General features: G+C 42.3%; 3 protein-coding genes across 5 annotated transcripts; 1 reads left to right on the top strand and 2 right to left on the bottom strand.

Moving 5' to 3' along the window:
• The first annotated feature begins 29,197 nt into the window (after positions 1-29,197).
• On the top strand, positions 29,198-31,979 carry insb (preproinsulin b). 2 transcript variants are annotated; one of them, XM_047586077.1, is made up of 3 exons: positions 29,198-29,412; positions 30,803-31,006; positions 31,720-31,979. In XM_047586077.1, the coding sequence occupies exons 2-3, from the start codon at positions 30,817-30,819 to the stop codon at positions 31,863-31,865; spliced, it is 336 nt and encodes a 111-aa protein (XP_047442033.1). In that variant the 5' UTR covers positions 29,198-29,412; positions 30,803-30,816; the 3' UTR covers positions 31,866-31,979. The 2 variants fall into 2 exon arrangements, with proteins under 2 accessions (XP_047442033.1, XP_047442034.1); XM_047586078.1 differs by lacking the exon at positions 29,198-29,412 and having other exon boundaries at positions 30,525-31,006.
• A 224-nt stretch (positions 31,980-32,203) lies between these two features.
• Positions 32,204-40,939, bottom strand: hmmr (hyaluronan-mediated motility receptor (RHAMM)). The gene is made up of 20 exons (XM_047586076.1): positions 40,784-40,939; positions 40,445-40,543; positions 40,267-40,355; positions 40,078-40,155; positions 39,702-39,890; positions 39,516-39,602; positions 39,294-39,405; positions 39,131-39,196; positions 38,865-38,938; positions 38,085-38,155; positions 37,634-38,001; positions 37,392-37,540; positions 37,069-37,304; positions 36,013-36,129; positions 35,709-35,909; positions 34,243-34,968; positions 34,072-34,144; positions 33,179-33,355; positions 32,880-33,042; positions 32,204-32,706 (listed from the first exon to the last, which is right to left on the bottom strand). The coding sequence occupies exons 1-20, from the start codon at positions 40,827-40,829 to the stop codon at positions 32,690-32,692; spliced, it is 3,138 nt and encodes a 1,045-aa protein (XP_047442032.1). The 5' UTR covers positions 40,830-40,939; the 3' UTR covers positions 32,204-32,689.
• A 1,073-nt stretch (positions 40,940-42,012) lies between these two features.
• Positions 42,013-71,088, bottom strand: cyfip2 (cytoplasmic FMR1 interacting protein 2). 2 transcript variants are annotated; one of them, XM_047584882.1, is made up of 30 exons: positions 70,890-71,083; positions 63,968-64,117; positions 63,774-63,863; positions 62,971-63,048; positions 59,329-59,430; positions 58,963-59,144; positions 58,772-58,868; positions 56,601-56,729; positions 56,380-56,484; positions 56,197-56,285; positions 55,770-56,007; positions 55,458-55,610; positions 53,150-53,289; positions 52,910-53,057; positions 51,801-51,954; positions 51,395-51,551; positions 51,213-51,309; positions 51,017-51,093; positions 50,810-50,918; positions 50,587-50,706; positions 50,305-50,504; positions 50,127-50,214; positions 49,864-50,007; positions 49,628-49,718; positions 47,744-47,874; positions 46,098-46,170; positions 45,861-45,955; positions 45,486-45,724; positions 44,096-44,243; positions 42,013-43,993 (listed from the first exon to the last, which is right to left on the bottom strand). In XM_047584882.1, the coding sequence occupies exons 2-30, from the start codon at positions 64,082-64,084 to the stop codon at positions 43,826-43,828; spliced, it is 3,759 nt and encodes a 1,252-aa protein (XP_047440838.1). In that variant the 5' UTR covers positions 64,085-64,117; positions 70,890-71,083; the 3' UTR covers positions 42,013-43,825. The 2 variants fall into 2 exon arrangements, with proteins under 2 accessions (XP_047440838.1, XP_047440839.1); XM_047584883.1 differs by lacking the exons at positions 42,013-43,993; positions 44,096-44,243; positions 45,486-45,724; positions 45,861-45,955; positions 46,098-46,170 and adding an exon at positions 46,178-47,340 and having other exon boundaries at positions 70,890-71,088.
• Positions 71,089-71,498: the final 410 nt, after the last annotated feature.

Genomic DNA, 71,498 nt, shown 5'->3' with positions numbered 1-71,498 from the left:
GCAGCCTCACTCAATAAAAAACAACCACATACATCAAATGCACCGCTGACTTGTGCTTTAACGACTGCGTCCAACTGTAAATCCCAAACCAAGTCCAACAACAACACAACGTGCCCAGAGGTGATTCAGGTCCCGCATTTCTCCAATTACAAAGCATGCCACCTTATTCATTCGCGTGTCAGGGTGGGAACCCGGGTTATAAAAGCGCGTGATTTAAGCCGACTGCTATCAGCCATCAAGGCCGTGAGAATCTTGGCTTGTAACAGCTTCTATTCAGAATCGGGGAATCTAAACGGGTGCACGGGAGGACTCACAAAGCAGATCCTACCTCACTTGGGAGCCCGCCCAGAGAGAATGGGCAGTATTTTGAGCGGGAAAGAACAAAGCAATTTTCCAATATAAACACCTCACGACGAATGAGCCCTCATTCATTGTTTTGATAAAGAGTCGCATAAACCACGGAGCTGGTGCATTTAATGAACATGCAGCCTTAGACAGAATGTGCCGTTAAGCATCCTCGGCCGTCCTGTTCCATGCAGTTATAAAAGCCATTGTGAGTGAAGCGCGATAGGGCTGCCACACAGGCGGCCGCGTTGGCGTGTGTATTTTGGGAACAATGGTTTTGGAGACCTCCAAGTGCCACCAGGAGGTTACAAAATCGCAAGCTTTCTAGTGCCGCAAACAGCTTGAGTGGTGCAATTTCATGCTCAGAGTAAATAAAAACGTGTCTGAAATAAGCAACACTGTCTGCTAATGTTTCGGACTTGGCACCTCGCTCGCCATGTGCAGATGAGCAAACAGTCTCCACGCACCATCTCTAGAATAGTAAAAGCCACTGAAGGAGGTCTTTTGCTCTACTCTGCGTTTATAGGCACACAAATAGGCTGCCGCCGGAGTGATCGCATAACCAGGGCATTTGTGGCGACCCAGAGAGAATTCTGGTCATGCATTACAAATAAACAGCACATTCCTCCCACTGGTTCTTTTGCAAACTTTCTACTGACACACGTGCACGCGTGTGCATGTACACACATAACCAGATGTTCAAGCCTGTGCTCTCCTGTAGCTGTCGAAGGCGGCATCCATCTCTGCAACTCCATATGCAGAGGTTACCCTTAGGGCAACCTGCTCATTACTCCAAGCATTGCTGCACAAAGTATCCACGCACCAATTCATCAGCGCACACCAATTTGTCAGAGACGCTCACCTCCGCTTGTTAGCGGAGTACTTCATGTCTGAAAGTATGCCAACTCTGCCGCGTATGCCAACTTGCTTCCCGCGTGTTTGTGTAAGCGCGTGTCCACTGTATTTTTTTTTTTTTTTTTGCCGGATGTGAGGAGAAAAAAAAACAACTTTGTGTTTCTTTGTGGTTGCACCTCACATCTGCAGTCCAGTGATCATGCGTCTGTCCGTCTGCGATTTTGTCCGTCGGCCCTGACCATTCCCGCACAAATAAAACGCGCCCGCTGCAGATAAAACGTGAGACTGCCTAATCTGCTGCTGCAGAGCCATGGCGGGGGAGACCGCAGACGATATCCTTTATCAGACTGATTAGAGTGGAGGAGAGGAGCGATGGACGGCGCGAGAAGAGAGGAGAGGAGGGAGGATTGAGCTTTTCGCAGGTAAACACACCCCGGGCGCCGTTCGATCCCAACACTTAAACACACATATGCTCAAAGCTGCAATCCAATTATTCGCAACGAAATCCCGCTTTCAACGAGCTCTCACCTCCATTTAAGAGGTCTGCTCACCCAAAGGACACTTTTTAATAAACAGCAGCGAACAAGTGTCGGCCGAGCGGCAGCAAAGCATTGTTCTGCGCTTTCCACTTTCAACTACTTAATTAATCAAGGACCTTGGCTGTAATGACCCCAAGATCTCACTTCAAAGTAACTGTTTAGACGTGAACGCAAACAAGAAAGGAGTAACCCGGGAGTCATGAAGAGAGACGGAGCTTTATTGCGATATTGCAGAAGATAAACTGCGCAGCCTCCTTCGCATTACAGAGGGCGAAGAAATGGGCTTGAGTAGCGGGCGCTAACCTAACATGCGCTCCCTGCAGCAGGAAAGACGTCACAACACATGTGAGCACAAAAAAAAGAAGAAAAGAAGAAAAAGAAACAATACCTTCCTAAACACTCCCTTTCATGTAAATAAATAGCTTCCATTGAGACGAGACCAGAGGCAGAGTTGCCAGCTAGCTCTCATTTGCATAAACACTTAATGTTCAATACACAGTGAGAGCAGGCAGGCTAAAGCAGATTGACTCTCATGTACCCATCCCATTAAACATTTATTAAACATAGTTAAGGCAGAGACAGGTTCGCATTCTAGAAAAACAAAAGCCACACAGAAAAGCTGAAGCAGAAATTAGAGAGCACAAAGATTGCAAGCCTATTTTTGGAATTCTGAGGTGATTGAATTCCACTGACCTCTTCTTGCTTGCACGTGCTGATATGTTGACAAGTAGTAAATAGCAGTAGTGATTGGATCTCTCTATTTTCCTCCCTTTTTTTTTCTTCCCATGTATGCCCTTTGCTTGCCGGCAGCTCTCTTGTAAACCGTAGTGATGTGAAGCCGGGGCCAGGGGCCAGTCATCATCTTGTCATTATCTGAAGGGAGCACAGATAACTTCCTTACTGCTTCCTTGTTGAGGTGGGAAGGGTCAAGAAGGCGACCTGTGTCAAAAAACTGGAGAGGGAGCTATAGAGAGGGAGCTATGATATATTGATGGCATTGACATATGTAGCAGACTGTGATTTGAATTCGCAAATCCTCATTATAGCCTGAGCCTGTCTGAGGACAGCATTATTAACATAGAGAGAGATGCACACAAGCCCCCATGAATACTAAAGTCCTGCTTGCCTTCAGTAGAGGATTTGCTCCCAAATCGATTAGGAAAATATGTACTCTGCATCAGTATGAGTTGGAGAACTTGACATTATTGAAGTTAAGACAGTGATTTTTTCCTACTCAGCACATTAGCAAAAAAAAAAAAAAAAAATGCTAAATGCAAGGTTAACATATTCATATTGGCCATCCTTTTGGCCACTGATTTATTCCCTTAATTTTTTTATGATCAGTCCGTTGTGATCTCAGTGGCTGTCAATGATCACGATATTCCGCAGCAAATCATAATGTGGAAGTGACTTCCAGAATTTGAGTCAGCAAAGTTTTACTCATCAGTATCTAATTTAGGGAGATGTCATTATGCATGCACACGCAATCACTCTCTCTCTCTCACACACACACACACACACACACACACACACACAAGCCGGGCAATCTCCTGCTTTGGATTGCCCTTGCATCTTTCAGTGTTTGCAAACAGAGCTGCCCTAGAAGCCTCTGGCTGGCCTCTCCATCGCTAATCAGAGCTCACACCCACTGGCCCCTGTAATGCTGCAGCTGCCATAAACACGAGTGCGGTATCCAATATTATTACAAAGAGCAACCTTTTCCAGAAGGATTTTCTAAAAATGTGGTCAACGCGTTTTGTCCCATTGTTTTAAACAGCATAGTCTTTAATCCTGTGGTAGAATGAGAAATATGAGCATGGGTAAAGTGTTGTTTTTAAAGAAACATGTGCAGCACCAATTTAGTAATTTACAGTCTGCAGGAAGGAAAAATGCTTCTTAGCATAAAAGACTGGGCGCTGCTAATGTTCAACATAAAAAAATCAACATAAAATCCACCTCTTAAATTCAGTATCTCATCATTTTTGATTCATTAGTTTTAGAGGTGTTGGTAGACCGTGCCGAGCTAGCCCGTTTCCCCACTCTTCCTCTCTATGCTAAACTAACTACTAGGTGTATCTCTCACGGACAGAGCCTGAGCGTCGTCGTAGTCACCTCTAAGGGAGACAAAAGGAGTAGTTCACCAAATGTCACATTAACCTTTATTAACTGCAGCTTCTGAACCCATTTTGTATTTCTTAGCAGATATCATGCTGAGTTTCCCCATGACAGACGGTAACCAAACACAAGAGTCTGTGTCAGCTCCTCAGAACGGATCACAAACGTCTCTCTCGGGTTCCGCCGTTTTGCCTAATGAAATTCACAGAGAAAGGAACCGACAATGATTTCTGAAACTATAAAGCAACTCCGGGGAGATGCTTGTGTATAACTCATCCTATAACTCTTCAAAGACTGATATGTGCACAGAGATGTGATACAATTTTTCCTTTGTGAGTCTGTGTTTGCAAGTGTGCATGCTCGTTTGTCTCCGTATGATCTCTTGCCCTCTGGGCAACAATTAATTACAGCTGCAACAAGGCCTGATCAGGATTCCTCTGTGATTTACAGCCTCGCCGACCTTTGAATCCAACCTTCAGAACTTATCCCAACTCAATGCAGTTGCTGCTATGTTGTGTATTACGTGCGTGTGAAGCTCATTTAGCTGCCTGTATCATGTACGCTGACTGTGGGGATACAGTAAGCATGGGGAATGCAGGAATACACCGACGGGTCACAGCTAAAGCCACTGACGGGAGAAGTAAATAACATTCATCATCTTGACAATACAATGTTCTGCTGGGAAACTTTTGGACCTGGCATTTGTGTGGGTGTCACTTAGATATGTACCGCCGACCTAGACCAGACCAGGCACCCCCAAGCCATTGCAATGACACTCCCTGACACAGTCACACACAAAAATGTTTTAAGAACAACTTAAAAAAAATCATGAAGAACAGCACAAGGTGTTGACCTGGCCTCCTAAATCTCTAGATCCCAAACTGATCAAGTATCTGTGGGATGATCCACAGAGGCCCCTCCCCTCAACCCATAGGACCCAAAGGGCCCCCACTAAAAACTTTCTGTTTCTAGACACCACAGGACACCCTCAGAAGACCCATGTCCATTCACAACAGTCACGACTGTTTTGGAGGCACAAGGAAGACCTACACAATATAAGGAAGGTGGTCATAATATTATGCCTGATCGATGTTCTAAAAATAGGTTTCAGCATGACTTATTGCTTACACGAGTATTGCTATGGTTTAACATGGATTTAACATATTATTACATGGTCTATTAATGTGATTCAGCAAATAAATAAAAGCTTTTTGCATTCTGCTGTGAAGTGCCACTGGGAATATCTTGATCACCACAGCTGCTTGTCCTTGACCACTGAGGATTACTTCTATTGTTTCTTTTGATCATACACTTCCAAATTAGGGGGCGGCGCAGCGTTGTGGCGATTAGCACTGAATGTTCCACGCCCTAATCCACGCCGACTGGGGCCTTTCTGTGTGGAGTTTGCATGTGTCTGCGTGGGTTCTCTCCAGGTGCTCCAGCTTTCTCCCACCATCCACTGATTCTAAAGTGGTGATTCTATGGTGTCCAGGGTGCACCCCGCCTCTTACCCAATGACAGCTGGGATAGACTCCAGCCTTCCTCCGTGACCCTCTAGAGGACAAACGGTTACGGAAACGAACCATCTCCCAAATTAAGAATCTAATTCGCACCATGAAAAATTAATTACCATTTTCTGGAGTTTCCAAGAGAATGGGCGTGATTAGATTCGGACACGACTGATATAAAGCACGGTGAAACGAGGCTTGCTTTTTTTTTTTTTTTTTTTTTTCCTTTGAGGTGCCTTTTTTGTTGCTCGGTCGGGGTGCTGGGTTTTGAATTAGTGATGGATTTCACGGAGCTGTCTGACAAGTGAGTGTTGGGGTTTGAGAGGGCACTCTGTGCTCGTGTTGTAAATTGCCCATCAGCAATTATTCAGCAGTCCAGTTGAAGAACTCAATTTAAACATTTTTATTTTTTTGTGGACTCTCCGGTTGTCAGAGTTTTCTGGCTCGTCGGTCTGGTGATTCTGCTGTGCAGTCGTTTCCTGTTTTATCTTGAAATTACTTTCCCCTTGTGTCTGTAACAGCGTTGCTTCCTGTCTTTGTGTTTTCTCCCGTCTGGCTTTGTCCTCATCATCTATCTTGTTAAACATATCAGCCCTCTGTGTATGCATTGTCTCTCCCCTTTATTTCTGTGCCAGATATCTGTGTTCAGCTCGTCCTTCGTGGCACAGTTTTCCAGTATTCTCATTTTTGCCTTTTGTATACTTGCATCACCTTATAGCAACTAAAGGTCACTTTTTTTGTTTCTTCAACCTACCTCTTGTGTCCTGCTGCAGGGTTTCAAACTGCACTCTGACACTGCTGTTACAGTTGAGGAAGGTTTTATATATAAATCTCCCCAGTCTGTTGTCAGGAAAGAAGTTGGGGGGGAGGGGGGAGTAAAAACAGTCACAGTATCTGTCATGATATTTTTTCTCCTTTAGAATAGGCGGGATAAACCCAGTAGTCCATGTTACTCACAGAATCTTAACATCTTTATATCATCCCGCCCTGACAGCGAGGGAAAGAGACACATTTTTGATGCAAACTTTGGTATAGGTCGTATACATTGGAGTGCCTAACATCCTAGCTGTGATTTAGCAGGCTAATCAACATGGGGCATCTATTTGTGCGGCCACCAGACAATGCCTTACGAGTGTATACGGACGTGAATAATTGTGGTTTGTATCCATTATGGATGTAGTCTGTTAATTTAAGTGTTTTCGTTTGATCGCTAAGACCAAAGTTTCGCTCAGCTCGGCTGCTTTGATCACCGGCGTATGCCTTTACCCTTCACCGTATCCTTCAAACGGCTCCCCCTTATTGTTCTTCTCTAATTAATGATGTTTCATTCAGTATTTCATTTATATGACAAATGAAGAGTCTTTCTGTCTCGACTGATTGCGGAGTGTTTAACTTCTTTGTCTATTTCAATAAGCGATATTTAGGTATGTAATTAATTTCTTTTGCTGGAAACACAATTGATTCATTAAAAAAAAAGGATTCTCCTTATCATTTTCCCAGAAGGTTTGCACCCACAATTTCCTGCTCTATTTCGAGCATATAAACTGTTGAGTCGAGGCCAATCCCAATCAGGGTGCATTTAATAATAACAGTGGACTCTAGGTAAGCTATTCAAAGTTAGCTGACCTTACAAAATTGAAATGAAAGGAAATTAATTTTCATTGAAATTAACAATATGCTTAACATCCAATGGCAAATTAGCGGAGCTTGAAAGGCTTTCCATCACCTCACGCACAAATACTCTGAAGCCGCAATAGACTTATTCACGTTAAAGTGTATATTCCTTGATTATTATAGACAGTGAAGGAGCCTTGATTTGATTGTGGCATGCATCTCCGTGCAGCAACTTGTTATTTTGGACATTCAGGTGAATAAATACATTTCTCCCACCCCCTTCTCAGAATGATCCATTCCTTGTTGTGTCGGAGTATAATAGTTTGAGGGTTTGAAATAAGGAGAAAGAGAGATTCTTGTCTCCTTTCCGAAGCCATTACTGGACAATAGATATTGATCCCTGCTGCACCATCCGAATACTCTATGGTGATCCATTTATCTGTTAATCTGTCTGCAACCAGAGGTGGAGAGCCAAAACGGACGAGAGCCAATACACCGAAGTCTACACAACATTTTATAAACTAATTAATCAATGCTGGGCCTCGGCACAGGCCAAGAAGCCGGCGTGAGGACAGCAGAAGAGCAACACTGCCACCTACTGCCGCTCTGCTCCGCTTCATCAAAAAGTAAGAGGCCGCTTGCTTTGGCACTGACAGTGCTATTAAGATGAGAAAGCGGGCTTTGCCAAACGCTGTCATATTGCGTTTTCTGGTTAAAAGAGACGACCACTGATTCAGCTGTTATGAACCTGAGGGAGATGAGCATATGGCCACGGCAACTAATACAGGACTCGCCGGCAATGTTAATTACAATTTAGGGATTTAATAGAGATGGAATGTTTGGCTTGAGCCACGTTCAAGGTTAGTGTATGATTTATGCAGAAAGCGCTGGATTAAATTGTGTTGCTGATAATGACGGAATCAATTGCCAGAAGCCTTTACAGCAATCTGTTAGCGGAATTACAAGAGGACTTGGGCATATTTATTTTCCAATGAAAATATTATATAAACCCAATTTGGATTTGAAACATATTAAACTGTTCTCAATAGATAATTTATAGGTGCAATGAATAAATAAACACACAAGGGATGGGGTTTGAAAGTGTTGTCTTTTAACATCTCTATAACTGTGTCTCTTTCATTCTTTTGTGCTTTTATTTTATTATGTTTCCCTCACTTAAAGACGCTTACAGTTCCTCGTCCTCCTGCAATAAAAATGCTAAATACACAAAACAAAACCTGAAAAAGTTCATCTCAAGCTTTATTTAGTTCTTTTCTTGATGGCATAAAACGTGAATCCAAGCAGAATGAAGCCAAACCACTCAGTATTCCTCTACGTATTCCGAGGGACTATACAGCAGGAAAAACCAATGAAGGAATAATTCAAAGAGGTCCATTTTCAAAGGTAAATATGTTGGACGTTTCACTTTTGAAGAGAAATGAACGGGAATTTTTAATGCAGCACCATCCTCAACCTATTTCTACAGCTTATTGCAGGATAAATTGATTAAGGATCAGTGGGAAGTTTATGCGTACTTCACGTGCCTCTCGAGGCTTGGGATAACTTCAGCTAATGTCACACATCTTTATCTGCAATAATGATATGATTACCTCCAAATCCCCGAAGCATCTGTTGATGTTTACAGCAGTGTGTCATTGTAATGCGAACAAACCGCAAGAAGAACAAACATAAATCTAGCTTATCCTCAGTCCTGGCATAGGTTCGGGTATCACTATTACAACACACAAGTCATCGTAGAAGGTTTATGTCCTGTGGCATTTGTTTAAATGCCTAAAATTTAAAAATAAATAAATAAATGTCTTCCTAATTTTTCCAATCTGGGTATTAATTTTTTCCTCACAACCTACAAAACCACATATTTGAAAAAAATATATAATTGAAGACTTTGGTTCCTTCTACCCTCTTCATATCTTAGGCCATTTGCGTACTCAGGAGATTTGAAAGTATTTGTTTAGCCAATACAGATTAGCGCAAAGCAAGCTGTTCTGGCCTGCTAGGTCATATAAGGCTCCTGGCAATGCTAGCCAACAGTGAACTATGGTACTTACTTGGTAGTTTGGCACTGACACGGTAGACATGGAACAGCAGTGAAATGCAGCCTTGGGTAAATGGCTGTACCGAGCCCACAACAAATTGCCTCCTAAAATAAAAAATTGGTCAAACGCCTACTTTGAATCAGTAGTTGCCTCCCCCACCCCCCTCGGCCAGTTCGTCTTAAACTGGAGACATGCTGCACGACTTTCCCAGTCTGGCTTCAGAAGATTTTTTGCATGATGACTTAAAGACTTGGGATCACATACTATAACAATATGCACCTGATGAGGGATCACAGACTACATGATCTATCAAACCAGCTAAAACCATCTGACAGGCAAAACACTTTCGTGCAAACTCTCTGTACCACACCTGATTCAAATGATCAGCTCGTCATCAAGCTCTGCAGTGGCCTGATAAGGAGCCATTCATTTGAATCAGGTGTGTTGGAGGAAGGAAACATCGAAAACATGCAGGGCAGTGGGTCCCAAGGACCGGAATTGAGAAACACTGAAGTAACGTTATGTAGGCACTCGTGCTCCTGCCGCAACTCGATTATTCTCACCTCCAGTTCTTCGGTCCTGCTTCGCTTCGCCGTATTCCCGTGACGTCTCGTCGTCTTCTCACGCCATTTCCTGTGTCCCACGCTCTCTTTCTCACTGGCCATTGGCAACACATTTCCAGATTCAGCTCAAAAAACTGCAGATGAGGTCAGGTCGGGTCCGTTCCCCTCGCACGCTAACAGATTTTTGTGCCAACTACCCATTTAAACTGTCCCCAAATCGTGGTAAAATCTGGCACAAAATGTGTGTCCTCAGCTTTAGTTCGCTGTGACGAGCTTACCAGTACCTCTCAGTGTTTGATCTTCTAAGATTTTCGGATCTCCTCTTTCTCTACATTCTCTACTATTGAACTGGCTTCCTGTTTACCGACAATCTTTTTCTTGTAAAGTTCTTCTGCACCATACCTGTTGCGTGATGCTGTGTGTTTCAGTTCTTTTCTGTGGGTTTTGACGTGTGTCACAATGCATAGCTGAAATCAGTGCAGTGGCAATCCTTATTTTACGCATGGGTCTGTTGCGTCATGCACTGAGCTGGGTGCCACAGTTTGCTCCTTGCATGTTTGTTTATTTCATATCTGCATTTACCAAGGGTCGGCCGTTTTACAAGTTCACATCTAACCGCCAAAAACAATATGTACTGTAACTGCTGGTGATTGTGGATGTTACTGATTTAGACCTTTCAAAAGTTTCTAGGGCATTCGCTGAGTTACAAAGGTGCAACCTGATTCAGTCAATCACTTGTGTGAAACTATTTTGAAGTTACTTACAAAGGATTCAACACACAAACAGCGGATTTAAGAATAGGCGCCGCAACACAATTCAAGAGTGGCGAGATTACAACAACTGCTGCACTCCGTCTGATGGGGACAGCTTTAGAACTTCTCCTCGAACATTTTGGCTTGCTATAGTGACGGTGGCGTTAGAGTAATCAGCGTCCCACTTACCTGTAGGTGAGACAAAAATCCCAGACGAACGATTCCAGGCAGATCTCCTGTGGTCAGCCCAACCCCTTCATTTCCGCTGGCTCGAGGCACTGGTGTGTAAGTGGTGTATAAATGTCCCGTCTAATAACTTTGCCCTGCAGTGAGCTGAAGCCGCCCTGACTAAAATTCTCATTGTGTCTCCATGCTCGCCATCTGCTTTTCCGCTGACTGTGGAGACACATATGGGAAGTGGCGTGGCAAAATGTGGCATCCTATTTTGCAGAAATTTGCTGGCTAGAAGACCATCAATTCCGAGGGTGGACGGTGCGAGTGTAAAGTGTCAAGGTTAATACATCACACCGCCAGTACTTCATCTCATCACCGCTTTTTTTTTTTTGGTGGAAATAAACGAGCACCAGTGTTGTGTACAAGAAGGCAGACAGGAGCGCACTAATGAGGGGTCTTCTCTGCTATAAAGTGCGTTTGCAGCTGCGCTGCTCGTTTATCAGTGTGTGTAATGACTTCACCCTGTAAACTTAACTTGGCTAATAGAGGGGTACATATAAATTATTGTATTGACATGAATTAAATATTAACACCTGCAGCATAATGTCAGTAACACAGACGCTTGTCAACTACAGCACATATTGAACAGGACAAGGCAAGCCAATGTGATCATATCTGCATTACAGAGTCTCATAATTATACAAAACGCAGAGCTTTCTGTAACCTACATTCTATACAGAACAGGCTGTAGTTGGGCTGGATTCTTTGTAGGCTCCTAAAGGTTACCGGTTGGACCTCGGATTAGAGTGAAAAACATGTACAGGCCTCAGTGTATCTAGGTGAGTCATCACAGCACAGCGCCATTGCCAGCTGCCCCCCTACTCTACAGTCTATGCACCTATGACTGCACCCCGGGCCATCCCAGCAGCACCGTTATTAGGTTTGCCACGGTGGAAGGGCTCATCTCCAGGGAGGGACCACGTACTGGGACGAGGTGGAGAGGTTGTCGGTGTGGTGCCCAGGCACTCACCTAGGCCTTGACATCGCTAGGACTAGACTAAGGATGAGGATCTGACCTGAAGCACGAACACCACAGCGTTAGTTAAAAATGCACCGCAGAGGTCCGAAGAGTCTTCTTAGTGCCCATTCCCTAAAATAAAAGCCCGTGGCATCCTCAAAGACCCATCCCACCCAGGACACCGTCAGTTTGAACTGCTGCATTTGGGAAGATGTTTAAGGACACTTTAAACAACAAAGTTCTTCTATCGTATTCTACAGTACTTCACTGGTAATTTATTATGACCTAATGCCTTTAGATGAATAAGAGACTATTCTTATTACAGACATTTTCTGCTAGTTTTGTTCTGTTCTGCTGTTTAATCCGAGCATCATTTGTTTTTACTCCTGAATGGGGCGGGGAGGTGTTGCATGCCAGAGTTCCTGGATTGTGGCTTTGCGTTCGAATGATTGGTGAGTTTTTCTCCTTTGCCTTTTATATTATTTGCCAAGACCAACAGAGAGTGACATTATGAGAAGGGAAGCAATAAATTAAACACTACTTGGTGCAGGAAAAAAAAAACTAAAATAAAAATGTTGTGTCGGTTGGAATGAACAAAAGGTCACAATATTCGGCATGAATAAAGAAGCTGAGCACTTGCCTCCCCGCTTGCAGGAGCTCCTGTAAACATTTTTTAAGGTGGGACACTGAACTTAGTTTTATTTGCAAACCAGGCTCGCATTTCAACTTCTTGCAATAAACCACCGTCAGTGACAAGACTCTTAAACCTCTTGCGTAGAAGTTTCTCTACAGAGGATGTAAAGTAGTTTTATCATTCCACATCCCTACTGATGGACTTCTCCTCCCCAGGCCTCTCTACTTTCAAAAAGTATATGGAACCTCATTCTCATGACCCAGTTCAAAGAATAGGCTGTGCCTTGGAATAGAAGGACTTATAAGTTGTAAAGATTGAAAAGCCCTGAGTGATTTTGGTCGATATATATAACGTTGACCTTCACTCTCCCCCAGTTTGATGGACTTCAGCCACCTGGGTCTCTTCAAAGGATAAGAGGGAAGAGATGATGGATGGATGAAACTGACTTAACTTGACTGGAATCTGAGTTCAATCTGTACCAGAAACAAACCAGTCACTCTTTCTTCTTTCTGGGCACGTACATCCTTCTTTGGTATTAGGCGCTCATTTACCGTGTACATCAGTTTAATGTTTTCGGGGTTTTTGTTGTTTGAATTCGCCGGCCCTTTCTAGTAATTGGTAAGAAATTATGCGGCGTTTCTTTGTTAGCGTGCGGCAAATTGCGTATTATGCCGAAGACCTGTTAACAAGAACACGGCAACGTGTTTGAAAGCTAGGTCAGTCAGAGAGATTGTTGGAGTGAAATTAAATTGTGTTTGTATGCAAGTGCGAGGGCGTGCATCCTCCTTCTTAGTGTGCGGTGGTGTGTAATGAATCGCATGCCATTTTGAGAAATGCCGTTTATGAGCGTCTGGATCGACGTTGGAGGCGACAAGGGAACGTGGGGAATTGAGGGAAGAGCGTGAGCTGCACTTAACAGAATGTGACAGGCACAAAATGACAGAGTTTGGCCCTGGAATCAGGATGCCATGTTGTGCGCGCACACACACACTCACAGGCTTTCACAATCCCCCAAACCCAGACATAGAAACACTTAAGACACACACACCCGCACACACACATATATGTGCACTCCGCCGTGGAAAAGTGGGTACAAGCATGAGGGGACAATTTGATCTGTTCCACCAAACACAAATCAATGTCGATATGCGGCTCCATTTTCAACACACGCATCTCTGTTATTCCAGCTTTGTGAGGACCCTCATGCACATAATGCATTCTCAGTAGCCCCTCACTTCAACAGTCACAGTTAAACACCCAAAACGCTTAATGATTCTAACCTCAACCCAAATCCTTAAAAGCAAGTTAAAAATCTGCCACAAAATTCAACAGACGCCCTCGCTCTCAAGGTCTGCAACTCAAACTGGTCCTCAGACACGGACAAAACAAAGTCATCTGAACCACCGAGTGACTGTCCCGCCCGCCTGTGACAGCCAGTTTGCTATTAGACAGATTAACCTGAGGGATTTCTGCCCAACCCCTGCTGCTGCTGAGCAAGGACACCGCATTCTCCGTCTCTTTAGCGGCACGGCCCTTTAATCAAAATGGCCATTTACAAGTTCACAGCCTTTGAATGCATATTTTAAATGGGGCAGAACTCTAAAGAAGAGACTAAAGTTATCAGAAGTGTTAAAACATTTTTAAAAAAAAGCTATATATATATATATATACATACATATGTATATACATACATACATACATACATACATATATATATATATACATATATATATATACATACATACATACATACACATATATATATATATATATATACACATCTTAAAATTACATGAGGCAAACGTGTTAGATTATACACTTGGATAAAGACTAAATATCCAGGATGTTCTGTTCTCTAACAGGCCTGTAAAGATGCCGATTGCTGTTAAAGGAAAACTTTGTACAGCTACACCCCAGAGCTCTACACGGGACAGCTGAGCCATTCACTATTAATCTAGCAATGCCGGAAAACACTAAAACAAATATAGGTGCAAGAACATCCCCCCCTGTTCTATACTACTCACAACTCTGCGTGTATCAGCACATTTGGCTACGGCTGAGCTAAGACTGAGGCAACAAAAGAATTTCTCTCTTCTCCAGCACGGCCACCTCTGACTATTTCGTATCCCATTTCCAAACCCGAATCCCTCAGCGCCTCACATATGGAGACAGAAACGAAAAAAACAACAACTATTGCTTGGCACAAAGCATTGTGCTTGGTGGTCCTTCAATACAGTGGGGTGAATCCCATATATTCATTGCCTCCACTCCTATCTCTTGCCTGTCTCGGTCAGTCAAAATAATGGTCGCAGCCCGTGACTCATCTCCCATGAGCCGGGCATGCTTACCGTGAAACACTGAATCCAAACGGGTGTATTTAAAGCGGCGGAGCAAGGGTGAGCAAAGAACTGAGAGACTGAAGCTGCGTAAAAAAGATGCGAAGGCACCGATGACAGCGGCACGTACAAGGGTATACACGTGGGGAACAGGTGGATGAAGAGGAATAAGAGGAGGAGGAGGAGGAGGAGGAGGAGAAAAGGTTGAAATGAAACAGGGTGACAGTGACGGATGGGAGACAGAGCGCTCCGTTTATCAGCATCTGGGCCGCGGGGTCACTTCAGCTCCCGGACTCTCGTTCTCATCTGTCTCCATCTCTCCACCTCCCTTATCTTCTGACCCCGCATCCTCTCCCCTCCGTTTTAAACTGACGGTCCCAACACACACACACAAAAAAAAACAACAACAACAAAAAAAACAAAATGTGCTGCAGTGTTCTTTTTCTTTCATGACCCAAGACATTCACACATTATTGTTCTTCCACAGGTTCAACCTGAAACGAAATAACTGACGCTACACTTCAGCTGCAATTGTCTCGGTTCTGATTTGGGCAGGTTTGAATTAATACAGAAAGCATCGCGCGTGAGACGAGGTGTTCAGCAGAAATTTTTGGTGCAGGAAGAGCGGCAGGGTCGCGGGGTTTCTTTGCCTCCTCTTCATCAACGGGAACGCAGCTCAGTCGGATTAAGATCAGGAGATTGACTCGGCCAGTTGAGGATATCCCGGATCGTCACCCGGACAAGCTCTTTGGCCATATGTTTGGGATCGGCGCCGGCTGAATTTCACTTCATTCAGCTAAATGTGAGGGCACAGGGTTCACCTTGCTGCTTCAGTCAGCAGTGAAATCATGGATAAATTCCTGCGCGGCAGCTCCGCTGGCATATTGTCACACCAGAAGCATTGCCGTGTTTGACAGATGGCGTGGTATTCTTTTGGCTCCTCATGAGCTGTTCCTATTTTACACTTTACGCTCCTCTTTCCATTGGTTTAATAAATGTGGATTTTAGTTTGATCAGGCAGGAGATCTTTGTTGCACAACTTTAAATCACTTCTTCTTGTTTTGTTGTTATCAAAGTGAACGCTGAGCTTTATGTTTCTGATGCTTGCCAGGGGGTCTGCATCTTGTCGTGAGTACTCTGAAGTTATGGCCATAGTCTTTTCTTGATCACTGGTGAGAAATTCGTACGCCTACATCCTGGAGACCCTCGCTGTGCTGTCATAAAGGGTTTTTTCTTTGCTGTGCTAATGATTTTTTTCGGTCATCAACAAGACTCACACTGGTAAACTTAAAAACAACTACTTGCATGCAAATATAAACTTATAGCTTGATTCCAGTAGGAGCAGGCACCCCCAACGGTTCTGTATAAAGGCTATGGGTTTCTTGAAGTTGCGGCAGAAAAGAAAAGTAAGGAAAATGACACAAGCTGCCCGCAGAATGACAAATTACCGCCAAATTACATACAGCGCAGACATTTACCAGAGCTATGTCATTAAAGGCAACAAGACGAGTTCACTGTAAAGCGGATGTTTCGTGGAACCTTAACATTTCCACTGTGTTTGAAACTTTCTGAGCTGCAAACACAAACTGGTGTCACCTGGGGTTACACAAATTTCAGTATTTCAGTCCTTAATGCTTCATTTCAAAAGTATAATTAGTCGCTGCGTTTGTTAACTCTTCCGTAGGCAGTCAAGATGCCTGACAAACTGCCAACAAAATGGTGCCTTTACAAGCAACAGCTGTTACTTCCCCACACTAGATGAACTTTTAGCGCCTCGTTTTTTTAGTTTTTAGTTTTCACATCAAGATAGAGATAACATTAGAAGTTCTTTATCCCATGTTCGTCAGCTAAAATTGCACAAAATTTTCCAGGCAGCAGATTTGGCAGCTGAAAGTAGTCACTTTTCTTGACCTTTACTAATCTGAACAGATACTTTTTTTTTTTTTTTTAATATTTTTAAACATTTTCCACTGAAAAACATTCAATTTAAATGCATTTTCAATGAGCGACACCGTTTTTTGAGACGACTGATGCGAGATTCATAATGGTGTATAATCTAACAGTCCGTTTTCCATTTTCTAGTTTTCCCACATCCTTTATTTTGTTCATTTTGGCATCCACATTGGATGCTTTGCTTTATGGCCTCAGTATATCTTCTTCACTTGCAACTGACCTCCTCCTTAATCTAAATAGAAACTCTCAGTTGTCCATCAACTCTGAGCCTTGTGTAAGCTCTGCTGCACATGCAATAGGGGCTGTGATACGCCAAGCCAGCAGTCGGCTATCAGGGCATTGGTGAGCATCTGTCGCCCCAGTTTTGGCGCCGTGTCTCACATCGTTGGCACTAGTCGGGCTCCTGTCAGTGGCTTTTCAGCTGACTGAACATGTGCGATAGGCGGCGGTGCGCGTCGAGGGGAGACATCCCTTTGATTGTCTGTTAATCTTGGCAAGCCAATGCTTGAGGAGAACAGAAATTAGGAGAGTACGCGAACTAAAGTCTTCTGAACGTACAAATACACAAATACTTTAACAACAACGCCACCGTCTGAAATGTAGAAACTGCAGACCACCTGGTAGTTTGTGATGTGTGGATCGATACTGAGATATCAATACCTCCAATACCAGGTCTTCATGCTCTAAATCGATTCTCAAATCAAAATATCGCTACTTTCGATACTTCAGTTATCCGGGTTAATGTAGGAACACAGTGGACAGTAACTGAACTATTTAGTTGCGGCAACACAACAAACCTCGTGAAACAGATCAAGTTAAACCACAACTCAGAATATGAGGCATTTATGATGAGGAGGAGAGCACAGTGTCAAGATTTATTTAATTTATAATAGTAATAATTAAATGACAATTTATTTTAATGGCCATATTATTTTACTTATTTCTTTTTTTTTTTTCTGTTTGAAACAGCTTTTTCAGACATTTTGTATGATTATGTAGTCTGCTTTTTTTTTTTATGATATTAGCTCGGCTATAAAGCAAATGAGGCCACTACCTCATTATACTTTAAAATAAATAAATTACTCCAATGTCTTGTCTTCTTTATGAAGCTATGATTTTAAATACACTACTTCTTTTTTTTTTAGGTTTGCCAGACACATTAGTGGGTATTTACACGAAGTATCAAATCGGTATCGCCGAGTATCGTATTGGAAAGGAAATCAGTGGTATCGAACATCGCTACTGATTGTATTATTCTGGGAAGGTCAGTTCCTAGCTCTTCAAATTTATTTTCTTTTGCACAAATGCAAACTACTCCCCTGCAGGTATGATACGCTACTTTCTCTCCTCTACTTGAGCGTAGTCTTTTTGTAGTGTTCAGTTGCAAATGTGACCCAAACAAAAACGGCAAGAAGCTAATGGCCAGTCACGCTTCGTTGCCCTTACTTCTTTGACATCTACATCTACATCTACTCACTGTTTTTTTTTTTTTTTTAGGAAGAACTGTGCGTAGTGCTCACCTGAAACTCGCATAACTAGGGGACTAGGGTAAATCATTAGTCCCAAACTGATCTGCTCAGATTAGCCCCATCACAACTCTCTAACAATCTGTTCATCTGTCTCAGATAGCTAAAATGTGTCAGTTGTTAATGACTTTAATACCTAAAGTGTTGATTTAGATAAACCATGTCCTGCATGCTGGAGACTCCACGCACACACACTCATTTTTTGACGTTGTTTTGGTGTGTCTGAGTCTTAACATTGAAATGCACTGGAAGCAGCTAATCAAATTAGCATTGGGAATTTAATCAAGTATCCATTATTTTATTTCCACTTCAGTGTGCCGAAGGACCAAACCTGATCAACTTGACCAGCCTTGAGCTGTACACACAGTGAGCACAGTGTCCGCAAAGACAAATCCACCAATGCAGCAATTAAGATAAAGAAATATCGCTAACAATCTAATAATAGTTGTCAATACCCTCCACGGTAGACTAACCAAAGACTTTATTGCTTCGGCATTAACATATTTAAGACGCCTGCCTCCTTGTGCAAGAGCAGTGGATTTATGCCAGCATCCACCAGCTGATTAAATGTGATGTTTCGGGATAAAATACAGCCTTGGTGAAAGAACGAGGAGAGAGTCAGAGGAGGCCGGGCTCACACTGCATGTGTACGACATCTTAATTGCATCAATGATTATCCCTCCACATTACGCTTTCCCTGCTCATATTTATAGTTGTGTCCAATTTTCATTATGCTCTTCATTATGGGGCATAAATAACCTGCGTAAATGTGCCGGCACACCACGACACACCCCACAACATTGCCAAGTGATATCCATCTTGTCCCCCAGTGATCCGACATTACCTGGCTGAATTATGTCTATTAGCTGCATGTGGCCCCTCCTACTCCATAAGGACAGCAGTCTGCAGATGACAGCATTAACTTTTAAGGCTTTATAGCATCTTCTTTACCCAACACACACCATTAATCCACTTAATGGCCACCATGACCTCTTTCATCGTGTTTCATAAAATAAAAATATGAATAAAGCCCATTACAGTCTCTATTGTGGAGTCTCCGTGATAAATCAGAGTGGTTCTATTAGAAGGATTGCCTTCAGTGACAAGTCAGGTTAGCCGCTCTAAATCATCAGAGCTGTTTGCTTTATCACAGCTCCTTTTTTTTTTTTTTGGCTCGTTTTAATGCTTAAATCTGGAAACTTTCTGCATGTTCCGAGTCATTGATCAGCTCCTTCTGCCCTTAAGCTGTTCACACGAAAACCTTTGACTGATATTTACTTCCGTCTTTAAGCGTTTTGCCTTTCTCACATTTGGCATCCTTTCCTTGCTTGCCTTAGATATTCGTTTCTTCTTGTTTACATATTGTTGCAGTGGAATGCATTGACAGGGCTATCAATTAATTGAATTACAGTGGTCCTCCAAAGTATATTATTCCCTTCTCGCTTCGTGCTGTTGATTTATATGTTTGAGACTGCAAAACTGTCTTCCTGTGTACAGTAATTGTCTCTAGACGGACTTTATTAGTCCTCTGTGCCAAAGAGGTCACCTCCCACACTCACAAAGCCAGAACGCGCCAGATGTGTCAGTCTATCTAACTAGCAACGAGCAAGCCGAACTAGGATTACCTAGCATGTTTGAACCTAAAAATTTATATTTTTATACTAACGATGCGTCTATTGACAGTGTTTAAATAAAAGCCAACTTGTTATCTAGGCAAAGCTTTATGCCGGTCTTAGTAGTCCAAAACGATTTAGATTCACTCCCTATTACACGGATCTTTGATACAGAGGGCATGCACGTAATGTCACAGCACGCAAAGTCTCCGTGGTTACAGACACTGAGTGGCAAAAAGTGACAGTTGAGCAAAGAGATTAGCATTAGTTTTGAATCACAGCTTTAATGCCATCTAAACTGTAAAATGAATTTAAAAAAAATGTGAAGAGCTGTTGTGTGATTGACTGTACCAACAGATTTGAAATGCAGTAAGAGATATATTTTTACAGATGTTTCTGACTGGAGTAAATGGATCGCTGCATTACTAAGAAACAACTGGAAACAACTGAAACCTGGTGTTGTGGGTCACATTTTGTGATGATAATATTAATTTATGTTCTATTTTTCTGATGAAGTAAAACCTTAAGTTACGTTCTGTAGGGGTGTCATGTAAGTTTGTGGATGTTGTTGTTTCAGCGTAGTTATGGCCGACAGTAACTATTTCAGTTCTAACAATAAATAACAATAAAACAATAACCAGAATATTTGCGATCACTCCTCATCATCCTTTTAATGTCCGGTTGGACGCTACAGTATTGTACTTCTCAGTAAAGCTCTTAGCATTAGCATCTTTTATTTAGTTACATTTATGAAATGACTTAAAACTAACTTAAACTAACTAAAACTGAGTCTAATCCACATTTCCAAATCCATACTAATTTGTATGAATCATTGTTGAGCCCAATGGTCTTTTATTTGATCTGATAATCCATATTTTCCCCAGTTTTGATGTATTTACTCCTACATGTCATCATGTATTTGCCACACAATGGGGCGATTGGCCTGGGTGGCAGTGGCGTCAGTGCATACCCTCTATACTCACTAATTTACCAGAATCACATTGCACAAGGACAGCGGATACCACATTTAGCTGCATAAGGTTGTATAGTTCTTAGCTGGCAGAGTCAAAATCAGAGCGAAAAAGGAAAGCGGGGATTGGCTTTCATCACGTGGCCTCAAACACAACTTCAAATACTGATGTATCTACCTGATTAAAGCCACTATTTGCTATCAAGGTTCCTTTACCAATGTCGACAGATTGACATTGGTGATTTTTTTTTTTTTTTTTTTTGATAAATATAATGAATGCAATGCCACTAAAAACCAGTGTGACACATTCCAGAAAAAAAAATTGCCTGCAAATATTAGCTTGTTCGGGGTATGTACATCACGTACAGACTAGGTCCTTCAGTACTCTAAAAGCACCTAGTTATATCGGGGCTGTATAGACTTTTTTATCTCCTTAAAATAAATTAAAGTGTCTGCTTTCCGCTTTTAAGGCTTGTCCTCGAGGTCCAACAGAAAGTATCAGATTTTTTATTTTTTCAAGATTTAATCCCATTGCCTCCTTTTCCTTGGTCATTACCACCCACATATCTATGAATGTGCATCTATTTGCACTGGAACGGAACTGGAAAGAAAAGTGCTTTATAAATCGACTAGAGGTCAGAGAGCCCTTTATGCTTTTATCTGTTTTTGAAGATACTAAAAATAATATCACTTTAAGTTCAGTCACAATCGTTGAAAACGTCTATCCTACAAACCCAGCAATTATTAACTACTGGCTTAAATGTCAGAGACTCATCAAAGCAGGATCTGCATTCAGGATGACTCACATCTCAAGACAGCCCATCCTGTGAACCGGGGCAAAGGCCAAACACACAGCGTACAAGGTGACTGCTCTTGCACATGTGTGTATAGTGGAAGCTCTGTGTGGATAGGAAGCTGAGGTCGGGATACTGTTGAATTATGGAGCAATCCCTGCCTGGAAAGAACTCTGTATTCTTGCACAGTTTCAGCAAAAAACCGCAGTCTTCTATTTCCTCCTTTTTCCCTTCCCACCATGTCTTCTTTTCCTTGAAATTCTCTTTTGTGTCGACTCGGAGGGGAGACCTCTGGTTCGCTTCAAAGAATTATCTTCTACTTCCACTAATGGGTAACAACCTTGCAATTAAGCGTCACATTTAATTGCAGGAAGACACAGTTATGATAAATGGAATGATGCTTAACAAAAATGCTATCAGTGGCTGCAGTACAAAGGCCTTTCAGTAAATTCTCAATTCGACGATCTAACGCTGCCCTTGAATTGTTTAGGCACAACTGGGACGGGTGGCCGAATTAATTTCAGATATTACCGAACAGCGGGATGCACAGCTCCCCAGGCGCCACAGACAAAATCTTTCATCCCTGTTAAAAAAAAATTGAATGGGGATTTAAGGAGTACACACATAATTCAATCTTTATCTGCGGCGAGCCACAATGAAATGTTAAGTTTCCATGGGATCGCCGTACCTCAAAGGAGGAGTCTTGAATGAAAGGACAACACATCTGAAACATGTCCCTGCAGCTCTTGAGCAAAAGAGGTAAAACACATGCACGGACACACACATTCTCTCAGAGGTGCAAACTCACGAGATAAAAGCTGCTCATCAACATATCAAAGCTATCTATCCTGATCACCATGCTACATGCAAACACAGTGGATGCCAACAAGGCATTGTACAGCCATTTTTGTTTTTTGCAACTGCACATATTTATATATATATATATATATATATATATATATAGGTAGGACTGACAGCTCCTGCAGAAAGCAGACAGCTACACGTTGAGATAACTCTCAGGCGTCAGATATACATGCACGTACACACCAGCCCAGACACATTTAGCATTCTACTCCACAACCACCAGCACCTCTCTCTCACTCACACTTACACCTGCATCAAGTATTAGAAGAGGAGATAACAGCTCTGGCTTGGTAACATCAAGTCAAACTCTGCGAGATAGCCCGTAACAGAGCATAGATACTCTTGCAGAAAAAGCTCCGCTCTAACATTAAAGTTGTCAACATGCAGCGTGGAGAGAGTTACACTGAGTCAATATGCAATTTGAGGCAGGCTGACAGGGAATATTGAATTGAGCGATTTTGACCTTTTCCTTGACAGTACCCGCCGTACACTTTCTCCACAATATAATGAAAAGTGCTGAAATCCTTATATCTTTAGATTTGGCCTCTTTTCTTCTCCCAAATCAGCGCCTGTTGTTAATCCCACTCATACGTCTGGCTGTAGGTCTGCTCTCTCTGCTTTATCTCTAAGAGCAGGGGGAGATAGGCTCAGGGGGGTGATACCGGCTGCATCGATCTGTAGAAACATGCAGGGACGGACGGACGCACGCACGCACACACACACCAATCACGGTGGCTGTGCACAATTTTGATATGATCCTCTAGATTTAACTCCATCTACTCTCCACCTCCACTACAAGGTGATTCATAATAAGAAGGAATGCTTTTCCTCATTATCAGTATACTGTATAGACACAAATATGTAGACAAGGTGGCCGAGTGGTTAAGGCGATTGCTTCTAATCCATTGTGCTCTGTACAAATCCCCTACTTGTCTGCATTGCATATTCACCAAGAGATAAATAAATCTACATTCAACAATCAACGAATCTCACTCAGACAGACTGGATAATAATGTGCACGCAGGAAGAGACTAACAGCGACTTAGAAACCAGAGACCATGGATTTAAAATGAAATTCAGTACACTCTAGTGGAAAAACCTTCATTATCCAGTCTCACCTTTGATGCAATTACGGGTATGACCTCTGGGAACAAGTGATAGATTTAAATGACACATGACAAAAACTACAGTTTCGCCAAACAGCTTTGGTTCCTACTATCAAATTCACACTGATGATGGTGGGCTTGGAGCATAAGGTGAACCCAAATGGAAATGTGGTGCCGTAGACGCATTCTTTTAAGAACAACAAGCGGTGACGTCAATAAAAGCAAGCTCTCTCCATCCACTAGCAATATTTGTAAGTTCTGCCTCCTTCAGACGGAAACATTTGAGTGGAAAATATATAAAATTAGCTATACTAGCGAATGTATAAGACAGTTTATTGGCTACCAGCTGTCAGCTACAAAGCAATGGCCAACAAGCGAATTGCAAGACTTCGGGGACGAAGGTAATGGCGGATTGGCTCAACGACTGCCGGATGGATAACCATGAAATTGGGTACACACAGACATGGTTTCGCACATGAAGGACCCGACCAGTTTTGGCGATCTTCTGACTTTTTGTCTTGTGACGTCGTGACTTTACCGTTTGCGGTTTTGAGTGTAACTGAATGAACATGGCGACCAAACACCTGTGCCTGCGTGGGTTCTCCGGCTTCCTTCCACCTTCCAAATACAAGCTCATTTGGTTAATTGCCGACTCTATATTGGCCATAGGTGTCTCTTTGCGATAGACTGTCCAGAGTGTAACCCGCCTCTCGCCCAATGACAGCTGGGATAGACGACCCTCCAGAGGACAAGTGGTTAGCTCAACTAACCGAAAAACACTGTCTCTTGAGGCCAACTTCTGGTTTCCGCATCTACGTGTCCACACCCCTGTGGATGTGACTACACATGCACCAATAAAAAAGTTTGCTTCAAGGCGTGGGTATGTGATATTTGCTGTTGCCACACTTTCATGAATTATCACTGGAAAAGTCCAAGGACACACAGATGGTGTTAAAACGCCCTGTGAGAAATTCTCCAGAAACCATGTGCTATATGCACCAACTGTGCGTGGGATGGAAAGGCAACGAGCTCAGGCCGCAAGCTATCCCATAGTGCTTGGCACTGCACATCAGTGACACTTTCCTGCTGCCCAATATGTAGCTAGTTGCTATGCTGCAAAGATCCTGTAGCTGAAAGTCGGAGCCAGCCCTTCAGAAACATCCACGAGAGCCCTGTATGCGTGCGGCCACGTATAAAGACTCCATCCATCTGCCTACGAGACGTGGAAACAATGCATTGGCCTTTAGTACAGCCTCACCCAGCCACTGGCATGGCTGCAGGCGTGTCGCCTTAAGACAGATGCAGCCATAAAACACATTTCAAATGCTGTCAACATCAGCTAGATAAAGACTGTATCGCATCAATCCAAAGCTTAACTGAACACCCTGTTATCACATTTCAAGCTGATACCGCTTCTTATTGGTGCATTGAAGGGTATAATACCCAGCTGAGAGGGTCACAATTCAAAAAGACATACATCGTTTTCGGTTCAGATGTGGTGTGAAAAAAAAATCCCTTTAGAGGGAGTGCAAGGCGCTCTCATATCAATCGATCAAAGCAAAAACTAGCAAAATGCCACTTCTAAATGAAATTCTCTTGTCTTACAGCGGGCTCGACTTGAAAAGGCTGGTCACATGAGGGTTTAAATAGAAATCTATTTTCATGGCTGAAAATCAAACTGGCCATCATTCTGTCTTGACTCACCTCTCTCTTGGGAACTTGTCACATTTATAACACGGAGTCATTTTCTCAGCTGTCAAACCGTGGTCTTGCTGAGCTCCGCTCCCCAACTCATCCTGTCAACTTCTAATTCTTATCTGCTCAAATGTCCGTGTGCGCGCGCTTGTGTGTGTGTACATGTGTGCACGCTGAGTTGAGTACAGTTTTTCGAAGGTCCCTTTGGAATTATAAGGAGATTCTTTCCTTTATTCATTAATAATATATGTGTGTGCGTGTTCTGTAAAGGTCCGGACAGAGGTGGCATAGCAAAGTAGGTCATGACAGAGGTTAGTACCGCATTAGCGATTGTCACTGGCCGGACAGGAGAGTGCAGACACCAGGGCAGCTCTCTCCTCTCTTCCTCTCTCTCACTCACGGCAACCATTTCTGAAACTCTGCGGTGTTCTGTCATGGATCTGAGCCAGCAGGCCGTGACACACATGGAGGGCAGTGTCTGGAACAGGAGGATGTGTCCAGTCTGTCTTGTGTGTGTTTGGGCACATGGCACTGTGTTCGCATATGACAGGGGCGCATGACCTGCCAGAATCCAAAGTTTGCGGTTGCCCTTGCCAAAGATTCACGTAAAAAAAATAAAAAAAGAAGTCCTCCACTTTTTTGACGTCTTTTCCTCTCCCTCCCGGAGTCATTTTAAACAGTACTCGTTCAGCATTCAAAGATTTGCTCCGTAAAAGCACAGATGAATCCTTATTGAGCCTTTCTATAAGTATCAGAGCCGACTTATGGAAATCTGTCTCATTACTTGTATCTTCTTACAGATCAAACTCTAACATAACAACATAATCATCCAGACAGTTTCTGTTGTCTACTGCATTAGTCATTGTTTCTTTCTTAATTTTTTCTTTTTTTTTTCTTTATGTTCCAAGTCTCCTTAGTTGCTATCCTCGGAAAGTCTGGGATAATTATGGGAGTAAGGAGGCTCACTTTCAGAGCAGATTAACAACATCTCAGTAGGCTGAACTCCTCACTCCCTTTTATCTCGTCAAACGCGGTAGAAGAGGAGTTACGCAACTCCCACCTTAGGGACCCAGCCGACTTTCCACCCAACTCCTGTCTGTCTCTGCACGTCTAGGGCATCTGCTAGTCCTTTGCTATTTGATGTGCATGTTTGAAGCAGCCCCGCGACCACGGCAGAGAGGATGTGCCTGTTGTTCACAGCTCTTTGCTCTGTTCCCTCAAGGAACGATTTTCAAAGGATGGAAAGTTGGACCTTTCCTGGTTCTACATTTAGCACCTTCTCAAATCACAGCGCCAACGTGCTGGATAGTTTCCTTCCCAAGCTTTCCTTTAACATTCCTCTGAAGACCCTCTATCATTAACTGTTTTTTTTTTTTGTTGTTGTTTTTTAAAAAAAGATCTTCCTTTCTTCTACTGTCATCTAGGCATCCTTTATAGCTGTGGCCAAAATACCACTTCAGCACTCAAGAACCTTAACTTGAGGTAGCTTCAATTATTAAACAGATCATGTCAGCTTGAAAAAAAAAATTTAAAAAGTAATAATAAAAAAACACATTAAAATGCTAAGATCTTACAAGATTTTTCAAAACCCTGATGAAAAATAAATGAACAGCGAGATGAACTTCAGGTTAATTAGTCTCTGGCAGTTCCAGAAGAAATTTTTGCTTGAAAATGTTTTGGCTTTGGCTGTCTGGCTTCATGTGTATGCCAATAATTAAATAAATGGTTAACAGAAACCATAAAGTCTGTCCAAATGTAAATGAATTCACGATTTTACATGCACTGATCTTTTTTTTTTCATATCATCTGGGTGGGAGAACCAATGTGTAGCACTAAAAACAAGCAAACCAAAATCAAAATCTTTGCCCCAGAACCCCATTTGATCAAAAACCTCAGATATTCCAAACTTTAACTTTAACGTTTTCCCCCTACAACAGAAGCAGTAGGGTACATTATGGAATTTATATATCCCTAATGTTAAAAGTATCTAAACAGTAATATTTAACTCAGTAAAAAAGGACGTTATAAGCACTCAAATACAGCATATGCATATCAGACCACAAACTCAAAAATATAACATAAACAGCTGGATCTATTTGAAGGCGAGTGTGCAGCCTATGAACACTCATGAACATGAGGTTGAGGGTGTAAAAAGTGGGGAACTAGCACCAAAAAGTCATGTATCTGTATCAGTTTTTTAATGTGAAGTTAGTACAAGTGAGGATGAGGAGAAAATCAACAAAAGTTAGTGCCAAACAGAGAAGGTGCAGTGAATTTCAATTCATTGTTCAGCACGATAAACTTGAGAGGCTAGCATACATATTCAAGAAAAGTAAATGAAATACTTTGGTCTTGATGATGGTGATAGATGACGATAAAACCACACTGGAGTAACAAACTTTACTCACTTTCCATTTTGGTTCTCATGGTGCAGCACTGATAGAGTGGTTTAGATTGTGACATTTGATATATGTGATAAGTTACATTTTGTATTAACAGGGGGGCAAACACTGCGTGACACAGGGTCATGTAGGTTTGGATTTTGTTTTCCCATAATAAAAACCTTCATTTAAAAACTGAATTTAGGGTTCCCTTGTGTTATCTTTGTCTTACATTTAGATTTGTTTGATGATTCTGAAACATTTAGGTGACGAACAAGCAAAAAAATAACCATTCAATTTTTCGATCAGAGACTGCAGAAGTATTACACCTCTGGGCTTCTCAACCATCTCAGAAATGTTGGTCAGCAGTCAGTATTACTGTAAGTATTTATCAAAATGTTATTAAACAATATAAAATTAATATATATATATATATATATATAATCTATTAATCGTGATGCCTTAAACGTTGCAATGGACCAATAAGAGATTTGTTTTTTTTTTTGGGAGAAATCACTATAAGTTCAATCGCATATTTAACGCCAGTTGTAGGAACCTTGACAAGATCCTGTTTCTACAAGAGTTCAGCCGACACTCATTAACCTGAGTTTCCTGAAGTAATAATCTAACAAACTTGCACCAAACAGTTACTGTGCCAGTGATATATCCATTTTAAACTGTGTTAAATTCAGTAGAGCTGGATGGACGGTTTTATGTTTATGTAAATAGACCTATAAGGGATATGGCTATTTGTGAGTAGTCAAAGCACAATGTCATTTATGGAAAAAGTCTCGAGATAAACAATGGTTTGAAAAGATGGAAGTGCTAACCCTTAACTTTCAGACTAAAAACTTGAAGGAACCATTGTTTTCCCTGGACTGTACTTTCTGTCTTGTGCTTAACCCACAGTGGTGACAAGGCTTTTGCTATAGCAGACAAAATAAAGCAAGAATGAATGATGAAATATTTAGGCCGGATCGAGGAGCTAACTCTGAATATACCTAGTTTTAAGTTGCGTGCCTGACTTCTGTGTGGATGACCAAAGGCACTGCCTTTCACCAACATTCACATTTATAGGTTGTTCTTTTAAGTTAAATTAAACCTGGAGTCAAAGTGGCGACAGCACAGAGCTGTGCCGCATCCCCGGGGCCCGACAGTTGAGTCATTTGATATAAAATTATACAGTGTGTCACCTCTCGTCTAAATCTGGCTCACCCTCAGAGAGGCGCACTGAAAGAACAGGTGACGCTTAAGCGAGATGACTCAAAACCTATGCAATAAAGGCGGATAACATTTCCTCCAAAGGCTTACATTTATGATACAGTTGACACTTTGGTTTTGTGTGATCAATAGAACCTTTGGGGACTTAAAGGGTAGCTCGCTGCTACATTTACTCAGTGCATCTAACAGTCAGTGTGACACCTTCCTTTAGAGATGGTACTTTAGGAATAAACGCACAGTAATAAAACAACATATCCGGGTTACATTGGTCTCGGAAAAAAAGGGTCATTTGTGCATTCGCTTAAATTATTTCAGACGAGGAGAATTAAGTGCTTATTCTCATGAGGCCTGCAAGACAGTGCTTAAAGACACCACTAGTGGTCACTGATAAGCATTAAAGTCTTCTAATCTACACTATGTGATCAGAATGTGACATATGGTGTTTGTCTGCCAGCCTGAAAACAGTGCCAGTCAGGCCACCACACAGCAGGGGTTGAATTGGGCATCACTCTGGGTGACTGCTTGTGTTGTTGGTCCCCTCTCAGTTAGGTGACGTAAGGCCACTCAAGAGCAGATCAGCATGCTTACAGGTCAGGGTGTTAATGAGAGGACCTTAGCGTTTTCCGCTGAGGCCGACAAAGGCCAGGTGGACGCAGGTAGTTATAAATGGGAGAGGTAGCCAAGTGGAGATGTTCTCTGTACCTGTATAGCCCTACAGGCATAGGCCCTTTTCATCTGCAACCACCAGCTGCTCTGCTGCACTGAGGCATCAAACACAGGTAAGCAAGCTTCAGCTGAGCTACACACACACACACACACACACACACACACATCTATATATTCCCTGGAGATTCTGATGCAATTTATGTGTTTAATAACTAGGATGAAAATAAAACGTAGCATGGGCAGGATCTATAATTCAGCCGGTCTGCCGTGCCAAGGAGGCTGGCTCGCAGTCAAGAAGGATAGAGGAGTGGCGAGTCTGATAGAGCGCGCTCTGCCAACGTTTTAATGCCTGGCACGGGCGCATTGTTAAAGACACTGTTAAAATGATTCATTTTCAGTCCCGTCATCTGCAGAAGACCGTAAGATGTCCACAAAAGGTCTATATGGTTTCTAAATGACTGCTGGATATGTTTTTCACCTTCAAACGGGAGCTGATCTTTAAACCTGCGAGAAGTTCCACCACAAATGAGATTTAACTTGTTTAAACAGTTCCGTAATCTTGGGACAAATCACATCCGGTCTCGAGGGCTGTAACCGCAGACTTGGACGTGCGAGGCGCGGCACGGCGCGACCTCGCGGAGACGGTATTCACATTTGTGGTTCTGGAGGATTAGAGATATTCTCTCTAGCATAGGGGGTGCCATCATAAAACAGAGCTCAACGCGGGATACAAGTAAAGCAAAAGGAATCAAAATAAAATCAATTTTCAATTTACTTCCATCTACTTCTATAGAGACTTATAAAAAAACTTTGGTCGGTGTAAAGAGTTGTTTGCAAATATCAGCTATAAAATGCTCCAAAGTATAGTTCTGGGGTCAGTTTTGACTTGTAACTGCAGAGTTGTTTTGGGAACTTAGATCATCATTATCATCATAGGCTGTATTATTACCGTGATAAAGAGTGTAAAGACCGCCTGACTAATCAAGATGTAGTTGTTGAAACTTTTCTCTGTCTGGACTTTTGTCTGCTTAGGCCTCTGCTAATTTGTGGGCTTTAGAGACATACAGCACGTCATATAATGACTTTTTTTTTTTCTTCGCAGACCTTGTTTCACCGCAGCGTTTCATCCCAGCCTTTGATTTCCAATGAAAGAATAAATTATTCAGTTTTTTGCTCTCTTCAAAGCCCTTATTTTGAGTTGGGGTATTGCTGCATGCCTCCGTCTGTGTTTTCTCTGTTATTATTCTCGGCTTGGTGCTATCGGGTAGAATTTCACAGGAGCGCGGCAAAACATCTAGAACTGAAGTTATTAAAAGAAAGTGGTCTTCTAATGGCACGGTGTCATCAAGAAAGGTCTGCTGAAACTTCACTTTCCCCTTCAACTTTCATCTACTGGGCCTTGAGGAATAAAGTATTGATAGTTGAACTCCGTTCTACACGTCGTCTATGGGGAACCCTATAAATGTTTGACCAGTTGTGTACAACTTTTTGTGCTCTGCCCAGGCGCTCTCTCTCATATGGCCGGGGTACCATGGGTGGTGTCCATGCTGTTACTGCTGCTGCTCTACTCCCCAGGGGCGTCCTCAACCCCCGTCCAGCACCTGTGCGGCTCCCACCTGGTGGACGCCCTCTACTTCGTGTGTGGAGAGCGGGGTTTCTTCTACAGTCCGAGGCGAACCCACAAGCGGGATCTGGAGCATGTGCTCGGTAAGGCCGCCTCAGCTCCAGCTACAGTTTTCAATTCTTCGGTCAGGCTTGTGTAAAAGTTAATTCTAATTGTCCCCTTGATGGTGGGAGCTCAGAAAAGAACAGCGTGACATCGGCCCCAAGACCTCGGTCTGTCTTTGTGTCTCCACAGCCTCTGCACACCATGCTCAGAGTTCAGACTCAGTCTAATGAAAAAGCTAAATTGGATGCTAGCTGGAGGAAAAATGTTTTAGGGACAACATGCTGAAAACTTTACTGAAGCGAATCCGTGTTTGTCTGAGCTATCATTAGTGTGCAAGGCCTCTCTCCGACCTCTTTTTGAGTTCCATGGTGTTGCCGGGCTTTTGGTTTCTTATTGTTGCTTTGAACATTTATGATGTGACAAATCCATTCATCACGAATCCTGTGAAATCCCCAAATTCCTCATTATGTTACTCCCAGAATGCATTATTTGGATCTTCCGCCTCAAACATTCTATTGATGTTTTGAAGTTAACATTCGGGGCTGTGGGCTATGATATGCCTCTGCTGGAGCGCCATCATATCTCTTGAAGTAGAGACTAACAAGACTAAATGGATTGGGTAGATCAGATTAACTAGCCATTAAGTCCCCATTAAAGTGTGAACAGTAAATTGTATTTTGGGGAACTGGAGGTTTGCACAGCAGCAGCACGATTTAACACAGGGCTATGGAAACTTTCTCCCACTTCAAAGGGTTCCTGTCCAAAAGGGCCAGACAGCAGCAGCGGCAATGGAGGGCTCTGTCTGACCGCAATGAGCCCAAGGTGAAGAGAGGCATCGTGGAGCAATGCTGTCATAAGCCATGCAGCATTTACCACCTGGAGGGCTACTGCGACTGACTCGCCACTCCACAACCGACAACACTCATAGCTTGTAAAAAAAAAAGGTCCCGAAGGCAATTTCTGGCCTGGTACTTGCTGGCTATGTCTTATCAACTGAAGGAAATAAAGCTTCATGACCCATAACCCACGGCTCCTCTCTGCAAAGATGTGAATCGGTGTTCTCTGTAGCAGATACACAGTACAGTGTGGATGAAACACGGGCTGGAGTGGCGTTTTGCTGCTCTCCAACCTATGGCTGCAGTCCGAGAGTGCTCTCTACTGGCTGAGGACAGACATGGTCGAGGGGATCCAAGCAAAAAGCAAATCAGGCAAATAAATCTCAGTTAACGCTTTGGTTTATGAAGAGTATTAAAGGCTGTCTTTATTTACAAAAGATTAAATTTGTATAGAGCTATCCCACAAGGCAGTATTACAAGTCCCGCTAACCTAAGCATTGCTAAGGAGGTTACAAGAATAAAATTCAAATTTTGGCACATTTTATGTATATTTTTTAATGCCGATTAGTGCTTTTCTGACTAAAAGCAAGCTACACTGAAATTCACCAACTTCCTCATTTAAAAACCAAAACACAAACGGTGCTGTATTCATTATTCACACACACGACATGCTAACATTTCTTTAAAAAACAAAAAAACAAAAACAAAAGGTAAAATCCTAACAGCACACAATTATATCCTCATACCATCTATAAAACAATTTGACATAAAAGCCTGTAAACCGTTAATATGTGGGCTACTGGCTATATTTATAAATTATGGATAAAATCATAGGTGTATATGCCCACCCATTAGCTGTCTGTCCCGTCCGCTAGGAGCGCTCCACTACTCATATTGGTTTCCTATGTAAACAAAGAAAGAATTAGATATCTGTGAATACCTCTGTAATTATATACTATATGGAATTGAAAAATATCAACAAAAACTGGTCAATTTTTATCATATTTTTGAAAGTTGCGTCCTCTTGTAGTTTCGAGGTATTTATTTATTTATTTATTTTTAGTTTACTGCTCACCTTCTTTAAGAGGTTCAGTTGTTTCAGTCGGCCTGTTCTCCTTGTCGTGCTGGAAGGCTTTGCTGGGATCAAACCTTCGGCGAGGAGCACCGGGGAGCTTTGACTTCAGCTGCTCCAGATCACTCTTCTGCTTGCTCACCTGGAAACGAAGCTTTGACACCTCCTATTCACACACACACAGAAGAAAGAAGATAAATAAATAAATAAATAAATAAAAAAAACAAAAAACAAGGATGAAGTCCAGACACGTGAGCTCATTACAAAAATAAAAAAAAAAGGGTTTTGGAGTCATATTTCACCTGTTTTAGAGAGATGTTCTCATCTTTCAGCTTCATCACGTGTTTGATCTTCTGCTTCTGGTTCTGGTGCCCCAGGAGGCGAGCGTAAGCGTCGGCCAATTTGTTTAATTCCTCCTGGTTTGCTCCGTTCTCATTAACTAGTGCATTTCGCTCTGCTGCAAACGCATTGAGCTGCTCCTGTGGGCGCACAGCCACATAAACGTTGAGAGCGTTAGAGCTAATTTGACTTTAACTTGCATGAATTGGATGACATTTGACATGCTGTTCCATTTTTATAATTAATAGAAGTCATTCTCATCTTTTTAACTACAAAATGCTGCACTACTTTCACCACTAAATAGGTCTCTCGGCCATTTGACACTGGGCGAGGAGCGTAAGGTGGGTTTGTCTGAGCGTTGCTGGTGAAAAAGGTTTGTGTACTATTCACATTTGAACTCATTCCAGAAAGAGTAAAAGACAGGAAAATGGTATAACAAAAACTTAATTTCACTTGTAAAAACAAGTTCAAATGTCTTCGTCCAACAGAAATGTTTTTTTTTCTGCTGTATTATAAATTCTGTTTTTAATCAGGTGACTAGATAGATTGCCTACTCTTGGCCTTTGCCAAAAATATATTAGTCACTGTGATGTGAATTGGTTCTTCATTGCTCCAACACAAAGTGATAAATATCCCTAAAAATAAAAACAATCTGTAGCTAACCCTATTCATGAAAAGGAAGTGAAAGTGTTTGTATTTGGAGGCTGTCAAACCAAACCAACCAACATCTGTTAAAGCTGAGCTGAACTGCAAAGAAGGGTGATAATTATCTGTGGGTTCATCACTGCAAGTCATTTCCCCCCTCATTGTTAATACAGCTTTAATTAAAGTTCATCTTATGAGATTCACGACTAACCTGGAAGGGCCTGACTTTTGCAAACAGCTCTTCATATTGTTGCTTCCAGTGATCAGCCTGTGAACTTTGGGAGCTTAGAGGGAAGGAATGGAGAATTTAATTTTTTTGAATTGTTAAAAAATAAATGAAGAAATGAATACATCACACACAAAATAACAGAATATTCCGCACCTCTTCTCCTGTGCTTCGGTTATTTGTCCTTGGAGCTCCTGCCGCTGCTCTTCCATCTCCCACTGCAGCGTGACCTTCTCCTGAGTCAGTACTTTCACCTGATCCCTCAGAGCTTGTCCGTCTTGGCGATGTCCTTCCATCTCGAGCTGCAGACCCCGCATCTTCTCCTTCATAAGCTCTAGTTGGGCCTGGAGGCTCACACTTTCTTGTTCAACCACATCCAGGCGAGACTGAAGCTGACCTCTGTCCTGCTCGGCAGTGCTTAGTTGATTTTCAAGAGCACATCTCGACTGGTCTTTGAGCTCTACCTGAGACAGCAGACTCTTCCGTTCCTTGTCTATGCTCTCAAGCGTGGCCTGTAGTCTGAGCACCTCTGACCTAACCTGCTGGTGATCTTTCCTTTCAACCTCCAATGCTTCTCGCCCCTCCTGAAGAGCTGTCTGAATTTTAACTTTCTCCTCTCTTTCTTGTTGGAGCTGTTGAATTATTTGCTCCTTTTCCTGGCGGACCTCCTTCACCAGCTTTTGGGCTTTTTCCTTCTCACTTTGAAGTCCGGTAATAATATGCCCTCTCTGTTCCTCCAGTTGGCCCAGCGCCTCTTCCTTCTCCTTTGTTTGCAGATGCAGCTCGCGCTGTAACTGACCGATTTGAGCCGCGTAGCTCGCCTCCGTGGCCTTCAACTCCTCGTCTTTTTGAGCAAGACAAGTCTGCACCTCCAGCAACATACTACCAAGTCAAAGAAAAAAGGGGGTATTACGAAGGTGGAGAACTTATTATTTCGACACAGTCTGAAAGTAGATTTTACATAGGGACATCCCCAGCAGCATATGGAGGGCATTTTTAAAATGATCGTTTCTTACAGCTGCAGTGAACCAAAATCTAAGGTATAGCTACATGTATCTGCTACATGGAAGGGCTTCACAGAAGTTGGATGGTTTCTGTTGTATAGTTTTATAAGAGTAAATGTTCATGTTAAGCTACACACAACTTGAACTTGCTGTAGGTTATTTATTTTGCTAAAACCATCTAGCTCTAAATGTTTTCGTGATTGAACCTAATATGCTTTTAATTTCTTCACTTGTATTTACTTTGCACATCAAAAAGGGCTTTATTGCTGTAAAATAAAAAAAAAATCTTTGAGGAATTGATTGGCGGAAGGGTTGTTGTTTTGTTAAAAGCCCTGCAGAGCTATTCAGCTGTCAAGCATATAGGTCTACATTGGATTGATTTTGAAGGTTATTGTAGTTAATGCAATTGCACAGTGCTCATGTGTATTCGCGCAGAGAAAACAAGTAAGACAAGAGGGGCTCTGGTGAATCACAATAGAAGGAACTTTTATCATTTATAAGAGATGCTGCTTAAAATTTGAAACCATATGGATCTGGACTTAGGTCAGTTGATACTCAGTATCCAAATACTAGAAGTTGGGGGCGGTGTTGATTGATCAGGACTAATTGGGAGCATACCTTGAATTCTCCTCCCTGGCTTTCACTTCAGCTAAATGTCTCGTCTGGTTCTCTTCAAACCCCTCCTTCACCCTCCTGATCTCCTCCTCTTTCTGGTCAGCCATTTTCTCCATCTCCTCCTTCATTCTACAGGTCACTCTCTCCATCTCCTCCTCCAGTTCTCTCTGTCTCCCCTTCGCTTCCTTTAGAGCCTCTTTGGTGCTGTAAGGTAAGATAAACATTGTTTAAAGCCTACGCGCCGACTGAATTTTAAGCAAACGCTATAAAGGGGCACACCCAGTAATGCAGACACTCCAGCGCTTACCTTTCCAGCTCTGTGACAATATCTCCCATCTTGCTCAGAGAGCTGGTGTATGCCTCTTGGAGCTCTCTGGTGACAGCTAGATGTTTCTCTTTCATTGCTGCCACATCGTTGCTCTTACTGAAAAGCACGCAGTTTTGCTGTTAGAAGGTATATTGATTTTACAGTCCTAAAACAAATAATACGCTGATTTCTGAAGAACTAGTTGTGTGAAAATCAATGTCAATTCCAAACGTTTGTGTTTAAAAGTTATGACGGTGAATCACACCACAAGGTAGTGTCTTAATTTATTTGTGGTTTGCAGATTAATCAGCCCACAGAGGAAAGAAAATCAAGCATATTTTGGTTGTTGAGGGATAATTTAAGTGATTTCACAGGGAAAATAACAACTTTGTTTCTAACCTTTTCAAACACAACAGTGTGTTGACTTGTTTGTCATCTATGATAATTATCTGAATATTGTTACGTTTAGACTATTGGTCTTTCCAAATAACAAATTTGAAGGCAACATCTAAGACACAGGACAACAAATGAACAACTCGGAAAATACCTGACAGGAATAGCAGATGACAGATTAAATGACGACAAAATAATCCGTAGTTGCAGCGCTAGTTCTAAGGTGCATGTCAAAGGATTCTTAGAAAATAGGTACATGACACTCAACAAACATCATGTGTCATATCTGAACTGTCAGTCTCTGCTGTCAACCGTCTAATAAAAGAGGAAAACAAGTGACCCGCTGCCCTTACACATCAATGCTGAAGTAGTGAGGTGACTTGCAAACTTGAAATTGGCCATAAACAAAAATAGACAATGACCCACTGACTGTGTCATACGTGTGATGGACTGGCTACCTCATTTATTTCTCTCCACTATATTTGGTACATGCCTTGACAGCTGCTTGTGAGCCTAAATAGTAACACACAGACAGTGAAGACAAGTCTAAAAGTTTGGTTAGACGCTTTTGTATAATCCAACTTTCAGACTCTATCTTGATGGCGTTAACTGAAAGCCACTGAAAGTTTCACCTTTCACTGTTTTTGGTCTTTGGTTTCTTACCCCTCCAAAAGAGTCCTTGTATTGCAAAGCTGTGTTTCCAGTTCCTCATTTTCCTTTTGCAGCGTCTGGATTTCCCCCTGACTCTTCTCCGCCACCTCCATCCTCCTCTGCTCCTGATCCTCCATGACAGCAAGCTCCCCCAGCACCTCCTCCATCTCCTCCTTCAGCTGTCTTGACCGTTCCTCAGACTCCTCCCTCTCCTGCTCCACCAGCACAGACAGAGAATCCACGAGTGCCTGTACACCAATAAATGAAACTTGAATGGTACTGGTAGTCAAAGTAGTATTTATATTATCTACATCAGGTTGGACTATTTATGTAACCTTTTCTTTTGTCAATTCCTCATTAAGAGCAGCAAGTTCCTGCTCGAGCTCAATCCGTCTCTCTTGCTCGTCTTTCTTAGCCTCCTTCAGCAAGTTCAGCTCCATCTTCAACTCCTCCACTCTCCTCAGCCCTTCCTCCTGAGTCTTGCCTAAAACCCATCATACATAGACAATACATGAATCACAAACTTCGCATTATTCCATCTGAAATAAACAAAGTTACTCGAACAGGGTAAACATACTTCTCTCTTCCTCTGAAAACAGACACCTCTGTTCAAGGTGTGCCACTCTCTCATCCAGCTCCCACTCTGTTCTCCTGAGCACCTCCCTCAGTCGAACAAGTTCTACCTCCTGCTGGCGAACTGTCGCTTGCGAGTCTTGAACTTCTTGATGGGCCAACTTTATTCGCTCCTCCATGTGACACAAAGCTTTTTGAGAAGACTTAAACTCCTGCTCTTGTTTCTCCAGCGTCTTTTCCACTTCAAATAAAGCCTCCTTTGCTGTCTGCAGCTCTTGCTGACATTCGTGGGCCTCCTCCTCTTTTTGTCTCAGCACATCTTTAGTGGTTTCTAGCTCTGTAGTGCGTTGCTCAAGTTCAGTCTCTACTTGGCTGTGGAAAAGTGACAAATGAGTTTACGTGACATAGCCATAAAGCGGAGATAAAACAGAAAGAAGCACTAAGCATTTGCTTACTGTAGTTTCTCAGCTTGAGAACCAGCTGTAGTAGTCTCTTGTGTTTTCTCTTGGATCTTCAATCGGAGATCCTACAATCACACACACAGATAACACATGTCTGTCACTCAGTGCGTTTACATGCACAGCTTAATCGAGGTAAGCTTGAAATTCAACTTTCTGAATATGATCCTTGTCCCAGTTTAACATGTAATGGAGAAAATTGAAGAATTGACAGGAACATGAACTCCTCCTCCGCACTAGTCGGCAATATTTGTCTTTTCAGCAGGTTAATATGGGTCCTTTCTGCTTGACCTAATACATCATATAATAAACAACAAGCCTAATGCGGCAGACCGGCATTTCAGACAACAACAAGATGGATGATAGTACAGCTTTTTTAATCTTGTACGTAATGTGCGTGCTACCTATGGTGCAGATAAGATGCAAACTATCCCTCATTCTTGTACCGGCTCTGTTTACCAACTTGTTCTGTGATCAGTTTTCTCGGATGTTTTTGTTCTGGGGTCATACTCCAGGGCAGTGGTTGTGGAGCAGGTGCACGCACATTGTCCAGTTAAAGTCCGATTAAGGCAGGGAAAATCAATTTATTATATGGTCGTCTTAAGGAGAACTCGCGGTAATGTGTTTACATGCACTTAAATTGACCAGTTAAAGTCGGATTAAGGCAATAATTTTTTTCCTTTTTTTTTTTCTTTACGTGCACGTAAATGTACCGACTGAAAGATGTCAAAGGGCCTTGTAAAATGTGTCTTTACAGGTTATAGACATAGTTTCTACCTGGATCTGGTCATTTGCAGAGTCCAGGTATCCCTGCAAAGCTTGGACCTCCTCCCGCAGCTCTCGTATCACAGCTGGAAAAATCACCAGTACAACAGCATATTAACAAACAGAAGCAAGAACAGTGTTGCATCTAACTCTAACTAAGGTATTTGCACATCAAGTTTTGTAAGTTGACCACAGATGATGAAAATGTGTGTTGCCCTTCCAGTCATTGGTCTACTCAAAGAACTGTAACGTAAAGAAGGTCATACACCAACTCTCACCATGTAATCTAGCATTTTCATTCTCCAAGTCTTCATTCTGGGTCTTAGTCACTTGATGAAGGTCCTCTGTAAATAGTTTAAACATCAGTACAATTAGTTCATCTACACATACTAAAAACACATCTGTCTTTCTGAAGACATTTTATGTATTCATAGATTTTACCCAAGTCTTTATTCCTGTCCTTTAGAGTAGTGACAGTAGCCTTGGCAGCTTGGAGGTCAGTTTCTAACACCTTCAGTTGGCCTTCGGTGTTAATCTGCAGGACACTCAGCTCCTGAAAACAAACACAAACATCAGTCTTAAACACATTGCTGTGTCTAAGAACATACTCATTAACAATGACCTAGTATTTAGCTGGGATTAAACCAATAAAGGTTGACATACCTTATTTTTAGCATCCAAGTTGTTCCTAGCCTCCATCAACTCCATTGAGAGAGAATTGATTTTCTTTTTCGTAGTATCAGCAGAAACCTAAAACGTCATATAGTATCTTTTAGTGTAATACATCAGTATCACCTAAGAAACGTCTCATTAATGAGTCGTAAAGGAGGATTTTTTAAACAACCACACCTTGTTTTTTAGGAACTCATTGACTTTCTTGAGTTCAGCTCGCTGTCTTTCAAGTGTGGTTACATTGGCAGCCAGGCCCGTCTTCTCCCTGACTGCAGCCAGCAGCTTGGACTCCACCTTCTTCAACTCCTCTTCCAGGGCAAGCAACCGGCGATCCTGCTCCCCTCGCTGGTGCACCAAGGAGCGGATCTGGAAAGAAATAAGGTCATCAACAACACAGGCAGAACACAGAACGCAGAGGAGAATAAAATGTCTTTACTGTCACTGTGCATGTACAACACAACTGAAAATGCATACACAGAAAGAACAAAGAAAAGCAAAACTATAAATTATTCAAAAGTTGAACAAAAATAAATAAAAAAAAACTGCACAGCACCTCTTTCTCCAAGAGTTTCTGCTGCTTCCTTTCCACCGTCATACCATTCTTGTCCTTCTTCACATTAGATCCTTCGACCTGGGTTTTAATAATACATTAAGAAGGAGTTGAAAGTAAGTAAATGACTGGCACTGAAGTTAATGTGAGCGACAGAATTTATTTTACATGTTGCAATAACCGTGAACTTACAAGACCGTCCACGGACATGGTCCTCCGGATGGGAGACACGAACACACTTCTAGAAGGGGACGGTGGCGGAGGAAGGGCCGCAGGAGCCGCTGGAGACACAGATCAGGGGAATAAATGCCACGGAAATACTGTGTTTTCGATGACACCGTTTTATGCCGTTCTTGTCACGTCCACTCACCTGCTTTAACAGGCCTGAATCGATCGGATTTGTCGAAGGACGCAGCTCCCTTCAGTTCCCCAGGTTTGACCTCATAGGACCCTGGTGCAGGGGCGCAACCTTCAACCAAAAGCACAGCGTTAGCATGGCTCCAACTAAACACGTCTTTGATGAAGTTAAATATCTAACTAGTTTCAGTTATTTAGATTCCCACCAAGGCACCACACTGTGCAACTTAACGTCGGCTTAGCGAATAGCTACGTCTGTCAGCTAGCGTAAGCTACTCCCCGTTTAACATGCTAACTAAGAGGATCATTTGGCAACGTGCATCCAGAGCCCAGCTTTCCTTACGACACTTACCCACGTTCTCGTTGAACCTCTTCAACGGGGCTCTCGAAAAAGACATTTCTGAACCAGTGTGTGTGGCTAATTTTGAATTTCCAACAGAGTCGCGAAGGCTGCGGAGCAGCTCCGGATGACACAGACACAGACAACAACAAACTCCTGGCCGCTGAAATTTCAAACTAACGTCATACGCACGTTTGTGTACGCGTTGACCAATAGCAAGCCAGTTTCGCGTGACGTCAGCACGTAAGTTTTCACGTAAACCGTCATATTATTCAAACGAAATAACTGATTCACACACAAACACGCCCGGGTATGTAAGCACACACAGACACACACACACACACACACACACACACACACACACACACACACACACACATATATATATAGAGAGAGAGAGAGAGAGAGAGAGAGAGAGAGAGAGGGAGAGAGAGAGAGAGAGAGAAGGGCAGAGATAATAATAATAATACAACTATAATAGTCCAGTTGGTTCCTCACAGGAAGATGTTATAGAGTTTAATGGCCTGAGGGACAAATATGGGGCCATTATTGTAGCAAAAGTATTTGCAAATATGTATTTCAAACAACCTCCTCAACTTGTCCGTAGGGCAGGACAGAGACAGCAGCAAAGCAGCTTGTCACTGAATCAGCTTCTCTGCCTGACTACGGTGTCTAGAGGGTTGTGGATATTGTTCATAATGGACCAGAGTTTGTTCAGAGTCCTTCCCTCTATGTTTTTATTACATTGCGATCTTGTGTTACCTAAAGGTACCATACAAATCAAATATATTATATTCCATTCCATGTGATGAAGCTACACACTGAATTTCCCTCGGGATAAATAAAGTACCAAAAGGAAACTATATATTTTCAATTACAAGGTACTAAGACCAGCTTAATATTCTACCCACACCTTATTCACTTATGAAATTAGCTTGCTACCAACCAAACTGTTCAATACTAAAAAATGTATTTAAGAATATAGTACCCTTTTATATGACATTTTCTGAAAATGCTGACTTCAAAATCAATGTTCCCCGTAGGTTTTATTTATGTATTTATTTTTCATTTGCTTAAACTAATGTATTTAAAAGAAAACTATGTCCAATTTGTACATGCAATCATAACGTCTAATTGTTAACTTTTTTCCTTATGTCACAGAACCTTCCCATAACTTTATGTGTTCCCACTTATAACTACAACCCTTTGTGCCACATGAACTTGCCTGGTTGCCTGGTTGGTTCAGTTAAACATTTTTTATTTCATGGAAATACAACATAATTTCAAATCCTTTGCAGGACCATCGTTGTACATTTTATATTCTTTTCTCCACTTTTTTTCTTCTTTTTTTGTACTTCAAAACATGGTCACTTGTACAACAATATCATAAACAAAGCCTCATGTCACAAATGGAGCCATTGATGACAATAAATTACATTTGCCATGCTAAGGTTTGGAAATGATACATTGGTACCTTCAGTTTTTACTAGATTAACCTTGAAATGAACAATAACTTGGAGTTGAATAAATATGATAAAAAGACACCGGAGTTACAAAAGAAACTTTCTTCATTCAAAACAGAGCAGAAAAGATCACAGGGCTGTTTGGGAGATTCTTAATAACTGATTTGTTTTCTTTCATATGAAAAAAATAGGGACAAATTCTTCTTTTTTTTTTGCATATTGTGATAACACTGCTAAATCTAAAGCAAAAAGTCCAACAATAGTAAATACTGACTAATAACTGCCCTTTAATTATAAGTGACATTTTAGTTATGATTTCCTTCCATTTACTGTACGCAGAGAGTATTTCATAAGTCTGCTAGACCAACATCATCCATTCACACTCAAAAGAGGTTAATCTAGTACAGCACTGTCTTTATACAACCTAGAGGTATTTTCTAATGTTTTTTTTAACTCTCGAAAAAAGCAAACACATTTACTCAGACGAAGATGCGTCTCTTCCAAATTGTAAATAATATCACTGTATTCATGTACAGAATATAAAAATCTTTCCAACAGACAAAGGTGAGGGGGGAACAAGAAAAACAGTCGATGAGGTTTCCAGTCAATAGCGCAAAGGCGAGTATACCGCGGGTGTGTAAATTAAAATATTTATAATTAAAAACAAGAACAATTACAACACTCAACACTTCACTTTTTTTCCCCAACAGTGAAATTTACAGTGGAACTGGTACCAAAATAATAAAAAAAAAAGGTGTTAGGAGGCAAGTTAAATAAAAGCAAATAAAAAAAACAACTAAATGTACCTCCATTCCTCTGAAAGCAAGCTGAAGGGTAGAAGACGTAGATGGAGAAACCATGTCTAAGGGACATGGGCCGACCAGATTATTGTACAAATGGGACTGAAATGATAACAGGTTTGGGTCTTAGTAGAGGGCACACATAGCGATAGCACAGGCCTGCTAGCGCCTGTGCTAGTACTGTTAGTAGCTGTAGGAGCATTTAAGAGCACCATGTTGAACTTAAAATCTCTTTATTTAACTTAGAAAAACTATTTGCTGCACAATCCGAGTATTTAAATCTTATCAGATAGTTGTCGTTTTTTTTTTTTGTTTGTTTTTTTTTGTCTCAGCTCTTGATTGTGAATTCTAAAATTCGAATGTACGACTCCGAAGGAATTTCCGCTATGTGCTGCCACGTAAACAGAGATTCTCTTTTGGCGTTTGCATCGGTGGTCCAAATGCACAGGTGTGCAGCTGAAGGAGAAACAGAAGGCATGCATGAGTCTGAGAGAGAGAGAGAGCCACACGAATAAAAAGAAAAGGTGCGATTATACACCTCCACCTCTGGTCTGGTCCACTTCTTTGAAGAATCCAAAGACAGGTGCCTTTTTTGTTTAATTTTAAATAGAAGAAGAATAGTTTGAGAGGATTTGTCTTTGGATTCTGACAACAAGTGTGGAGCCATCGCGTTAACCGACACCTCTCAAAGACCAGCAAGAGGCAGAAATTAGCATCACAGCTAAGGGGAATGTGTGTGTGTGTTTGTGTGTGTGTGTGTGTGTGTCTCCTATATGTCAAGGGTTTATTTTTCAACAGGTGGTAGCCAGAGATTGGTGTATAGGAGGCTGGAAACAGCGAACATGCTCCACAGTGGAACTGTCCGTCTCCACTGCCTTCATGTACTTGTTGAGGATGGCAAAGATCTCGTTGTTGAGGATCTGGTACTTCCTGATGCGGTCCGCCATCTTCTTCAGGGGCTGTCGAGGAGAGGCGAGAAGAAAAGAAGGGCATAAACTTAAATTAAAACAATCCAAATATCAAACCAATGCGTGTATGGGTGCGTGTAAATGATCACCCACCACATTTTTGATGATCTCATCCTTGCCATCCTGCCTTTGGACTTTGAGCAGATGGTAGCAGAAGTCAAAGAGGTCAAAGCGACGCTGCTGTCCTAACAGGACGATGATGGCACAGCCGGCCCAGTTCAGCCCGTCGCCAAAGCACTGCCTGGAGGGAGAAGCACGCACAGCACAGGGGATACCATGAATTTTTAAGGAGACGTGACGAGGCTGCATAATTAATGGTGCGACAGAAGTTCGCCTCCTCTGACGCGAGGATACCTTGTAGCGTTTTATCGAGAGGGCGTTGCAACCTTCTGGGGTGGCAGAAGGGTGCAACACGACGCAGGAAAATATCTGGCTCCAAAGCGTGCTCACACATGCACACAGCTCCCCTCTTTTCTATTTACTTATTTATTCTCAGCTCTCCCAGTGAAGCAGAGCCATGTAAAGGATGAGTGGCAGCGTGATGTGGCAGAAGGAGCAAAATCAGCCACCGCAGCATCTGTGTCGACTGAGAGAACTCGCATGTCTTAAGGTTACCTTTGTGGATGTGCCAACCGTTCCACATTGGTCAAGATGAAAAGCACTTAAGCAATAGTTTGGCTTCTCTTCCCCACACCAGATTGATAGTGTTTCCACAGAGACAGATCTCAACAACAAAAGTAGAAAACATAAAATCCTCCAGAATCATCTCAAAACCTAACCTACTTTATTTGGGTGGCATTTTGGAAGAGCGCAAGCATCTCACATCCCATATGGTCGGAAGATGTCACACGAAAGCATTTTAACCGTGCTGTTTTCCAAGAATAAGACATAAAAGCACACACTCGCTGGAAAGAAAGCTGGAAAGAGCTGTTTTAATGCAACATCTCAAGCACAAACTACACGATTCCTTGTAACAGCACTAAATGTATAACAGTGTAGAAACGTATCTGTCCTGCTGCCTTCAATTTATTTTTTACTGGTATCAACACGGGTGCGTTCACAGATACATATATATATATTTTTTTCCCCAGCAAGATTTACAGACAGACGCATCCACAGGCAGTCATATGCTGCTGGAGATGCTGCGGACCCACGCAGCCCATACATTGCTCCTCCCCCATTAGCAGAGTGCGTGCAGCGGGAAAATGCTTGTGCTCTTCCTCTTTTTACTTGTTTATTTTGTATGCATAAGAGTGACAAATATTCTTTGAGTTTAATAAATGTGTATGTTTTTGGTTAAATTGAGGCTTGTAACATTTGTTATCACCGTGTCATTTTTATCATGTAAATGGAGGGAGAAAAAGGCAGATAACGGCTCAGAAAAACCGGCAGCCTTTACCCAAGGCTATAAGAGTGCTAGAGTATTTTTAGTCTAAAACACACAGCCCAACGTCCACCACGACGTCAGCCAGACGTTACTTACTCTGCTGTGAACTCGTGTGTGCCCACGGGGATGCAGTAGACGAACTGCATGGCGCTCCACAGGCGGTGGAACTCCATGCACTCGTCGACGTGCATCACACCGTTGGTGGGCGGAGGTCCGCGCCAGACCCCGTCCTGCAGGAAGCTGCGGATGCGCGTCAGGATGACCTCGAACATGGACAGGCCGCAGCACAGGCGCTCTTTGGTCAGCAGGTCTCCCTCCCTGGCTATGGCGATTTGCTGGTGAAAAGAAAGGCCACGGCATTTAAGTATAAAAATGTACAGAACGCACGATTTCATGCGTTTAATATAGACAATGTGCACTGTAAACTACGTCTGCCTTCATGCTTTTTTCCAGACAAAGTGTTAAACTCACTTGTGGAGTTCCCAACCTCTCGATTAGAGGCACAAGGTGTAGAGGGGCGTACTTCGCCTCCAGCCTCTTCATCCTCACCTCTAGACGCTCTCCCTCTGTACAACACACGCACGCAACAGTTACACAAATGCTGTAACAGGAGATGCAGGAAACACTCCCAAAAATTCCCCCAAACTTTGAGTAATCCGATTTCCACCCATCTGCCTTTATTTCACCGCGCTTAACCCCGTGGAGTACCTTTGATGTAGACTCTGGGCAGAATGTTCTGGAAGGGGGCGGCGTGAAGCAGGTCACACACTTCCTCCTGGGACTAAAGACAAGGCAAACACACACAAAAACAAACAAAAAACCCCCACATGACTTCAATGGAGAGCCTCTTTGGTTCACTGACACTCTCACAAAGCATGCAGATAGCCACGAGGTGATGTGGGTTTCGCTGAATTCCTTAATTTAGTCTTAAAATCAGCAGCTGTGCTGGAACTAGAAACGCTTTACCTTATTCTCTTCTAAAACGACTAATGCAATATTCATCAGTGCATGCTGATGGATTACTCAACACGATCTCCAGCTTATGCAGACAGGGAGATAAGATAAGTGAATGTGAGTGTGAGGCTATGTTTATCAAGCCATGATGACAGGCCGATATTAACGGGATTATAAGTTGTCACTCTATGAGCACAAAATCCCATCTAGACTGGTTTAGCAGCCAGAGGTCATGTTTAAGAGGATCTAGAATGCCAAGTGTAATATCAGTGTGTTCTCTCAGCTGGTCTAAGGATGGCGAACTTATCAAACCGGTTGCCATAGTGACTCAAACTAAATGCAGAAAAGCAGCATCTGAAAACCTCGGCTGAAGGGTCAGAGGGGTGAGAAGTGAGAGAAGAGAGCCATGCGGTGATGAAAGCAAGGGACACCCAAACGCACACACTACACACTTACAGGCAATCCAAACCAACATACACACAGATTATAAACACACGGGTCAATATGGTGAGACAAAAATGGTAGTGAGAGCTCACTAGTGTTATGTTACATTACAGGCATCCAATTAGAAGAGGCCAAGGAGTCAAGCACAAGACCGTACTAAAAGAAAAATAAATAAACCAGAAATGTACTATCACCTGTCCCATGGAAGACAAGGACATGCAGATTCCATAACAAATGAGCTAACAAATGTGTGTGCGTGTGTTTTTTTTTTCTTTTACTTTAAAGCCATCGTGATCAAATATCAGTACCCAAATACTGATACTTTACATATGCATTTTGTGATATTTTCATGTAATTTCTGTAAAACCGCAATCTGAGTCCTTCTGCTTCCATGGCGGAAAGGAGGTCAAACCGTGAGTGTCAAACTAACAAGAAGAAGGAACAGAAACACGGCAGCCCAAACCAAAAACAGATTAAAAAAATGAAAGAAGAGGAGAAGAAATAAACATATTTGGTCTCAGAGTTATCTGTACAAGACCTAAATCCTTACCACCTGTGGTAGTTGCCAGCGTGTAATGAAAAATAGAGTTGTATTTTAGGGGAAAAAACAAAAAAATACATAAAATATTAAACACACTTTGGGGGCACATGGACTGGGAGCCTGACCAGTTTCTGACCACATGTGAATTAACATCATATATTGGGCAGAAACTTTCAGGCACCCAGGTTACTGGTCACCCACATCAACACAGCAATCATATTGTGGACATATTAGTGGTCCTGTTCACTGAGCACAATGATCAAAGCAGGGAAGTGTCTTGAGAAAGCAATAGAATCAGGGTAGACAATGCACGTAGCAAGAAAATCCCAAATACAGAGAACAGGAGGGTAATAATAATATTATTAACATTACAGGACAACTGGGATATTTGACACTTGCAGAGGAGATGTCCTACCAGAGCTTGCTCGATGAGCAGGCAGAAGAGAATGGCGTTTCCCACCTCCCTCAAGCTTTGGAAGACATCTGTCTTCAGCTCGGCATACTCAATAATATCCTTGAGCTGGTGGTGGAAGAACTCCAGGATACCTGGAATGTCAGAAACGTTACAACACAGCCGTGATAACCTGCTAAATCCACATTTTACCCGGGAACACAACTTCAACTACACAACTACAACTTCTGTACTCGCCGACTCTCGGACTTAGAGCCAAGAATTAATTGCCTATTAATACCTTATTAAGTCACTGATAATTCATGGCTATCGGGATGAATCAGGAGGACGTCAGCGGGTCTACCCTGACCCACATTTGGTATCGGGCCCTCACAGCGAGGGAAGGACAGGAGGATCATTAACTGCTGACAGTAAGATCACAGGCAGTAAGCCAGGTAAGGAACTCAAGGTACAGAACATTAGTAATCTACAGATTATCTTATCTTATGTTACCTCATAGGGATATTGAGTCTGGCTGGCTCTAATCTACGCACACTGCCACGGCAGAAATGCACAAAGGCAGGTCAGGAAATACACAAAGATGCAACACAAGTAGGTCAAGAAGTGAGACAATGCTTTCGAGTGTATGCTTTCAAGGGACATTTCTGAATAGCTAGATTTTGATACAAGTTGTCGGCGCCTAACTGAATTCAGCAGTGATTCATATGCTGTCCCCAAGTGTTTAACTGCATCTGCAAATTGTAGCCGAGTCTTTACCCAATACAGTTTGATGTTTCCAAGCCAGTAGCGCAGTCAGAGGCGTCTACATGGCATCCATGGAGGTGTATTGAATTTATCAGATAAGAGGAAACAGGACCAGGACACTCACGGCAAGTCTGCAAATCTGTGTGTTTGTTATAGCGACAGTTGTTCTAAAACAAGTGGATATTATATGTCTACTTTAGAGTAGCATGTGATCTGATGAATCTACTTTAACTCGATATAAATACACTGTATAACAGACTGTACCGTGTTTTGATGATGTTCTTAGGATTCTTTTTTTGTGGACACTTAATGTAATTGTATGTATTCAATTTAGTGTAACTTAATGTAAGGAGAGAAAATGAGGTTAGCATAAAGACAACATTGATGTTTACCATCTTACTTTAGCACATCTGCTTAGCATAGAATGCTAAATAAGGAAGAGGCTAAAATTAAAGTTTTGATCTGGTGGCGAAAACACAAAGGATCTCCATATATTGGTATCGGAGTTTATGTTTTTTATGCGCCGTTCATTGCTCATTCTTTTCATTCCAATTAATCCAACGTGCATTTCTCTGGAATGCCAAACGCAGGGAGAACATGCAAACTGCACACAGAAATTCTCCAGCCGGCCTGGTGAGTTCTGGGTTCTTTGAACTGAATATATATCGTCTTGTCACATGGTTTGCCCAGTAGTAAACACCCAGGCTCTGGTGCAGAGTCAAGCACTGTTTTTACATTAAGTTGGTACCCCACAATTTTCCCTTCACTGTGTAACTCTAATATTACCCTGTCCTTCACGAACGCCATGACAGCAGTATAGCTAACCAGCCACTCACTATATGTGGTCATCTCAACAAACGTGGAATAGCTTAGAGAGTTTATGCCACACTTATGTGAATGTCAGTCTATGTCAGGCTTTGCTAGTACATTCCTGTTTGGCACAATGTGGTGAACTAAGCAACCAACAAACAGACTGACATCAAATACCCCATGAATGCAAGTCAAATAAAGAGCTCCAACTCAAGTAAAGAGAGCCTGCAGTGTCTGAATGGCATTCAAATTGCTGCTGTAAATGTTCTGAATGTTACAGATGTAACACCACATGCCTCCTTTTCACTGCAACAGTCGTGAATATAAGCTCACCTGGGGAGCCGTACTCGTGGCGCGGTAGGCGGCAGATCTTGGGCATGACTTCTATCAGTGTTTTTACGTACTGCAGTATTGTGCCCTGCAACTGTGAAGAGATGGAAAAGACCAATGTGGCACAGCAGGCGAGGGGAAGAGAGGATGCAAAGAGGAGAGAGAATAACAAGTGTGAGAATCCGGCACAGCGAGGGGAGGGGAGGACGTTTTTAGGGAAGGAAAATGAAGATAAATACCAGGCTCTTGACAATCTTAAGCAGCTCCTCCATCACCACAGCAATGCCTTGGTAACCAAGGAGGCGGCAGATGGTCTTGAAGTGAGGCGGGCCAACAAAGTTTCTGTAGGAGCTGTATATGTGGGAGTAGGCAATGTTCAGAGGCTGAGAAGAGAAGAAACAGAAGAAGGCATGTTGTTAATAATCTGAAGCAGGAGGAAGGCGGCTTTCTTTAACACACTATACTATAACATCAAATACAAACCACAGATAGAATACCGCACCTTGGACCCATACAGGTAGTAAGGCTGCACATTGGCTGGCTTGTCTCTTTGAGGCTCCTGGGTGAAGGGAATAGCTGTGCGTACAAAGCTAGAGGAGAGAAAAGATAAGTTAAACATCAAGCAATAAACTACAAACATATGTCTCACAAAGACAACACACAGAATCCGTCCAACCGACCGGTTTGTGGATCCGTTGTAGCAGTAGTTAGGGAGGAAATCGAAGTTCAGCTCCCAGAAGACATGGAGCGTGATTCGTCCGTAGGGCGCGGAGACGTTGTGGTTGGCCTCGCGGAACATGGCGTCAAAGCTGTCCAGGGTCATGTGCTTGGACAGGAGCCGGTGGGTTAGCCTGTTGATCTCCAGCAGCCACTCCAGCTCCTGGGGAAAGATACAAAAATATGGTAAGTGGAACACACAACAGAATGCACGCATTTTAAATTTCATTGATGTGTGATCTTACCACTATGGAGGTGAGGTCCTCGCTCTCAAAGCGGCTGATGGCGTGGTCCAGGGACTTGTACATCGCGGCAGAGATCCTCTGGGTGATCAGGCGGTTCAGGTCAATCGAGCGACCCAGCAGCTGCACGACACGGGAAGAAAGAAATACAATACAACAGACAAATTAATGGTTATCCTTCCAGGTGGAGGTGAGTCACAGAGGACAGTCGCCATGTTTCTCGTACCTGTACGTGTCTCTGTTTGAGCAACGTCTCGTAGCGGTTTGACGGAGGGTACGGGATGATTACGCCATAGTTTTTACACTCTGCTCTGAAGCGTTTGTCTAGGAGGACACTGTGGAACACATGCCGTGTGATTTATGAGTAGAAGTTATATTTTTATAGGTTGAAAAAAATTAAAAAATGTATAAAGACAAAGTAGCTCCGTCTTACCTTCCAGCCATTGCTTTGTAGTAGGCAAATATCTGATCTGCTAACTTGTAGACAAACTGATCAAAGCAGAGGTTTACCTAAGGACAAGAAGGAAAAGTATTAAAACAGTGTTTTTAAAGAACATCATTGAGCTTATTAACTGATCTCTTTGAATTTAAAATGAGACTAATTCAAGGGAGGACCATCAGGTCCTTACCTCAGCCTCGATTTCATCGTAAAGGAACTGTTTCTTGAATTTGGTGAGAGCATAGTAGCCACTGTCATTATATAAGTCTAGAGGATACAGCACATATCTGGAGGAGGGAGAATGGAAGTTAGAACGCTGCTTTTTTTTTAAGTAGCAACACACTGTGAGTCTGTCGGCCGAGACTGTCTTACTCCATCATGGAAGGCTCCTTGGTCTCCAGGATGTGGTCGGTGAGGATCCAGGGCATGGACATCTCGATGGGGAACTGGATTCTGCGGCCCATGGTCAGCTCCAGGAAGAACTCTCTGAACCACAGCTGGGACAGGTCACAGCACTGCTGCAGGGCCTCTGGGCAGCAGAAGGACAAAGACGGCAGGCGGAAAATGAATTAATTAGAGAACAGGCTAGCTTTAAATCGGTCAGTAATGATCAGCCATGTTGGTTTGTTTGTATGAACTTTGTCTGAGAACTAAAATGTGTCATTCAAAGGATGGACGGCATGCAGAATTCTTTCATTTTCAGTTTCAGTCCCCCAGATCCCACCACACACTAAGATACGTGGCATGCAAGAGCTTTCATCTGAGAATTTCAGCTCACCGCTGAAGTTGAGCAAATGTGTGAAGAAGAAGGAGTGCTTGTGGAAGTCCTCTATGGCCACGACTATGGGTCCATCCAAACTGCTGCGGAGAGTCTTCTTAGACCCACTCTTATCAGCTATGAGTGACTCCAGCATGGTGCGCACCATGTATAGCTGCGGTGCGGGAAAAGACAACAAACATTAAGACCCCTATACACACCATTACAAACCCATATTATTCACAGGGTCAAAAAGGTGACTGATTACAAATTTGTGTGGTGAACCATTATTACTCACTTGCCACCTATACTGTATTTACATATTTCCATGCTTCCTATAAACACAGAGGGGGCAACAAACACCCTCCCAGAAAAGTCCAATCTGTTCTGACTTATTCACCTTTGAGCAGAAAGCCCAGCCCAGTGTCGCTGGCAAAGAACAGAAGCACTTTGAAGGAGGCGTGTGAAAATTCAAGGAAGCTTTCAATGGATCACATGGGCGTACGCCCACAAACGCAGGTTGACTCATCAATATTTTTCAAAGTGTTTTTATGGTAAATGACATGCACTAAAATATCATTAACACCCACAAAATAACCTTTCGTCACTGTTGGGCACGATAATTAGTCATATTTAAAGTGTCAAGGAAATCTCACTGTTGTTTTTTTTTTGATAGACAGTTCCAGGCCTTGTGCCGTTAATTTGTGATTGTATTCTGCACAAAGCAGGAGCTTGTGTCTGTGACTTAAATCTCAACTTCCCACCAGTCTCTCAGAAACGAAGAAGCTACTTGGATGACTGGCAAAACGTCTTCAAGAAATTTCAGTTGCCTTTATTCAAACACCTATTTGATTAGCATGAGCTTGATTCACAAAAAAAAATTGAGGGCAAAGAACTATTCTTCATAATTTTGCATGCAAAAACATAACACGACATAAAATAATATTATTTTTTGCATCAAGAGGTGGTTTATTTATCATCCATAAATGAGTGACGGAGATTTAGTGCAATGGAATTCTAACCAGTGGAAATAATGAGAAGCAAATGGAAATGTTTTCACATAAGAACTAACACCACTAACGTTTTTTCCCATCTTCTTTCAATAACCGTCCTTCTGTTTCATATCTCACCTGAGTGCTGGAGGGCCCCACAGCTCTACGAGGCACCTTGATGTCAAAGCCACCTTTCGGGTCCTTCTCCCCCCTCAGACAGGGGTCGTTCGGAGGTTCCCTCGCCCCTTCCCAGTCACACACAGTCTTTCGAATGGCCTGGAGGACACTGCGGACAAACAAAATGAAATCCCGTTCAGTAAATTTGTGTCTTTAAGGGCGAAGAACAGAAGAATTCATGAGGTTTCATTCATTTGTTACCTTATCAGGACGTTCTTCTTCTTGCGTACAGCCTGGCGCAGAGGCTCCCTCAGGGTCATCTGCGCAAAATCCTGTAGGGCTGCATAGATGGTATTCCTGATGGCCTGGTTAAACACGGACTCCATGCGGCCCATCAGAACCTACAATGGTGTACAACGGTGGATTTAAGATACCAAAACATTAACTGGTCATTACTTAGATATACTGTACACGACCTGCCACAAGATTAAATCCACTTACAAGTGAACTAAATAACTAAATATCAATCATCTTGTAACAATGTTCTGTTGGGAAACCTTTGGCCCTGACATTTGTGTAGATGTTAACCTGGCAGCAGGCATCCATACCATAAAATTTACTTAGGAACTGCTCAAAAAACATGAAAACTAGCCCAACAGGAGGAGATTGAGGCCGATCGGTGAATGACTTCATGCTAAATATGTTTTTAACTTATTTTGTATGATTTGTTTCTTCCATTTGTACAGTACATCGGACGATGCTTCTTCATTCGTCAGTGCTGTTGTGCAGTTCCCCAAATGCACAGACAAAATAATACATACAAAAACGCAGAATCATCTGTCTCCTCTGAATATGTAAATATTTTCCTGCACACAAGGTGACTCCCAGTTCAGAGACTTTATAAAAGCCTGTGCGCAGACATTTTCTAGTTCTCACCCTAACACTTACAGTAAGTCTTAGACTGAACCACACTGGGCTTCTAAACTAGTTGTGAAACCCGCCTTTCTGTACAAAACTTTGCTCCATTCTTCACCGTGAACGGCAAAGAATCAAGGCGAAGACTGAAAGTGAAAATAACAAAACAGATTTTTTTGAGCTTAGCTTAGCGTAAAGGCAGGAAAGAGAGGGGATTTTTTACATGCTCCGTCTGAAGCAGAACAAAATCAGACTACAAACACCAACAGATACAGATACAGATAAAGATACAGATACAGATACACCAGGCTAACCATTTTTCTTGTCTCTTGCCCTTTTGCAAAACTATGCATTCTAGCTGCTAGTTGTAGCTTCATATTCAAACAAACACATGTAAGAAAAGCATTTTTATTCTAATCCGAGGGTACTGTGCTGTTACCCATGGATAGCATCAAAGCTGTTTGGTCAGGTTTCTTATCATTTTGTCATTAAATAACATCCTACTTGTTACAAACATTAATAAAAGAACGATTTATACATAACATTATGAGCACATTCCTAATATTGTAAAGGTCTCCCTAGTGCCTCTAAAGCAGTTCTAACTTTTGAGGGTGTCCTTTGGTGTCTGCCAACAGAATCATTACGTTTACATGCACGTGAAAAAAAAACCTAATTATTGCCTTAATTTGACTTTAACTGGACGACTTAAGCACATGCAAATGCATTACCCCGACTAATATGGGAACTCTCCTTATCCGATTAAGACACCCAGTTAATGCGATTGGAAATCGATATTCACCAGCATGTATACGCCTCAATCGGAGTTAAACTAGACAAAGCGTGTGCGCATGCTCCATAACCGCTGTGTTGGTGTCTGACCCCAAGAAAGCCAGTCACAGAAGAAGAAGGTAAACAGAACCGGTAGAAGAACCACATCTTATCTGAACCACAAGCAGTGTGCACATTACGCACAAGATCAAAAAAGGTGTACTATTATCCATCTTGTTGTTGTATGAAATGCCCGTCTGCTGCACGAATGACTCTTGTTTACTGTATAGGTCAACCGGAAAGGGGGCCATATCGACCTACTGAAAAGACACCTATTGCCACCTAGTGTGGAGGACGAGGACATGTTCCTGTCAGTTACTCTATTTTTTCTGTTGCATGTAAACTGGGACAAGGACCGCATTCAGAAAGTCGAATTTTGAGCATACCTCGAATAGGCTGTGCGTGTAAATGTACTGAACATTGTGGTCTTTGGGTCCCATGAACTGAGGGGAGGGGCCTCTGTGAATCAGGTTAGTTCACAGACGCTTGGTCAGTTTGGGATCTAGTAAATTTGGAGGTCAACACCTTGCACTGTGTTTCAAGTTTTTTCAGTTGTTCCTAAACTGTTTTTGTGTGTCTGTGTCAGGCTGCATCCTGCTGGGGATGGCTGCTACCATCAAGGTGTGTCATGCTACGGGGTGGGGTTGCCTGGTCTGGTCTAGATAGGTAGTACATGTCTAAGTAACATCCACATGAATGCCAGGTCCAAAAGTTTCCCAGCAAAACATTGTATTGTCACAAGATGGTCAATGTTTCAATGTTATTTACTTCTTCTGTCTGTGGTCATAATATTGTGGCTGATTGGTGCCTTTCACCGGCGTTTTACCTGCAGCCCTTTGATCATGGCTATCACCTCCACGAGGGCAAACTTCTCCTCACTGGTGTAATTGTAACGTGTGGCCCGTTCATACTCCTCCGCTGTGCCTGGACAGTCCTTGTTGCAGAATTTATCCGTGGGATGTACCAACTTCCACGAATACTGAGAGGGAAAACGGGAAAGATATAAATAGGTCAAAACCAGAACGATCAATGGGGAGGGGGAAAAAAAAAAATCTTACGTGCTAAACCCACACATGTTGACTGACAAAACACTGTCACTGCCCACACACCGACACAATCAATTCCCCGCTTCACTCACAACTTCCATGACGTGCGTGCTCCACTTGGACAGCAGCTGCAGGCCCCTCAGCGCCAGGTCGAACAGCTCTCTGTACTCCTCGTCCGACTTCTGGCTGTCCAGGCCGGAGCCCGTAACCACTTCGCTATTGCTGTAGCGCGCCAGCTCCGAGATGAAACGAATGTGGTCCTCCCTGATCTGCACCATCTGCTCGCACAGGTTGTACTGCGGTGAGATGCTGCTCTGGGTGCACGTCCACCTGGGCGCACGGAGGGGAGAAGGTGGAGGGTTGGGGGCGGGCGGGAGCAGATGGCACGGTGGTCAACAATTTCTAATTGTGCTCGTGGATGAGGTCGTTTTTTTTTTGCATTGGTTCAGACACAGAAGGGAAATGAAAAGGACATGACATGCAACAATGCACCAATTTCTGTAAACTCGGTTCTCCTACTTGGACTTGTTTTCTTCGTAGTGAGCACTTGTCTCAATGTAGCGTGACAGCTCTATTTGCATGTCTCCAAACAGCGGCACCACTTGAAGCTGAGAAACAAAGAGAGGGTTGACTCACTCGCTCTGGTTAGGCGCACAAATACAAGGCTGGATAAAAGAGATGCAACACAAGCCGAAGTCTCACCTTGAAGAACTTGTCGATCTTGCTCAGGTTGATCCTCTTCTTGGCATCTAGTTTGTAGATATTGCTCACATTCCCGTCCATCAGATACAGACCAAAGCCCATCACCTGACAAACCGAAAGGGGGAAATTTGTCTAAAATTGGCCAGGACGCGCCAGCTCTGGATGTGAGACGGTGACGGTTATTGACTGGCAGCAGATGAAGCCGTCGAAGGCGAGTTTACCTTAAGCAGCATGTGTTTCTCGCTGGGAGTCAAATACATTTTGTTCTCGTAATAGTCTACGCAGATGTTGACAATGTCGGCCAAAAGTTCCTCGTAGCCAGGAATCACCTCCAACTGTTGATGCAGGCACTGCACACAGACAGACAGAGAGAAGGAGAGCGGGTCACCTTCACATAAACAGCAATTAAGGACGAGTTGAACCGTACAGGCGAAAATGACTGGACTGGAAGTTGGGGGAAAAAAATAATCTATGATATGGTACAACCCATAACCAAAACTAATGTTGTAAAATGGGATATGATTCACAACTAATCCGGTGGTGATGGATGCACTTAAAATTTGATTTTAAATTCAGGCCTCCACACTGATCCTTGCAGTGAAAAATAATTTATTTTATATCACCTATCACAGTGGCGGCATTAATGCTTTTGGAGATCTATGCAAAGACGTACGTCTTTCTTGTTGCATTGTGCATTGACATTGTGTTTTTCTCATTTTTTTTTTTCTCTTTTTCCACATTACCCTTCTCTTTCTGCAACCCAGCTACCACATCAGAAATCACTCATAATGTAAATATATAAACAACTCGTGGTTTGCAATGAACATTTTGGCTGCTCAAATGAAAATTGTCCGGGGGCAAGAGTTGAGTGGAAGTCACACACCAACTGTGGGATATTGTTGTGACGTTCACGAACGAACCGGATCTGTTGACCGAGCGATGGGAACCGAGCGATGGGAACCGAGCTGCGGTTGCAAGATCTTCTTTTTCCTCCTCCTCCACACTGAGTGTGACGGAGGACAGACGCAAGTTGAAGAGCACGGCAGAGTACACGGCTGGTGCTTATTTGATTGAGACGCAGCGGCACTTTTGTGATGACAAAAACGGTAAAGCACAGTGTAATATTTGCCCGAACTAATAATTCAGAATAATTATAACTCAGATACCCCATCAATAGAATATAGTGGGAAGTTTGAATGATTCCTGGCCATTCTAAAAATGAGTCAGTCTTCTGAAGAACTCTTTCAAAGGAAAAACAGATCCGCAAGTAGTAACACTTTTTCTAGCCTACAACTTTAATTTAATGAGTTACATCCTTGTAATTTAAGTCACATGTTCTTTTTCTTGCCTCGGGTTACACAACATTTGAATTGAATTTTTGCTCCTTGTACAGCTATTTGGAAACTCACTTCCGTCCTGGCAAGACGCTTTATTTTAGTGTTACAGAAATCTCCTAAAGGCCCATCCATTTCATTGCAGCCCAGAGATTTTATGTCCTTTTATAAATTAGAAAGGATACGATTTTCAGCGAAAGACAGTTCTGCAGAGTTTCTCCAAAAAGGATTTTCTTAATAAAATTTCCTTAACAACGCTACTCCTCGGCTAAGTGTCTCTTTCCTTATAACAGGGATGGTTGTTTCTTTGTCTGCATGAATGAGGGTTTCGAGCTGGTATTGGCAGACATTCAAGGTTGTGCGATAGAAGTATCGGACAAGAAAAAGGGATGCTGAGCTATGCTTACAAATCCTCATAAAAGAGTGAGGGCACAACTCAGGATGGCCTTGTTCTTACCATTTCAAAGAAGAATAATCTTACCAGTTAATTTTAATTGGGTCTCTGTGGGCTCTTTGGTTATTATAAATTAGCGGTCTTGCCATTGTTCGATGTATTACACGGCCAAAGACATCTGTCCGTTCAGACAATCAATTCCAGTGTGGTTTATCACCCCTAACCTGAACTAATGAGACAGATAAAGAATATAGATGCATTTACTGGGTCACATCCAAGTTTAGCTAAGGATAGGTTGCATAATTGCATAATTGCTCCTATGCTCAGGGTACCTTCAGGCAGCTAGACCCGTGACACAGCATGTAGTACGAATGTGAGTCATTCATTTCTTCATTATTTCGGAGTATTAAGTTACGGTTAAAAGCTCAGCTGTTGTGTTATCATTACAGACTGAAGAGCATATTTAGGTTGGAATATTTTGTTATTTGCAGAAACCACAAATTTTAAATCTTCCTTTTTGAGCTCTAATGAAAAAAACAGCTTTGAGTCATTCCGCAACAGCTGTGCAGCACAAGAAAGTTTTGGTAATGGAAACAGTTCGCCTTTCATCCGCCGAGCTTTACCCCCACACACTGTAGCGACAGGAAACAATCAAAACACCAACCTGCGTGATCCTGTTGTGGTTGGCTAAAAACATGGAGAGGTTCTGCGACTCCTGGATGGACTGAGGGTCGGCCATCTTCCTCAAGAACTGAGCTGCCCTGCAGACAGAGGTGGACAGGAATGTTTATTTCGCTCTGCAAACAAAAAAAAAATACAATAAAAAAAAACCACATTCAGATTACGGGATGCTACCGTTTGTAGGCAGAGTGGTCGTTCTTGACGCTACACTTCATGTTCTTCAGTTCGTCCAGCACTGCAAACATGTTGATGAATTTGCCCAGGGTGAGCAGATAGGCCTCTGACACGAAGTCCTTCCTTCTCTCGGCGTGACAGAGACGCTTCACTTCGCTACAGAAGCGTTCTATAGCTTTCCTCTGTAAAACAAACAAAACAAAAACAACATCAAACAAACATAATATATTTCAAATGATTTTAAAGAATTCCATCAACATTTAAGACACACACACTGTAAGGTGTTTGTTTAGGTCTTTACCTAGTATGTGACCTCACGCTTTCCGATTTAATTAATATGTCTTCAGACGTTAAGAAGAAACTCACCTGGAAGTACATGAACTTCATGAGCTTGGTCACTTCAGGTTCCAACACCTCCACCGTCTTCTCGTAGATCTCCACCCTGTTGGGCTGCTCGTTGCATTTCACCTAGCAAACACGAGAGGGCGCCATCACACAGGCTGAATCTGCAGCAACAGTTCAGCTCCTTGATCCAATATAAAATTTTATTTTTTTTTTTGGCAGTGGAACTTAATCCATTGTCAAATAATCTCACTCAAGAAAGTAATTAGTGTTATTGATTTTCCATGTATGTTTAAGGTGTAAGTGTCCAAGTTCAGGAACTTTCACTAGGTATTAATATTAGGTAAACCAATTAATACTGCAGACCAGCATTATGTAGTGCAGTTATTAGATCAGAATGTGATGCGTTTCTATAATGGCGTGTTCACCGGTGTATTATAAACGCATCTAAAATTATAGCCACAGAAGAACACTGACAACTGAGCTTTTTTTAGGAGACCAGATAATGTCAGGACTGACAAACCACATGTCATTTTTAGCCGTCTTTGCTACAGTAGCAGTTTCATAGGTTTTCGTCAGAGTATTTGCTCTCCACACCTGGGGACGCAAGCTGAATTCAACTTCAAGTCAGGCATGCATTTCTTTTGCAGACAAATTACAGCTGATGGTTTATCACTTCACTATTGATTCTGCTGAATAGAAAAACTCAATTTAATTCAAATACAACCACAGACAATTAGTGAGAAAAACTGGTAAGAGAACTAGAGTTAGTAATTGTTTGTAATTACAAATAAATCTGTATTTCTTGTGCGACTTCACCTGCTACCAAAGTGCATGGAGGAGGAAAAGAAATAGTAGAAAGGCCAAAACTCCAGCAGCACTTGTGGTAAATGGAATAACTTTATTAGACAAATGTGCCTCGGCTGATTGCACCTTACCAGGGTCATGCTTTATAATAAATGACATCTGAATGTATACGTATAGAAAATAAAGTTCAGCCTGTTGCCTTCATTTGCCGTACTGCTTTACAATGTGGGTCAGCAAAACCGTTGGGACAAATTCCTGTGCAGCACCATCACAGGCTTACAATACTGGAATGGCTACATTCACTTAACAGAATGCACCTAAACCCTAAGAGATGTCTTTGATTTTGCTTTAAGAAACCATAGTTGGCCATGTCTGCAACCAGAGAAGCCTACCAAGCACGGTGGACATGTCCTTGCATGCATTTTAGTACATCAACTGATATTAGAAAAGGACTGGAACGTGTAAATGTAAGGGATAAGGGAATGTAGGAGGATCTATGTAAGGGATAGTAGATGGTGAGCTGTCTATTATCATAAATTAATGGCCTCCATGGGTACATTCATTTCTGATAATAGACACCTTGAAGGTCATTATCCTGCTTATACCACAGTCACTTCAGTAGTTACGACCTTTAATTTATATTTTCATGTATTTTGCTAAATTTATGACGCTATAACTCAATTTCCATTATTACCTGGAACACCAGTGAAAGTATTGTTGACTACTCCAGTAAACAAGAAGTCCAGATATGACATGGCAAGAGGAGATTTTTCTAGTCCAATTTCAGTTTATGGAACATCTATAAGCCAGAAAGCTCATGTTATGAGTAAGATCCAAAGCCAATAACACTGCATATGATTAACAAGCAGAAAAAAATATTAATTTGACAGTTATGTTTAACATCAAGAGCAGCTTGCCACCGGGATATGTCATTGTACCCAAACCAACATCATGATTTCCACTAACAAATGTCAGGCCATCTGTGCTGTCCACTGCAGCCTGAAGTAGCGAATGGGGCGCGAGAAGATTGCTCATGTGATATGAGCCCTCAGGGAGTTCAGAGGGGTAGTGAAGCCTAGTTCTTGCAGCCTGTGTGTTACAGTCAGCACTTGTGGTGTTTAGAGAATGAGGTATTGCAGGACCGAAGGATGTTAGGTTGTTAACCTGTTGCAATAAATTCAACGGAAGCCTTGGCTGTATCCCCGTTGCTATGGTTTCCCACTTACATACAGGCTGAGTCAGTTCATTTATTTAGAATAGCGAGCAGATAGTTCCAGTCAAACTATTTAGAAAGTGTCCTTTCTCTGGAATTAATGTAACCATGGATGTGTAAACTGAAAAGTTTTGAACTGTGTTGTTTGGTGAGGTTTACACTGCCCGGTTTCAAATTATGTTTTCAAATCAAAAGTACAGGGTACTAAAAAAAAATATACATATATATGGTAATGTACATCTTCTGCAACTTCAGATGGTAATAGACTTAAATACAAACTTAACCAGAACAATTTAATCAACATATCATTATGATCTGCTGTTTAAAGTCACACAGAATACCCATCTCTCATGCATGGATGGATGGATGGATGGATGGATGGATGGATGGAAGATGGAAGGTATTGATCAAGGTGTACTGGAAAGGGTAATGGTAGAAACAAACCACTTAAAGTACCCTGAATAGAAATCTATGGGAAAAGGCCATAGTACCAAAGAGCAGGGCGTATTTAGTGGGTGGAGCTTAGCTGGAAGCAAAATAAACCGAAGGAATACGTTAGTTAACACAGACTTGCAGCTTCTATCGGCTTGTTTTTGACAATAGTGGAAGAAAACGCCAATAATTATGTACTGAATCGTCATGAACAAGATTTAAATTACAAAGACTTGACAGTTTTGCCTAGATAGCAGCAAAGCTGAAAAAACAAATCTGTATCATACTTGGGTTGTTATGAACAATACCAACGGCTACGTCTTGACAGCTAACTGCACTAGTGTGACTGGATAAGTAATGCACATCTTGTATTATATTGTTATGTTTAGCAACATATGATGTGAGTCAAGCGTCGCTCGTTATTCGACCGTTAGCTAACTTTTTAGTGGGAGCTATCAAATGCTATTGAAGGCACACGAAAGCATTTTTTACGATCGGCTCGGTCCAATCCTCTCATTTTATGACATTTAACCACGGGTTTCTATGATCTTTTTGACTCAGAGTGGCAGTTGGTATGTAATAAAATTTCAGTTTGGAGCTATCAAATGTACTCCTACGATTCTGGCTCCCTGCAACACAGCAAGACATTTTGATAACAGCAGCCAGTCTGTTTTTTGCCTCCAGCTAACCACCATAACATAGTCGTGACATAGTCCGTCAAAGGGTCTATGCGGTAATGGATACAATGAGAAGAAAGAAGTAGGAGAAAGTCCCATAATGAAAACCAAATGGAGTGTTTCCAGACTCCAGAGATTCTGATAAAAATTAAGCCCAACTACTACAGGCTGGGGGGGGCGCTGCACGGTGCCAGGTGTTGATGAGATTATTGGAATGGTAAGTGAAATTATTGATTGATATTGATATTAAGGTCCTGCATAGTAGAAGTAAATACTTTGTGGATTAAAATGATTTTTTAATCATCACTTTAGGCTGAGTCACCAAACATTTGACTGCAGAATCTATACACGCACTCCATATGTCTCATTCATCAGTGATATAGCTCCCTCACCATTCATTCATTTAGACACCCCAGTTGGACAGTTTTAGCACATTGTTATGCTAATGAAGTAATTAAAATACTTGCATTTCAACAGATTAAATGGTTATTATTTCAAAAGTGTCTTTCCAAACACAGGTCTGTGCTTGTGTGTTACCTGGGGAATGGCTCTGGAGCAGCTTCTCCAGGTGTAAAGCATCACGGCGTACTCATGCCCTTCCTCCAGCATCTCGTTCTGTACAAATGGGCGACATAAAACAAATTAATGCAGAGCTGTAGCTGTAAAGTTTCTAGTGGTAAAAGCCTTAGATGTAGACACATTAAATCCTTGGATCTCTTACTTGTTGAGGTTTATGTGCGTTCTGTTAATGGAAATTCTGCAAATCCACTTAACAAAACAAAACATATCAAGCATCCCAGATGAGTCACACATTACAGGACTTAAATATTTTAAAGGGTAACATTTCTTCCATTCACTCACTGTGCGTTAGACAGTATATCTATCCCTGTGGCTGAAGGAAGAGAGTTTCCAAATAGACTGGCTTCCACATTAGTGCTACTTCCTGATTAAATATAGATAAATTAAGTGCTACTTCCCCTCTTTGTCAGTCAAATCACACTCTCCGTTCATTCACCATCACGGGTAAGAGGTTTAATAGTCCACTGCCCGTCTGACTCACAAGTGTGTGAGTGGAATGTCTGTCTATATGAGTGTTTGTGTCTGTGTATAAACCGAGCCAAATCCCAACAGAAGAACCAAATGACAATAAATTCACATGAAACAAGGCTCTCTTTAAGGGCTTGACGCTGCTTCCCACAGTTGGCTTTGTGTTTGCTGAAACAGGAACAGCAGCTACAGAACTTAGACCACAAACGAATGAATGGAACTAGTTAGATGTAAAAACCAACACGATGGCCAGTCGTGACATGCCATCTTTCAAACGATAACACTGGCCTCACCATGCTGGAGTGGACTGTGGCTTGCTCTATGTAGCGGGCGATGCCGGTCACAAATGCGTTCCTGTCTTCAAAGTTGGTGTCAAAATTAGCCTGCCAAAAAGGAAAACAAAACAGTCAGAGGGTGTGAGGGGGGTTCTGAAAAGGTCAACTGGGGATAACGGTGGGTGGCGGTGACAGCGTGTGCGAGTGTGTACCTGGTACATGATGGAGGAGGGAGGGGGCTCGATGCATGGCTGCTGGTCGGGGAGGGGCAGCTCCTCCAGCAGGTCCACATTGGACAGAGCGTCCTCCAGGGTCACGTGGGTCGTCATGGTAACAAGGAGTCACTCAAACAACACCCCAATCTGACGGCCAGAGAGAAAAATAGAGAGTAATAAAGGTTTATATTAAGACAGGGTCTAATTTGTGACAGTAACGCTACCAGTCAAATGTTTGGGTTAGGGTTAGGGTTAGATAAATAAGAGTGCGTGAAAAGCGACAGCACGCAAGGAGTGGAAACAGGAAACTTAGGTCACACAGAAATGGTTAAATAAAGCGAAGCAACAGATGAATGATTAGCTCAAAGTAACACGTACAAAGATACAGTAGGTTTTAAAGGTAAATATTCATTTTATTCTTGACCAAAATCAACCTAACCCTCATAGCAGCTGTTTGAAATAACATAGAATAAGATAGGAGGTGTTTATGAAAGAGTATGAAGTGGAGATGTTATATAAAGAAAACCTGAATAGAAACCTTTCAGGAAAGTCGATGGGTAATGTTTTATGACCTACAGTGTATTCTGCCCCCGTCCACCCAAAAACATATAATCTGATTTATGACAGCCAAACCGGTCACACATCAAGCCAATTGTGTTGTTGCACTGATGTATTTATGATAGTTTCTTGGCTGACAGTATCTACAGTGTGGCATGTGTCCAAGAACTCTTATATAGGGACAAAGTCACAGAGCTATGCTGTTGTCATGATAGTAACTTAGTCTTTTTAGCACATCCGACTAGCAAACAGAACCTGGTCCACTGGACCTGACGAGTTGAAGACGTTTTGCAACTCATCCAAGTAACTAGAAAAACATCTTCAACAAACTCTATGAGTTCAGCTACCCTTGTTTCAGCTTGTTCTTCAGATAGATTGTGGCCTGGACGGCTCAGAACCATAAAAGATGTACTGTAGTCTTGCTAGCCAAAACTAACTGGGCCACCAACTGACATAAAAGACTCAGGCCTACGTTTAAGGACTTTGGCGCTCATCTGACATGGCAATGAAGATGTTTGATGAGGTGGTAGTAGGAGATCCACATTCAACACTACAGAAAAAAATAAAAAATGGAATGCATGAGCACACTCCGGCAAAGGCTTCACTGAAACAACAATAAGCACGTGTTGAGTGCTACATATAAAAAAAGGTTTCCTCCAGACAGAGGATTACAGAATTTATGGTGCTGAATGACCAGCCCAAAAAAAAGCCTTTATGGAACTCCTGGAGAGGAAATTTTATTTAAACCTCCTGAGACCCAAGCATTTGTTTGGAATGCAATTTCTTCAAGATAAGATTAAGATCTTTAGGTATTTGGGATTAGTAGGACCTAAAAAGTATTAAAAAAACAAAAAAACATCATGCAATGCAAAAGCAGAATTGGAGACGATGAAATCCCAGTGTCCTCCAACGCGTGCTTCTGAATTTGTTAAATTTGCATGTCAAACCAGAAAAGCTAATAAGCATAAATAAGCAAGTGTATTGACCGTTCGCTACCAGTACATGGCAGACAATAGTGTCTCCTTATGAGGACAACAGGTCTAAGTGAAGCAGACTAAGCTGCCACAAACCTAAGACATAATATATCCTCATATGAGGAATCTGGGTCTCAGGAGGTTAAGTTCGGATCAGGACTCTGCTCACACGGAGTATTAATACATGTGTATTAGACTGGGATACCCATAGTCTGATCAAAAAGTTTGGACCCACTGTATAAGAAGACACAAGATCAGCAGGTCCAATGAATGAGGAAGTCAGCAAGATCAGAAAACACAGTCTGATATGGATTAGTCTGATAATGCTTTACACCATTCAGGCAGCTATTCTCTTGACATGTCTAGTCATCTTTATTTCCTCTTATGAAATCCTATTTATACTTTGCAGCGCAGCATGCCTGCGTGTTCACCCCGCACCTGTATCCCCTCCCATTTTACTATATGACAATAACAGACTAACGCTCAAGGGAAGTAAGGGGCAGAGGCCCCTCACAGTTTCCTTTTTGGCTTGTCATTTGACTAGAGTTCTTGAAATTCCAGCACCTGGAAATGTCATTGATCTCACAACAGTGGAGAGCAGTCTGCGACATTTCGACAAACGCAGTGTTGGCAGCCCTGCAAAGGTAGTAGGTAGGCCGACTGGCAAATATCTATATCTATTTATTATCTATATATTAATTAATATAAATACTGAGTGGTACATATGAACACACATATGCAAGGCTGTGGTGATACTCCACCTGATCCATCCTTGAATAAATGGCTACACACTCATGAAACTCTTCAGTCCCGGTAGTGCAGTAACCTCATCATAAACCCCAGCTCAGCCTCGGCGGTGTGTTTGTATCCGCCCGAGCATCACATGCCTCTCAGAAATGTGGTGTTTTGTGTCTGACCTGGCAGACAGGGCTGACAGCGCCGATAATCAGCTTAATATTCACAGCCAGAGACGGCACAGGAAGAGCTGAGAGGGCCAGGGAGACCAACAGCAGAGAGAAAAAGAGGCGCAGTAAAGCCTCCACTCATCCCCATAGGTAGGCAATAAACATCACAGGAAAAGTGGGAACCAGCAAGTTATTGAAGTAAAATGACTAAAGGAATAAGAGGCCCACGTCGTACGGTGTTGTTGTTGGCCACGCTCACATGTGCAAACTCAAGAAGTGATCACAAACAAACTAAGCGGGAGGCGGGTGGGGTTTCCTGTCATGACGAACTGTCACACTGAACTACATACAAAGGCTGCACTCTTGAAAGCTGCGTGACATAAAGCAAAATCAGGCAAGTGGCTGAGTCATTAAAGGGCATTGTGGGCAATAGACCACACATGGGTGGTGAATAATAATTAATATTTAAAACTAGGGCGAGGTTTGCTGGATGCTAAATCTAATCTCTATGTCTTCCTCTGCAATTATGAGAACTATAGTCGTACTACCCCTTTAGTGGAAGCTTTGACCAACCTTTTTTTTTTTTTTTAATTCTGCTCCATTTCTTCTGTCTACAGTCATAGTAGTGAAGATTTGTCTAATTTTGGACAATTAAATGGACGAATATAGCTCCACAGACTTACTGTCATCTGGGTGTAGACTGGCTTCTGGGTGAAATATCCCCTCCATTTTTTTCTCCAATGAGCTGACTTGATGATGTTCGATGTTCTTGGACACTGCGTTTTTACTTCATTCTTTGCGCGGCTTTGCAACCCCCATGCACACGCTCTTTGGTTCTTTTCAGGTGCCGTCGTTTATTTTTAACTGTTCATCATAAACAGAAAATGAAACATGTAGCTTGCTACAGGGTTTTTTTTTTTTTTTTTTTTCGTCAGGCTGACAAACGCTCTCAGTGCTACTAAACACCCATCTGTGCTTGGGAATACAGACGCAGTCTAAAGCCCGGGTTGGCTGAATAAACTTTCCCACCCTATACCAGACTCTGCTCAACAGTTGGTGTGTCTGTCCCTGTGTGTATGTGCATCTTCACAAAGCAAAGGGCCCCTTCATTCCCTTCCGGGCACTTGGTAACGTAGCTGTATAGGCCTGTATTGCACCGGAACGGCTAAAGGAGGACAAACAAGACAACAACCCTCTTCAGAAATCTCATGCATCTCTCACAATCACTAGGCATCAATACAATGTGTAGCAAAACTGCCCCAGGCAAAGCTGACAGTCTAACTAAAGCCCCTATACATCAAGAGCTTGGGTCACATGTCCCCATTACGGCACTGAACCACGAGAACCCAAGAGTGTTGAGAAGTGCTCCAAATATCCAAAGTAAAATGAATAAAGTGGAAGAGATAGCAAGAGCAGCAGCATACAGTAGCTAGATGATACAAAGCATGACCACTATGTGCTGCGAGGCGTTTGTGTAACACATCCAGTCAGCGAGAAAGACAGGGAGTGAGAGAAAGTGTGTCAACTCCATGCTCAGTCCGCTCAATGGGATCTCCCCCCAAGGCTAGCTCTGTAATACATATTCACCCTCACAATAAGATGCGATCTGATCGGCGCGAAGGAGAGGGAATCATGAGCGTTTATACACGCATGTCACCATTTAGGGCACATGCAACCAACGCGCTGCAGTCAAAACTAGTGTTCCAGCGGCAGCATCTGTGCAGGACCCAGGCCTGCTGTGGTATTTCACACGCTCATTGTCGTTTTAGGAACAGACACATGCAAAACTGCTGTCGTCTCATGATCCCCATGATGTCATGCTCTCTTTTTAGATCAACAACAAAGACCAGCACATGTGGGGGGTGGGTCGGGTGGGGGACAGCTACTAAGCCAGACAGGTAGAAATAAAAAATCTGATGATAAATAAAGATCTGTGGTATTCACGCTGGACAACATTTCGGGAAGATTTGTAATTAATGAAGGTAGTGATGGCTGCTATTTGCTGAAGTTTGGCAATGTTATTTACCTTTACTTCCCTTTTCTTTGGCTGGTTGGTTATTTTTGTCTGCAGGGTTTTTTTTTTGGAGTGTCTCTGTCTACGTGTCTAAAATTGTTCAGCTGTGAATAACAAAAACAGCAACACCACTATCAGCTGTTTTAAACTACAGAGGTTCTATAAAGATGTCACGAACAACGCCGTTCCCATCAGCCTTGATTAGGGCTGTCACGATCAAGAAACCTAACTCGATGGTTAAGACATTTATATAAATCTTTTTAATGTCCACCACACTGAACAGGTGCATTTCTTTGGCTACATGATGGAACCATTTTAGCAGCTAAGTGCCTTGATATAAAGAGTGGGTGGCACAATTTTTCCTCTCTAGTGCCAAAAAAAACATAGAACAAGGAGAAAACGACTATGCAAAAGAATCATAGCCGCCTCAAATAACTGCAGTTGTGTTATACTTGTGACTTGTGATTTAAAGGACTAGTCTGTCAGAGTATTAGAAGACATGTAATGTATTATTCATAATTATGTATTATTATAGAGCATCTTGTTTACTATGGTCTCGTGTGACTGATTTTATATGACAAATATCGTGAGACTATGCAATGAAATTAGTCTTTGTGTGTGAGAGAGATTCAAAACGTGTCAGAAGTTACAACACTTGAAGCACTATCAGGCCTGCAAGCTGGCTGGATTTAAAAAGTATGACAACACAGAAAAGCTGGACAAAAGCAAAATCAACTAGGGGTAAAATATAGTGGAATTACCACAAATCTCTATGAATGACAATGAATGACAACATTCATTGTGCGAAAATCTCTTCTATAACTAAAGCAAACTGTTATGTAACTGAAATATCTCAAAATGATTGTTCAATCTAACTGAATTGGGAATTCATGAATCAGAATTTAATCGATTCAGAAAATCAGTAGTGATACCGTTCTCTAGTCATTGGTGTATAATCACTTGAAACTATGAATCCTTACGTTTTTGTTATCTTAGAATGAGTCCCTAGCATCTACATTGGGAGCAGATCCTCTTTTATTGAGTCTGCCATGGTGCAACATACTTCTAGAGTAGTTTAGAATGGACAAACCAAACAGTGGGCCAAAGGATTTCGCATTGGCTTGGAAAGGGAGGGGCCTTCACTTGGCTGTAATCTGCGTCCTCACCACTAGATGCCACTAAATTCTATACACTGGTCCTTTAAAAATAATTACCACTATGAATAATTTGCTTTTTATGTGTGTGTATATATATAATTTAGACCAGCTAGGCAAATCTACAACTTTCTGTTACGTCCAAATAACAATCCAAAACTCAAAGATAGCACAGTTCTGATAAGGAGTTAATTTTGATTATTAGATGTAGCACAGACATCACGGGGAAATGAGCACCGCAGGCTGCTAGTACTCTATAATGCATCACACACCACATCTAATGCATGACTATGACAATTTTTTTAAAAAGAGGCCCTTTTGTTTTCTCTGATGGTGTTAATGTAGTTTCTTCTCCATTACAGTTTATCTTTCTCGTCCAAATTGGTATCAAGTGCAAAACTATAAAGGATTTTGATCTGTGACTTGGAGTTTTATAGATAACCATGACTAGCAATGGCACTTAAACATTAGTGTGTGTTTTTCTTTTGCATATATCAGCAGCAGCAGCACAGTTTATCATTACATCACTGCTACTCGGTGAGAATACAGATGCACACAAGTGAGTGAATGAGTCTGCAACAGTGGCACGCTGATATTTCTACTGGAGGTGACAGGATGCGCTTGTGTCGATCGGATTATGCAGTAAACGAAACGCAAACGGCGTCGCTTTGTGGACGCGTGGTCGAAACGGAAGTCGGTGAACCTGTCATCCGTGCATCTGGAGCAGGCCTGCCAGTGGCAAAGCTGCAAAAGCGATCCCTCGTAATGTTGTGCCCCTCGCCTGCCCGTGTGGCCTGCTGGCCGGGTCGGATCAAACCAAATGAAAGATGGTGAAAGCTTCGCAGTGCAATCGAGCCATCTTCAAACATCAAATTCCTCCATTTACAGCGGTCCAATCTTTCCCCTCAGCGAGAGGCCAAAAAGCTCGTTATCGGGTCGGAAAAACCAGCCCAGCCTCTACGCGCTCCATCATTCATCGGTGCACTTGCTGCACGGGAACCCTCTCCTCACCCCACCCATCTCAGCGCGAGCTACGATCGATGCCGATGCGAGCTAACGGAGCTCTCCCATTCATGTGTCGGCGGAATAATCCGCGAGAAACCGGGGCGCTCCACCCGGCGATCGACCTCTCGTCCCGTTTGTGCACGGATAAACAAGCAAAGGGCAGAGATGCAAAGTGAAAGGACGAAGAAGAAGGGGTGGGAGAGAAAAAAAACAGCACCGATCTCCAGCCATCATCACTACCCAGCGCACATCACCAGCTCCGTTCATCTCCAAGCGCTGCGCCTCGCATCCGCTACATTCGCCACATACCTGTAAATTGCATGTCCGTCCGGCGGCTATCTGAGTCGGGCGGACGGTGTCGCGGTCTGCGACGGCGATCCAACGTGTCCTGGCTGTTTTTTTTCTCTTCGTCTTCTGTGCCGATTGATGCTCTAGTTTCGCCCAGTGCCTACCCCAGTGCTAATCCACCCCACACAAAGAGCAGAAAATGGCTGCAAGTGCATTTTCTTAAAGGGACAGTCGCAGAGGAGCGGTGGCTGGATGGATAATGAGCTAGGGGGAGGACAATTTTACAAAAAAAAAAAACTTACTTCACTTTCAGACTTTACATCATTTACATTTTCAAAGACATAAAGAATTGTTTATTTGTTCCACGTATGTGAAATTTTATTGTCACAGTAGCGCGGAATTTGACAAGCGTGCAAAAAACAAAACCGAATTTGACAGGAATATTATAATAAAAAATCTAAAAAAAAATAAAAAATAAACAAACAACAACACTGAATATAGAGAGAAAAGTAGAAATATAAAGAGTCTTTATGTTAGCTACGGCGTGGTGGTAATTAAAATTGCTGAAACTAGTAAATAATTGCCAAGACTATAAAATGTATTGGACAGGACAGGAGGTAGTGGTTTTTG

The sequence above is a fragment of the Mugil cephalus genome, chromosome 5 (genome assembly GCF_022458985.1).
Source record: "Mugil cephalus isolate CIBA_MC_2020 chromosome 5, CIBA_Mcephalus_1.1, whole genome shotgun sequence".
In the NCBI taxonomy this organism is placed as follows: Eukaryota; Metazoa; Chordata; class Actinopteri; order Mugiliformes; family Mugilidae; genus Mugil; species Mugil cephalus.
This window is presented reverse-complemented; position numbering and strand designations above follow the sequence as displayed.

Coding starts and splice junctions, on each gene's coding strand:
- insb (XM_047586077.1), top strand. CDS start 30,817: ATGGCCGGGGTACCATGGGTGGTGTCCATGCTGTTACTGCTGCTGCTC. Junction 31,007..31,719: donor GGATCTGGAGCATGTGCTCG/GTAAGGCCGCCT, acceptor CCCACTTCAAAG/GGTTCCTGTCCAAAAGGGCC.
- hmmr (XM_047586076.1), bottom strand. CDS start 40,829: ATGTCTTTTTCGAGAGCCCCGTTGAAGAGGTTCAACGAGAACGTGG. Junction 40,544..40,783: donor GAGGTTCAACGAGAACGTGG/GTAAGTGTCGTA, acceptor TTTTGGTTGAAG/GTTGCGCCCCTGCACCAGGG. Junction 34,145..34,242: donor ACCGAAGCACAGGAGAAGAG/GTGCGGAATATT, acceptor CTTCCCTCTAAG/CTCCCAAAGTTCACAGGCTG.
- cyfip2 (XM_047584882.1), bottom strand. CDS start 64,084: ATGACGACCCACGTGACCCTGGAGGACGCTCTGTCCAATGTGGACCTG. Junction 58,869..58,962: donor GACCACTCTGCCTACAAACG/GTAGCATCCCGT, acceptor CTCTGTCTGCAG/GGCAGCTCAGTTCTTGAGGA. Junction 56,485..56,600: donor AGAAACACATGCTGCTTAAG/GTAAACTCGCCT, acceptor TCGGTTTGTCAG/GTGATGGGCTTTGGTCTGTA.